General features: G+C 40.6%; 1 protein-coding gene across 1 annotated transcript; it reads left to right on the forward strand.

Annotated features, from left to right (window-relative positions):
• Positions 1 to 24,302: 24,302 nt before the first annotated feature.
• On the forward strand, positions 24,303 to 32,547 carry CUNH16orf78 (chromosome unknown C16orf78 homolog). The gene is made up of 5 exons (XM_089540778.1): positions 24,303 to 24,452; positions 26,388 to 26,531; positions 30,350 to 30,503; positions 31,418 to 31,811; positions 32,400 to 32,547. The coding sequence occupies exons 1-5, from the start codon at positions 24,354 to 24,356 to the stop codon at positions 32,545 to 32,547; spliced, it is 939 nt and encodes a 312-aa protein (XP_089396904.1). The 5' UTR covers positions 24,303 to 24,353.
• Positions 32,548 to 72,089: the final 39,542 nt, after the last annotated feature.

Here is a 72,089-nt window from a genome sequence, read left to right on the forward strand (position 1 = left end):
CTTAAAATGTTTAGCCATTGTTTGCTCATGCTCCTTGGTTAGGATTGCAGCCTTGTGATTTCTGAAACATGTATTTAAGCACGTGGTTGTTTCCCCCATGTACTGTAGATGATGTCTTGCACACTTACATTCAATCACATAAAAAAGATTGGAAGTCATGTTTTATGTTATACAGTTAGTCTTGTGCTCCTAAAAGTGACTGTTCTGTAAAAATACATATAGGTATTGCAAGACTTGGAATCTCAAAGGCATGATCCAGGCTTGCTGACTGGTCTTTTTAAGAACAGCTTTTATCAGCAATACCGCCTCATTACTAAATTGCATCAGTGCCCATTTGAATGTGTGAGAAAATGTGCAGACACATCATATGTGTAATGTGCATAGATATACAACGTGCATGGACTAATGTCCACAAAGAAAATTTTAGATGCTATCTTTAGCAGCAGATTCCTGCATGCAGGAATTTTAAGTAGATGGTCTTTGGGGTTCTTTCGACTTCTATGATATTATGATTCAGTGTGCTAGAGAGTAAAGAGTGAAGTAACATTCTTAAAACAATTTAAGGCCCTGTCCAGATGGCTCCTTTGCGGCACGTCCACGACATGATAGGGTTGCTTCGGGGTGGTGCATGCACATGCCCCGCCACCCTAGCATGTCATGCACACGCCGTAGTTGCGCAGCACCATACATATGGCATGCAATGATTATGTCACAGCTGTGTCACCTCTAAATGGTGCTGCACAGCTGTGACATAACCGCACCGTCTTTGGCGCTTTGCAGTGCCACAAACAGGAGCCGCTTTGGGGAGCTCTTTCTTTGCTGCGCAGCTGTGCCGTGCAATTTGTATGTTGCGGCACAGCTGCGCAGGAGAGAAAGGCGCCAAGGAGGTGCCTCTTTTTGGCGATCTGTACCCCGCCTAAGTTAAACATAACATAAGTGTTGTTGATGTTGTGTGTTTTTAAGCAATTTCCGACATATGAGGACTGTAATGTGAATCTATCACAGGATTTTCTTGGTGAGATTTGTTCAGGAGGAGTTGCTTTTGGCTTCTTCTGAGGCTGCGAGAGTGTGACTTGCCAAATGTCACCAGTGGAATTCATGGCCAAGTGGGGAATCAAAACCTGGTCTCCGGAGTCCAACACTCAAACCACCACACCACGCTCAGTCAAAATTACTGCTTGCTCACCTTGACTTAATCCAACTGCTAGTTCCAACTAGAGTAGATATATTTATTCAACTCCCTATGGGCTCCTGGGGGCCATTAAATAGCCTTAGGACTGCATGTCTAGATATGATTCATTAGTGTGAACATTTAAACAAAACACCCACACAAGAATAGAGTGCAGTAGACCCTCTGCATCTACAGATTCTGCATCTATGGATTCAGCCATCCACAACTTGATTTTTTTTTTTAAGTTCCAAAGGCAAACCTTGATTTTGCCATTTGATATAAGGGACACCATTTTACTATGGCATTGTATATAATGGGACTTGTGCATCCACAGATTTTGGTATTCATGGGAATGGGAGGCTGGAACCAAACCCCTGAAGATACCAAAGACCCACTGCAATTGTCAGCAATATGCTGTATGTCAAATATATAAATCTCCTGCTTAAAAAAAAAAAACTGGTCACACAATGTATTGCTTAACTACTTGAGAAAAAAAATTGTTGAATAATTGATATCAATTTCTTTGCCTACTGCATGGCAAGAGGGTCTGACCATTTGTTTTTCAAAGAGAGATGATGATAATCAACAGTCTAGTAGGATAGGATAACAGAAACAACAGCAACAACAACCAGATTCCAAATCTCAACAGATGGCTCCATCTCAGTAAAAGAGTGCAATATTATAGGTGTGTCTCTTGCCCCATCTCTTTTCGCCATATTTCTGACCATCTGTAAGAGCATGCTGTGGAGATGAAAATGATCATTAATGCTCTTTGCACGGAGCAGTTCACAGTTCATTGACTGTGCAGTCAGTGGTATCAGAACGTGCTTGGGAAAGCTATCATCCTTGGTTTTATGTGCGCTGGCGATGTGCACTGACTGGAAGGAGGCCATACAATCTCAGGGCAAGCTGGGAGCCATGTTCAACAAGGAACAGCAAAGCAACTGAAGAGGAAAAGTCATGTCTCCTTCCTCAGCCACTATACCCCTCCTCCTAAGCAACAGTGATTTTGATGCAGTTGGGAGGCATAGTTTTGGAGACAAAGCCTGGAATCCTGCTGGTGATATATACTGATATATACCCAGGTCAACCAGGGATTAAGACAGCATATGTAATTTGAAGTGTCATTGCAAAAGGAAATATTCAATACCTCCTGAAGCAGCAGCTCTGCACAGAGAGGAGGCAGCTTCCCAATGCCACAGCATACCCCAGTAGCTTTCAATGGCTGGATGTGGGTGGCTGGTTATTAGATATCCTCCAGATGCAGTTCCACAACTAGGAGAAGAGCCTGGCTGGCTGGCTGCGCTGGATGAATGGATGCCAGCCATTCATTTTTAAAGGCTGTGGTTGAGATCCTACATCAGGGTTGTGCAGCATAAATCTATGTACACAGAATTACACAACCAGAAGGGAATTTACATACACATAAAACACCAACAGGATCCCAGCCTTGCATTTTGTCCAAAGTGAAAACTAACATATACTTCCTTTTCCCCAATACAAATGTGTTTGGCTGCTTAAAAGTCTTGCCCAACCCAAGATTTCATTCCATGTTCTCAGCTGTCAATACCCTAGGAATCACTGTAACTCTTGAAGACTCCTGAAAGGTTTTATCAGATCTCTCTGTACCAAGATAAAAAGAGACAGAATGAGAAATGTGTTTACACGAAAACAAAATGAAATGGGTGCTTCAGTTTATAATTGCTGAAGATCATGGCAAACCATGTCAGGACAACAGATACTTTTACATTGTTTCTTGCACAAAAGCATCTGACTGTGCAAGCAGAACTCACCAGGTAGGTTATTTGATGGCCACCCCACAATTTATTAGGTTACAGTTTGGTTCAATCTCTCTCTCTTTCTCCTTCCCCTCCATATATATAGAGAGCAAGAGCATTGTCTAAGAGACAGAGAACACAACAGCTCCTCCTGAAAACCAAGATTTTTGAGCACAACAGTGGTTCTAATCCTGCAATTTATATTCTGTTAAATAAAATTTGCATGTTCAAAGGCAGTACTGTATAACATTAGGTACTAGTTGCTGAAGACAAATATGAAGTGGCTGCCATTGCCTGTATGTCCTGATTGTGAGCTTTCAAGGGCAGCTGAGTGATGAGTTCAGAATGGTGTAATAGATGAGTCTAGGCTAGTAGTGTAATTCATCTCTCTTCTTCTATTTCCAGTGCAATAGATATGTTCCTGGGCATTACTTCTTCAGCAGGAATTTTGGTACCAGAGACAGAAATAATATGGAAAGAATAAGGATAAGTTTCTATCACTATGTGTATGTGCCTTCATGCTGCCTGTCACCACATGGTGACCATAAATGTACCCTTTGTACCATAAAGATGGATCCTAAAATGCACCTTTTGAGAGTAATTAAAAAAGAGATAGAGACAAAATAGGGAAAATTGCTGTTTTATATAGTAAGAGCAGCCAGGATTATATACATGAAAAAATGGAAAGCAAAGGAAAAATGAACACAATAGAATGTGTTAAATTATGCGATCTCATGGAAATTGATACGCAGGAATAACTGGAAATGAATGGATGAATAGTGTAGGTGGCATAAAGGACTACGCGTTTATCGTATTATATACATATTACGATATATATTTACTCAGAAATATATATGAATTGTATTAGAAAAAGATAGTTGAAATCATAACAGGGATAATAATATCAGATAACAAAGGACAGGGAAGAAAATACTTCTAATATTAATATTATTAAAAAGAAGAAGGACATTTTGTAATTGCAGATATAAATGGTTTCACTAAAGCCACTTTGGTGAGTTGATGGCAAATCAAAGACCATGATCAGAGACTTCCAAATTCACAATAAACTATCTTAGCCACTAGACCGACTAGTTCTTGGTGTTTTAATATGGACAGAGCAAAATCAGTGAATAGCTCCCCCAAATAAGCCCATGATTTTATTCTTCAGCCTCCAATTTCTAGCATTGCAGAAAGCTAAAACCTCAGTGGTGCATTTAGAAACACAGCTTAGACATCCAAAAAAGGGGGGAGGCAGACAATAGTTACCAAGGGAATATGAACACAGCAAAGGTAAGAATTCTAGATGTGAGATGACCTTCAGTGTCTCACTCTTTGCAATGCTTGGCAGGAAAAAAAAATCACTGGGGAAGGCAGAAATCTTATTTTGGAGGTAGTGCCCCCATTTTGCCTTTGCATTGCCATACCCTTGAGGAACCATCTCTTAGACCAGTGCTTCTGAGGCTGTCTTCTATGGGGGATCTGATGTGCTGCCAGGGACTGGTACCATATTTGTGTCCATGGGTTACATCTATTTCCCCCCAAAACTCATCACATACTTGCAGTGGATGGCTCAGGGACTACCCCTTTGACTAGCACTGCCTTAGATTATGCCACCAGAGTTCCTTAGTAGAGAATACATATTTTTCATTGCAGAATACTACTGTTCCATAGAACAGGCACCCTCATATTACACGCACGCACACAAACACACATTGATCTATCAACTCTTAGCTAAAGCCTTAAGCACCTGCGCCTTCAAACAGGGCAAGTTTGGTTATGCGTAGTGATGGTCTCATTAAATGCAGCTGATGCTTCAGTTTACAAAAAGCACATTTGATGATGGCCACCACAGGGAAGGGCATTTTCCTCCAGTGGCTTCTTCTCCTGCAACCTGCTATCGCTGAGTGAAACAGATCTGTGGGTGATTGCTTATTCCTGACTAATAGCCATCTCTGAAGCCTCATATGTTACAATGCACAGAATTCTTTCAACCTATTTGGAGGGCAATTTGTGTGAGTCATAAATGGAAAAAAATCCTTCAAGTTCTTTATTTACTTTGGTGGTATGGGTTATACATTCCAGTATTCTAAGAACATGTGGAGGAGATGTGGAAGGAAAAAAACAACAATCTGGACAATTCCTTCAAGGTGTCAGGACAGAAAGTGGTCTGAAAAGGGAAGATTGTGAGGTGTCTGTAGATGGAAATTCAGAGATACTGAATCATAAATGGGGAACATAGTGAGCTGCCTTATATGAAGTCAGAATAATAATCCAGCTAGGACAGGACCTTTCTCCAATGGGAAGTCTTTTGGATATTCTAATCTAAGGCCCTAGTCATACATATGGCAAAAGATTACTCACCATAGAGCTTGGGGAAATTGCCTTTTGCACTACAACTCCCAGAATGCCCCCTATGCTGGCTAGAGGAACCATGGGTATTGCTGTAACTTTTCTAAACTCTACTCGCTCATTCCCCCAAAGTAGCGAAATGGCTTGAAGCAGATCCAGCCTACGCTCCCAAGCATTGGCAGTAGTGATTTAACACTGTTGCCTGCTCCCTAGCATTTCCCTGATCTAAAAAACTGTATTTACTGCCACCTAAGGGAACAAAGTAAGAATGGGTTTAGAAAATAAGAGCTTGTGGCTGGCAGGCTACAATCTTTTCTTCTTCTTTTTCTTTTTTTGTCCTTTCATTCGTCCTGTTCTCCAAACCACCACTTAGCCACTTATTCAGACTCCTTTCCAACATCTTTTGAAATGTTTCCTACATGGACATGAACATTTTCCAGTCTCAGCTGACTTAGGTGTAGGAAAGACCTATTAAGCATACAAAAACCCATTAAGCATACATTTATATTAAAATATTTAAAACTTTATAAAATGTATGTTTTGATTTAAAAGAGTGAGAACATCATCTGTCCTTCCACCCACTTTAGGCTTCCCAGTTTCTTGTGAATGTGTGGTCTTCATATTAATGCATTCTAGAGAGCTGTCACTATTGCAACATATTCTGTGCTGCTTTGTGTGCAGTTCAGGGCTATTAGCTTAACAAAAGACTTTCTTCTTGGCTTTTGGTGATTATTTTTTAATGGGTGAATATATGTACCTGGATTTTGGGGCTCTCCTTAGGGGCATGGCTATAGCGATTGCCAAAATTTGCCACTGCATGCTTTTCCAGATGGTTTCATCATGAAACCATGATTCAGGGATGTGCCGGGGTGGGGCGTGGGGTCTGGACCCCCCTTCCATTAGAAAAATGAATGGCATGCGTTGCTGCGCCCAAGCCCCATTATAATGGTGGCACTTAGTCTGGACCCCCCCCCCCCCTAAAATCCTGGCTATGTCCCTGCATGCTTCCTTCAGTCATCTCAGCCCAGGATTGTCAGTGATGTCAGTGATTGTCAGATCATCATAATAGTGATGATCAGTGGAACAGCTTAAATAGAAGTGATTTTTCTTACTTATGGGGGGTGTCATAGCTGTGATGGAGTTCACAAAACATTAAAATGCTCTTAGATACAAAAACTAGTATGGAAATTGATTGAAGAGGGGAGAGAAACTGACAAAAATGCTGATGAAGGTGGTGGTGATTATCATGATGATTCAGCCAGGCAATGCCTGGACTGTAACCATTAGCAGCTGACCCTGGTAATTTTGAATGAGATTTATTATTTATCCATTTTATATTCCACATTTCCCTCCAGTGAACTCAAGTTGACACACACAGCTCTTCTCCTCTCCATATTATCTCCACAATCATCCTGTAGGATAGGCCAGGCTGAAAGATAAAGGTTGGGATTGAGATTAAGACTAAGATTGTGTGTGTCTGAAAGAGAGAGAAAGAGAAGAGCAAGGCTACATCTACACTGCAGAATTAATGCAGTTTGGCATTGCTTTATGTTATGTTATGGAATTCTAGGATTTTTAGTTTTGTGAAACATTTAGCCTCCTGTGTTAGATAGCTCTGGTACCACAATAGAATAAAAATCGCAGGATTTCATAGGCTTGCAGCATGACAGTAAAAGTAGTGCATTAATTCTGCAGTGGAGCAGCAGCTCAAGGGCAGCCAGTGGGTTTCACAGCTGAATTTGGATCTCCTGAATACCATCCTTAAAATGCAACCGCTGCATGGTCTTACTGGCTGTTCTTTAGCATACAGCGGACCCTTGTTATACGCGGGGGTTTGGTTCCAAGATCCCCGTGGATAACAAAATCCGTGGATGCTCAAGTCTCATTAAATATAACGGCATAGCAAAATGGTGTCCCTTATAAAAAAGGAAAATCAAGATTTGATATTTGAAATTTATACTTTTTTTGAACATTTTCAAACCGTGGATGCTTGAATCCGTGTATAAGAAATCCGTGTATAAGAAGGGCCGATTGTATTTTGTGAAATTGTCGGCATTTTAAAAAATATGATGTGTACACCCATCCAGATTATTTTAAAAATACAAAAACAAAAAGAAACTGAAATAGATGGAGATTTACCAGGTATAGTGAGCATGTCCTTATATTTCTTACTGAGAAACACAATGGAATCCACAGCACATCCCTGCAAAATCTTTGAATCAGAATGCAACATGGCTGCACAGTGCAGATTCTGATGGATCTGCAGCTACCTACCTAAACTAATTATTTCCCTCCAATATCTATTTTACTGGGGCGGAAAAACCTAAATAGATTTTTAAAAAAGATATGAGGTGTGTGAAAACCATACCATTCTATGTTCACTCCTGTCACTAAATGCCTGTACTGCAGCCACTGACTCAAAACCATAAGGTTGCGAGTTCAATACCAGCGAAAGGGCTCAAGCTCGACTTATGCTTGCATCCTTCCAAGGTCGCTAAAATGAGTACAGTACCCAGATTGTTGGGGGCAACTAGTTTACAGTTGTAAACCACTTAGACACTGTTAGTTCAGTATGAAGCTGTTTGTTTGTTTGTATGCCGTAAAGATCAGATGCAAGGCAAAATCAGGCAATTAGCTGTCAGGGACAATTAAGCATCATGGGCAGATTAATTTATGCAGATCGAGCATGCTGCCAAAATGATCTCTGTTTTGTATTTTAAAAAAACAAACAAACCTGCAGCCTTCAAGAAGAAGGAGCCCATAATGACCTGTGATCAAAATGGAAGAAAGAGAAAGAAAGTGATTAGCCACTGCCAAATCAATATTTTACAACTTTGTCACATTTTGTTGAAAGACTTCTCAAAATTTAACACCACTGTATTTATGCAAACTGACATTTGCAGAGATAGATACAGCACACAAGCATGTGCAGGAATGGCATTGGCCCACATAAAGGATTTTTCAGTCCCAGGAGGACTGTATGGATAGCTATAATTATTTCCATTTCTTTCATTGTTCTTATAACCCAGTGCTTGAAACGTTACTCTTCTTTATGGCCTTTTTCAAGTTGTGATTGCCTTGATCCAGCATAATGACTGAAAGCAGGGGCCCTTTCATACTAGACAAACTGAGCCAACATGATGCAGTGTGGACTGGGCTACCCACACTCATTATGATCATGGGCCAGTTGCCTGGACCAGAAACACTGAGCTAATAATCTGACCTAGCTCTGTTTCTTCCCAGGATTGTTATATGGCTTCAACTCCTTATCTGCGCAGTGTCCCTACTGGGCCACTAGGTGGCAGCAGTGCCTGGAATCTTATGAGAAACAACCCTGTCTCTCTCTGTCCAGGAGGTGGAGCTAAAAAAGTTTCTTGATCAAGACATTTACTTTTGTTTACTTAACTCTTCAAAAAAGTAGAAATTACAGCCATTGGTTTTTGGTTGACAGTTAGACAGGGAGGAAGGATGGGAATTTGCACATCTAGTCACCTGTAAAGTTTGCTGGCTAGATTTGAGCAAGGCTCTCTGTTATCCTTGTGAGATCAAATAAAGTAGCCTTATTATGAATGGACAAAATACGTCTTTTTCTGGCTTGTGCCAGTTTCACTCGTATGCCATCCAATTTCTGAATCAGTCTGCAACATTAAAAAAAAATCATGCAAATATGCATTATTGGACACAATTATCCCCAATATTTAAATTTTCATGCATTTCCCTCCCTAATATACACTCTTGGGTAGGAAACGTTCACTAACATATGTGTTTGATACCAGCCTTTCCCTGTTATATGCATTTTGTATATCCGTTCCTGAACTGAGCCTTCCATCACAAAATGGGGAGAAATCCGAGTCTGAGTCACAGAATCATAGAATCGTAGAGTTGGAAGAGACCGCAAGGGCCATCCAGTCCAACCCCATTCTGCCATGCATGAACTCTCAGTCAAAGCATCCCCAACAGATGGCCATCCAGCCTCTGCTTAAAGACTTCCAAAGAAGGAGACTCCACTACACTCAGAGGGAATTTGTTCCACTATCGAAGAGCCCTTACTGTCAGGAAGTTCCTCCTAATGTTGGAGTGGAATCTCTTTTCCTGTAGCTTGCATCCATTACTCTGGGTCCCAGTCTCTGGAGCAGCAGAAAACAAGTCAGCTCCCTCCTCAATATGACATCCCTTCAAGTATTTAAACAGGGCTATCATATCACCTCTTAGCCTTCTCTTTTCCAGGCTAAACATCCCCAGCTCCCTAAGTCTTTCCTCATAGGGCATGGTTTCCAGACCCTTCACCATTTTGGTTGCCCTCCTTTGGACACATGGCTCCAGTTTCTCAACATATTCTATGATTCTATGATTCTACAACAAGAATTGTACAGTCACTCCTAACCTAACTATAAAATTCATTGCAGCTTCCCGCACATGGGATAAATTGGATTCAATATCTACATTTAAATAAATGCTTATATTTGAGCCAGGATCATAATGGAAATAAGCATATGTCCTGAGTTTCAATTGGATTACTGCAGCAAATAACACAAATATGATGACTATTCCTCCCATAATTAGAGGCACTATTCTCCCAATAATTGCAACATTGCTGTTCAAGCCCACATGGATGGGTCCTGACCAATTCAGAGTTGTTTCTATTAGCTCCATGTCTAATTCTTTAAATAATTACACAGCAAATAAATTAATGAAAAGGAAAAGGAAACGGCTTGTCTTTAGAAAAACAGCCTAATTTGGCATGCTCTGTTGCAGCTTCTAAATGCTCCAGTTCTTTCTGGCCCTGAATTAGACCAGCAATTTCCTTTTTCTGGAGTTAATCTTTTTGAATAATACCAAATTGAATTTGGCACTAAGTGAGGTGTGAAATCCTTAAGCTGCTGGCTTTTTTAGTATTATTATTATTTTAAAGACACATTAGTGTCATGGAGGCTGTTTTGGTTTCCCCCCTCTCAAACGATTAGCTGTGTTTGGTGAAAAAATTACTAGTTAGAAACACACGCAGGCGTACACATTGTGGCAATGACAAAAAGAGGAAATCAGAGCAAAGAAACTACAATTAAAACTGTTTCCCCTCTAAAGCTGAACAATCCTCATCAGTTACAGGCTGCTTTCAAATACACAGATTAAGTGATTTAAATGCATGCTTAATGCTAGTGGTGCAGTTAGGTAATTTTAGACACTGGATCTAATGATCAGGGGATGGCGCACTCTGGGTACAATATATATTGCTTTAGAAAGTACAGTTGGCCCTCTGTACCCACTCTGTATCTCTGGAAGCCAAGATGATCAAACATGAAGCTGTAATACTTTGGCCACATCACGAGAAGGCATGATTCATTAGAAAAGACAGTAATACTGGGAAAGGTAGATAGTAATAGGAAGAAAGGAAGAACCCATGTAGAAAGAACGGAAGAAAGTTTTGGAGGTTGTGGGTCTGAATTTGCAAGACCTAAGCAGAGCACTGGAGGATAGCGGGTCTTGGAGATGTTTCATCCACAGGATCGCCATGAGTCTAAGTGGATTCAAGGGCAGTTAACAGCAACAACATGACTACTCTGTCCTTTCATCAGAACCTACATTAGAACTTTTTCTTTGCCAGCTTAGTTTCATTTTCTAAAGAGGTTCTCTTTAAGGTCTCATTCCTGGAGTCCCCCCGGGCCCTTCTTCCGCCACTCTCTCACACAAAAAGCAGACACCCTGCCCACCAGGAGTCTTGTGGAATTCCTGTCACAAAACAAATATTGACCTAAAATCAACTTGTTTTATAGCTACATGCTTATTTTCCATCTTTCCCCCAGCGTTCAGAGCTCGAGTGGTAATACTGAAGCACTATCTGCAGTTTATTTCAGTTTCCTTTGTCTGAAGATTTGGAATTACAGTGTTCTTTCATGGCTAATTTAGTGGTTTTCTCCTTCTCTGCTGGGCAAACATTGATTTTCTATTAGTTTTTCTTTCAGCCCACAAGCCAGCTGTTATATATGATGAAGGGAGTTCAGAAAGAAAGAAAAGAATGACCCGAACACCAAAGCTGGGATAAACAAACACAACCAGCTGAAAAAGCTCCCTTCCTTGTTCCAAGGCTCTCCTCCTACTGGTCTTCCATTCTTGGAAGGGACATTGTCAAATCGCTACTAATGAACTGGGTCAGATGCCACACCACCATAACATGGCAGGAGAGATCAAGAAGAAGTGAAGCTGCCATTTATCTTTAACTCCTCTGGCCAGCTAAGCAGTTGGCAGCTCTGACAATAAAGCAGAAATAGTCCTGGTTACTTCTACTAGCAGACCCCCCCCCCCCCCGATTCTGTATATTATTAATCAGTTAGCTTCCAAATAATTAATAATTTGTTTCATTAATTTGTTGCATTGGTGGTTGCTTTTTAACATAAATTGTTGCTTTGTCAAGAAACCATGGGCAGTCTGCACACCAGAGCTGCTACTCTATGCAAACTGTTGCAAGTCTGCACACCAGAGCTCCTCTTTCATGCAAAATCTGCAATGGCTATAAACCAAAAAAATCTTTCTCGGCTTTTAACAGTTTGGCCTTGTTATTAAATAGCCTATTCTTTCCTCTTCTTGCTTATCCCTTTGCTTCTCGTTGGTGGGTGGTTTTAACCTATCATGATGTTCACTTGCCTTAAAAGTAACTTTCTGATATTAGAGTAGAAAGGGTAATGGAGGGATGTGGGCAACATAGACATGGGCTGACAAGAATGGGAATGATGCTGTGAATGTATGGAGTCTGGCAATCACATTAGGGGGCCTTATGCCAGAGATGAGGGGTTGCCAAATGCTCTAGAATTTTCAGGGGGTGAACTATATGCTTTCTTTCAAATGTTGTTAGACTGCAATCTCCACAAGCCTTAGTCAGAAAGGCTAATGGCATGAGAAGCTGGGAGCTGCAGTCCAACAACATCTGGAGGGACACACCTGTCCACCACCCCTGACCTACCAGTTTGATCTAGACATGGAGAAGAATGTAGTGGCAGAAATATGATATGGCAGACTGACCATGATTACCTTTTTCTACTGCTGGGGTCTGTTTCAGGAGAGGAGAAGTTCTGAATGCTCGCCCTGGTTAAAATTCCTTAATAGGGGTAAGCTGTGGTCCTATGAACTTTGAAGAGTGTTTTTTAAATATTTATCAGAGTAAGGTAAAGGATGGTTATGTATGTGAGGCATAAGATAAAGATCTGTTGGGAAAGGGAGACAGTCTGGAATATTGGGAGCAACTGGTGATTGGATGAATGTTTGAAGGGAGGAGGCCCAACCGGATGTCACCCCTCTTCTGGAGTGTCAGCCAGTGCAGTTCACATCCTCCGCACCCCCCTAATGACACCACTGAGCACAGTTTCCCCCCTTTCACTTTTTTCCAAAAAATTAAGTAAGGGCAGGGTGTGGTTGTTGTATGCCTTCAAATCGTTTCTGACTTATGATGACTCTCTAAGGCCATATCACAGGGCTTTCGGGGGCTTAGAGGGTATAGAATCATAGAATCATAGTGTGACTCCAAGGCAACCTAGTGGGTTTCCATAGCCAAACAGTGAATCAAACCCCAATCTCCAGAGCCTTAGTCCTACAGTCAAATCACTACACCATGTTGGCTTTGGGAGACTGAGAAAGCAGGTTGGGTACATACTGCCCAGGGGATGCATGTTTCTGGCTTCGGGTCTAGAGCTGGTCTACCATCTCAGGATTCTGCCATCTGTTTTTGCTGCATAAGCACATATGATTTGATATGTTGCACTGGAGGTTATTGGCTAAGATGTCAATTGGGTGATTAATGTTTCAAATCTAAACTTGAAAGGTGCTGAATGTCTTTTGTGGAGATGGCTAGCACCCCGATCTGCTTCTTCAGAGTTCAGAATTAAAACCTGAGGCAAATTATCCTCACCCTACTGTCATCAGAGCCACCCACTTCTATCAGTATGTTGTTCACAAGGTCTATGGTATGCATCAGCCTAGTTGAGGAAAATGCTGCCACAGTTCTCATGAAATACACTGAGGATTAATTATTTTTAACTATGTATTTTTAACCCACTAATTGGATTTCTTTTTTTTTAACAGAAAGAATAAGCAGGTGGCCAAGCCTTTTCTGTGATGGAGACACAGCTAAACAGTTGTCTGAGTCCATTTCTAAAGTTCTAACTAAGCAGCATTTTAATGAAAGTTGTGAGACGAACCGCTTGCGTTGTCTCTGCTGGCGGCATAGACAGCAAGCGGCAGTAGGCACACAGTACCCTGAAGGCAGACATTAGGAGCTTCTCTGCCGATTCCAGCAGAGAAAGTTCTCTGTTGAATGCCGCCATGCTGTGATTAGTTAATCATTTAAGTACATGGTGGTTTTAATTAACTGCCAGCTCTAGCTGGGCATCTGTTCTGGAGATCACATCTGATCCTGATTGTTCCAATCTGCAACATGTTTCAACAATCCAGTGAATGCATCCTCCTATTTCTTGTGCTCATAGCATTCTGTAAAGCAGGGGTGGTGAAATTTGGGGGTCCCAGGCCACAATACATCCCCCCAGGGTCTTTTCTGAGGCCCACCAGGACCAAACAAGACCTCACTGGATCTGTCTGATTGCCTCCCCTCCAAGTTGCCCCAAATGGCCTCCAAGAGTGGCTTTTTGCTTCTGGGGGTGATTCCATGTGGAGTGAGGAGTAACTTCCAAGAGGGGCAAAAAACCAGACCCTCCTCCCATTCATTCCATTTTAAAATCCCCAAAATCAGCTTCACATATCCAAAGATTAAACCTTTTCTAGCTGTGTGGCAGTTGTTTTGCGGCAAAGATGGCCTGCCAGGAGGCATAGGGGTAAAAATTGTCACCACACCCTCTACAGTACTCCAATGTTGTTGTTGTGTGCCTTCAAGTCATTTCTGACTTATGGCAACCCTAAGGCCTAACATGAGGTTTGCTTGGTAAGTTTCTTTAGAGGGGTTTGCCATTGCCATCCTCTGAGACTGAGAGAGTGTGAGTTGCCCAAGGTCATCCAGTGAGTTTCCATGACTAAGCTAGAATTTGAACCCTGGTTTCCCAGTGTCCTAGACCAACAGTCAAACCACTACATCATGCCGGGTCTCAGTACCCCCATCCACCTCTGTAAAGGGTAGGAATATGCAACATTCCAGCCTAAATCCTATTGTTAATTCTTGCTGGAGTTTGTTGTTATGTGGCATATTGCTAAGTTGTTTCTGACTTGGTGACCCTAAAGTGAATCTATCACAAGGTTTTCTGGGGATGAGAATGTGTGATTCACCCAGTGGGCTTCCATGGCTGAGCAGATCAAACCCTAGTCTCCAGAGTCATATAGTTCAAACCATTACCCCTTGCTGGTTCTCTCTTACTAAAGTAGAGCCATCAAATCTATTGGATTTGCTGATGTGTTGATCCTTCACTGTGCAGCCGATTCAGTGGGTCTACTCCAGCTAAGAATAACCCACAGGATTTAAATCTCCAATGGCATATTTTTATACAAGATGCTCCAAAATACCATAGAGTTTGTCTACTTCTCTTTCCTCTTCTTATGTATATACACTTTTTAATTATAATTTTAGCAAGAGATGCTGTAAAAGAAGCACAACCAATGTAAGAAATGGATCAATGGAAAATGCAAGGTGAAAATATAACATGTATGCAGCCAAGCAACATCAAAGTGTGGTCAAGATGGCAAAAGTTATTAATGAGGAAGAACACACAAGCTAGGAGTCACTACATCAGTTGCTTTTGCCTGAGCCTACTGAGAAGAGGAAGATTCTGCCCCCTTCTCTCCCTTCCTCCCTGTTAATTGAATGCAAACTACTTTTGCACTTTGAACTCAGCTTGTAGCAATGGAAATAAGTTGAGAACAAAGAGGGAAAGTGGGAGAAAGTCGGTGAAATTGCGGGTGTATCCACACTGCAGAAATAAAGCCATTTGACACCACTTTCAACTACACCGGACCTCTCTGATAGCCTGGGATGAATATCTCACCAAATTACAAATCCCAGGATTCCACAGGATGGAGCCTTGACAGTTAAAGTGTCAAACTGCTTTATTTCTGCAGTGTGGAAGAGCTGTCAGACATTTGGAAACCAGCTATAGGAGTGGGACAACCAAAGACTAATTGGGATTGTCCCTGCCAAATGAAGACATTTGGGGGGGGGGGGGCGGTATATTAATAGATTTCAATCAATTGGTTGTAACTTGCAAACACTCTAGAATATCTGTCTTGGGAACACAATGGGGAAATGTCTAGATGGTGCTGCTGTACCTTGCTAATAGACAAGAAAACAAATTCACCAACCATAGAGGCTTCTCTTGAGAGATTCAGTGTCTTCTGCCTAACAAAAGGGGCGGTGACCTCACAAAGTGTGGACACATCTGGGATCTCAGAAGAAGCACCTTTTTGTATTGCTAATGGAATTCAAATTTTATCTCATCAACTTTGGAAGGCTTTGTTTCCAATGCCACATAGCCAGAAGGAGGAGGTACCATCTTGCATAGATATACCTCCAAGGAACATCGATAAAAACCATCTGAGTAAAAGCAACATCATCACTAACACCATCATTTTATAATATTTTTCCTCCTGTATGATTTTTAACACCTTTGCCTGATGAAGAAGCCAGTGGAGCTTTGAAAGCTTGCATCAATTGTTTTGTGCATTTTGGTTGGCTGATTAAAGGTATCACTGTTTGGTGGATTAGGGATGTTATTGTACTTTGCTATAATGCCAGCACAGCTACCCCTGAACATGTTACTGACAACTGCTGCTGGTGATGCTAATTTTCCAATGTATATATTCCGACCTGTTGGCAAGCGCATTGCAAATAAAGTTCAAATTATCACTTGGTGATGTTGGTAGAAGTTTTTTTTTCCTTTTAAGGTTCTTTAGCACAAGTCCAAAGGTCTCTCATTCTTGTGCTGGAAAATAAGCGTTTGTTATATGGAGGAAATATGTGCATTTCTTTTCCAACTCTAATTATTTCTCACCTGAACAACGCACTTATGAACCCAGTTCAAGGGTGTTTCCTGGAACACTTTCAGCTCCGGTGACAGCGTTGTCACTTAGGTGACTAACTTTTGTTACTATGGTAACTGCAGATTTCAAAACCAGCCATGAAGAGGACCCTGACCAAGTAAATTGGAGTTCTGCTCACAAAATGCATGCTGGTAGCAGTACAATCTCATTCATCCAGACAACATGAGGGCATATTAGAAAAGGGAAAAAAAGATTGAAGTAACCGGAAGTTTGGATGAAAGCCCATACTGGGCTGCTGGAGGGAAAAGGCAATAGATCTGGATAATCAAATTATTTCACTAATTAAGAGTTCAGTTAATGGGGAGTGGACATAACGGAATTCCGTGCAACAACATGCTACAGACAAAAGCTTGTATCTAGTTAGTAGTCCTAACTAGAGTTTTTGAATGCTAAGTCCACGTTTATGTAAATCCCATGGATTCAAAGGCTCTACTTGTGACTTCCAATAAAATTCAGGCCAAAAACATCAAATATATGATACTATGACAGTCATCTTTTGTTAAAAGATGCATTTATACCTCCTCTAATGCCTATCATTCTGTTAGCAGCATACACAGGAATTTATAGCATACAATTTTAACACCAACCTGAGCACAGGACAGGATTCTGCTGGAATGGGTTAAAACTGATATTATGGCATGCAAAATTACTGCTGCACTGCTTCCCGACCATCACTCATCCTCCAGCAGTGCTCTGGCAGTTAATTTTGGTACTACGAAAGCTTTCCGTAGTTTTAACTTGTTCCAGCCTGATCCTATCCTGTGCCCAGGTCAGCGTTAAAATTGCATGCAATAAACTCCCAAAATGTTAGTCCAATTTAACTGGTGTCATGGTTTGAGCATTAGACTATGACTCTAAAGGTTTGAATTCTGGCTCGGCCATGTAAACCCACTGGGTGACCTTGGGCAAGTTACACTCTCTCAGCCTCAGAGGATGGCAATAGCAAACCCTCTCTGAGCAAACTTGCCAAAAAGACCCCATGATACAGGTTTGCCTTAGAGTTGCCATAAATCAGAAATGACTTGAAGGCTCACAAAAACAAACAACAATGTCTTCTTTTGGTCACTGTGGAGGTCAGAATTCTATCATTCCTCCTCCCCAAATTAATACTGTCGGTGCCCCCCACCAAATCTACTATTGCAGCCCTGCAGTGCCCTGACCAAAGTGTATCTGAGATGCTGGGAAACAGAGGGTTTTCTTGAACGATTAATTCAGAGAAAGTTTGCCATTATTTTCCTTTTAGACTGAAAGAGTGTGCCTTGCCCAAAGCCACCCTGTGCATTTTCATGGATCAGCAGAGATTCAGACACTGATCTCCTTGAGTCCTAATCCAACACTGATGCCACTATATCAAGGGATCCATAATCTGCAAAGAATATCTCTGCGCAGAATTAGTGTCTTTCTCCTAGGTGAAGCAAAGCACACATATACACAGCAGGCACTGGAGGACTGACAGGGAGATCAAAATGATTCAAAGTACCCAACTGATGCTTCTCTTTCTAAAAAGACAATGCAGCAGAACAGCAGCTGTCATACATCTGTGCAATTTGTGCTGTTGCTGTAATTTGCACAAAATTCATGATCACGCATGCAAGAATTGTTATCAATACCAGCAGTAAACAGCCTAATGCCAGTTGTAAATAGTCCCATCATGATCAAAGCCACTGAATCAAAGGAACATACCTAAATGTTGACTTAACATTCAACAGTTGATTCAGTGGCTCAGCTCTTGGTGGGAGTAGCAATTGGATTTAGTCTAATATTTTGCCATCACACACACAAGGAGGTAACAATGGTAGTTTCTTGTTCTCAAACACTAGAACAGTAATTCTCAAACTCTGGTCCAGGTGTTTTGGACTTCAGCTCCCAGAAGCTTCATCCATCTCTGGGACTGTGGGAGCTGATTTCCAAAACAACCAGAAGGCCTGAGTTTGAGATTCACTGTAGGAGGAGGAGAAGGGCAGAACTGTTTGCATTTCTACTTTTTTAAAAATGATTAATTTGAGGCAGATCTGGACAGGACAAAGTTTTCTGGAGGTTGCAGTATTTGTACATCTAGTTACTGATTTTCTTTTAAAGGACCAGGTGACATTCCCACTCATCCTGGGACAGATTCCAGGAACTCCAGGGAGAAGTCACACTATTTTGTTCCTGTCCCTCTCAAGTCCCCTTCCATTCTGCTGTGTCCTGGAACAGATCCCCCACTTCTATTCCAACCATGGCAGAAGACCACTTTCTTATCTGGATGCAGTGTGTCTGCCATCAGCAACTTTCTGGGATAGTGCCTTGGCCTATTCTGAATCTTTTCCATGTCTTGACCCATCCTCAGTTAACTTTTGAGAAATGTATATGTAGATTTCTCCAAAGAGGCCCAGGAAATGCATCTCTAGTAAAGTGGCTCTCAGTACAAGCTCTGGGCATTTAATCCTACAGCTAATACAAAAGCAGGTCAAGAAGCTTCTTCTTGGTCCCCAGTTGCCTCCTAGACCTTCCAGACCCCACAGACAATTAAGCACAATGGGGAGCCTTTGATCAGTTCAGGTTCGCAAAATGAATCTCTTAACTCCCAGTCAGTTTTAAGGCCACACTAGGGAGTCATATACAGGAGACTGCACTGCTTCTGTCACAGCAAGACATTTGCCAGAGACAAATACCCTTCAATTTCTAGCCATGTTCTGAGACACCCTGCTGAGTTTTATTTTTATTTTCCCCCTCTCCATTTCTAAATTAAATTATGAGATACTAGAAAACTATCAGCAGCCAAGCTGTCTTCAAGGTGTGGGGCAGAGGAGATATTAGAGACCAAAGGCAGGTTCTTTGCAGTGATTCTCTAGAGTCTACTTCAGGTAAACCTCTGGGATCTGCTACTGGGGTTCACTGCTCTTCTTCTAGTCCCTTCTGAACTGAGGATGTCCCTACAAAAGAATAGTGTGCACCTTGAGCAAACAATGCAGGGATGGCCAGCTGCATTGGGGGGGGGCAATTCTGCTCCCACATAATCTGTGGATCACACTGGTGTGTTATAGCACACTAGGGATGGAATCCTCTATGACCCAGCATAGTGTAGTACACAGCTGCCTGCTGGACTTACAATGGACCCTTAAGGCCTTTCTGTGCATCCTAGAGAGCAAGGGATGGAATTGGAGAAACAACCTAGGATTCCATAGGATGAAATCATGCAATTAAAATAAAGTAGTATCAAACTGTTTATAGCTGATATACCTTCTGGCTACCAGTAACTGAATCTTTAGTGAAACATATCAGCCTTTTGGAACTAAAAACCCAAACAAGATCTGAACAGCCTGGTGTGTCCAGGGAACCTTTCACACTTCACAAGTATAGAGTTATGATTCCATGACAACATCCCATGAAATTCTGAGATTGGCAGGGAGAGGTGTTGCTCTGCCAAAGAACTCTATGCCTCAACAAGGTACAGGATTCCATGGGATGGAGCCATGGCAGCTGAAGTACAATTATAGCACTGCAGTTGTGAAGCATGAAATGGTCCTACCTGAAGAATCCCAGAAATACCAGTCTGCCCCACATCATTGGCTAAGGCAAGGGGACTTCCATCAGTCACTAATATTAAAGTGAGGGTCAAGTGCCAGTACAGTAAGTTTCTTTATGTTGAGATGGAAGATGCAATGCCATCTTGTCCTTCACCACAGAGCAAATCATCTTTAACAACTCTCCACATCAGACCTGTGAAAAAGCACAGCCTTCCCCTAACATATTTGGATAGCTGTGAATGGAGTTCTGTGGAGGTCAAGGCTGGAAAACCTCAGGAGCCTAATCCATATCTCCGAGATCCTTCAGATAGGACCCTTTCTTAATACCTCCTGCCAACCCCAGGATCCCATAGGATCTTGCCATGGCAGTTCAACTAGAATCATAGCTCTGCACTTGTAAAGTATTAAAGGATCTTGGACATAGCAGGTTATTCAGATTTTGCATGGGTTTTTAATTCCAAAAGGATGAAATGCTTCACCTAAGATTTCATTACAGGTAGTCGGAGGGTATCTGAATAACTTGATATGTCCAGGGATCTTTTGATACTTCACAAATATAGATCTATATTACATAAACAGTTTGATATGGTATGGATCTACATTACATAAACAGTATGACATGGTTTTAATTGCCATGATTCCATCCTATGGAAACCTGGAATCTGTAGTTTAACGGGGCACTTGGAATTCTCTACCAGTGAACTCTAATATTGTAGTTCAAGGGGATGCACTGTGAAAATTTAAGTATCTCACCAAGCTAGAAACCCCAGGATCTTATAGGATGGAGCCACGCAAGTCAATATTGCAACATGTAACAGTGCAATATGGATACGCCAAGAGTTTAAAGCTAAAATATGCTGGTGGTTTTGGTCCCAGGCTTTTTGCCTTTGACCCCACATGTCTCTATAATGAAGCTCCCAAAGACATATTTGACAATGAGCTTGGCCCTTGGGCTGAAAGAAGTTGTCTGGCCCTGGTGAATGGAGACACTTCTTAGGCCCTTTTCCTTGTGTCAGACACGCCTAAAAAGAAGTCTGTTGTAAGTAGAATTCCTAGGCTAATAATCTTTAACCCAATCTTCAGTTTCCTTTCTCTCTGTCTGGGATCCTCCACATGTGGTTCTATCAGCCACCCACAAAATTCCAATTAATTTAAACTAAAATTTATGAAGGGGGTCCAAGTATTTTTTATTTGTGATTGTGAAAATAAATTGTCGGTAACGTGTCTCAAATGGCCACCTGGGAGTGATGCAAAAGTAATTGTGTGTGGAAAAGCAGCTGTGGTGCTCAGCACGTTTCCAAACGTAATTCCTTTACCACATTGAAAAGAAGCACACAGAACACTGAGACAAAATGGATAGGGTCCTATACATGTTCTTCTTCTGGTTCAAAGGATGTCTCCAGGTTCACAGAATATCAGGTAGTTATCTCAAGTAAGTGCTTAGTGAGACCAAAGGGAGCTCTAATATAATATATATGTAGGGTACACTACAGATTTCACACTACCCAATTATAGCACCATAATGATTCCAATTAACTTCCATGACTGCCTCCTATGGAATACTGGAATTTATAGTTTGGTGAGGCACCAGAGCTCTCTGGCTGAGAATGCTAAATAGTCCTCTAAGATGCAAATCCCAAGATTCCATAGCATGTTGCCATGGCACTTAGCATGGGTGCAGGTTGAAAGAGCTGGCATAGCCTTTCCCAGACTTAGAGTGATGACTAAGAGTTACTTTAGGGGCAGCTAGAATTCTGGGAGTTGCAGTCCAAAAAAGGAACTTTTCAAACAGGTGCAATTGAACTTGGCACAAAAAGACTAGTGATTCTAGAAATTGGCCCAAAGAAGTGAGCACCTCATTTAATAACAAATGTATGGCAATGCGTTTCTGAAGAGTTATATCTGGAAAATCAAATAATCCCTTAAAAGGAAAAAAGAGTGAAAGAAAGAGGTCTGGCCATTAAACCTTCTGCCCAACTCCTGTAATTTTCAACCATTAGTTTGTTTCCCTGTCCAATATTTCTAACAGAGGCCCAATACCAGTGATAGCTCCAGTTCCCAGTGGAAGTGAATCTCTTCCAGCAACTTGTTTCATCAAGCTATTAAGATGTCTAAAAACCCCTTGGAGGCTTAGATTAGTAGGTCTGAACTTTTTTGAAAAAAGAAAAAAGTCTGAGCTTCCATTCTTTCCCATCAGAGAAATGTTTACAGGTGAATGATTTTTCTACCATTTCCAAAGATTTATTGGTTTAATTTAACAGCCACTCCAAAAAATGGATACATTGCTCCCCATCCAAGACCTGTTGCCTGCAGAAGCAGCTCAGCCTCCTATGTGATCATGCCTCCTTCTTCCCCAAGGCATATCTGTCAGAGCTTTCAGTGCGGTGAGGAGGACACAAAGACAATGGGATTTTGGATTTCGAGGTACTGAGTGGCTTTTCTAGAAACTAAAAAATGAGAAGTCAGCAGAATTTGTCTACCTTCTCTCACCACAACCTCATGACATTGGAAAAATACCCACTAAGCACAGTCTGTTTCCAATCCATTTCCAGACACAATTCTCTTTTTTTAACAAATTAGTGTTTATTATATTAATACACACACACACACACAGAAAATATACATACAAACAGACATACATAGACACATACTAAGTCACATACCTTAGACTGACATAAATCTTCCTGCGCTCCGTATTTCATTCATTTTATAATCTTATAGATAATTCATCTCCTTATTTATATTTTTTTACCTACTTACAGCTTAAACTTATAATTGTATAATTTCACAACATCTTATGGACAAAACTTGTAGATGTATATGCAAAATAAATATACCTTACTAAAAGTCCTAAATTCATATATTAGTTCTCAAGTTTTTAACATATATTTCCACCTTTCTTTATCATGCATTTCTAACTTCTGTGTATTATATACCTTAAATCAAAAGCCCACCTCTCATTTATATTTTTTATTATAACATAAATATATTTTTTCTCTTTGTAGGAATGTTGTCCACGCAGTCCATATTTTCTTCTTGTACTCCCATGAATTTCCCTGCACCAAACAGGTAAGTTTGTCCATTTCTAAATAGTGTAAATGTTTTGTTATTCATTTGTCACAGTTTGTATGTTTATCATTTTTCAATCTGCTGCATAGAATCATAGAATCATAGAGTTGGAAGAGACCATTATCCTTGCTGTGACTGTCATGTGGAATATCAATTTTCCATCTGCCTTTTCTAATTCTTCATCTGATATCATACCTAATAAATAAAATTTTGGATGTAAAGGAAACTTACACTCTAAAATTATCTGAAACCAGCCATGAATCTGTTTCCAATTTTTTTTTGCATAGTCACAATTCCACCACATTGAAAAAGAGTTCCTAGAGCTTTATTGCACTTCCAGCATTTAGGGTCAAGATCTTTATAGATTCTTGCTAATCTGTTTGGCGTAATGTACCAACAGTACTGCATTCTGTAGTAGTTTTCTCTAATTTCCTAACTAGCTGTATATTTTATTCTTTAATCCAGTTTTTTCCCCATTGTATCAATGGAATATTTTGTTGCAGATCTTGTGTCCAGGCACTTGTTACAACTCACAACTCACAAAACCCCATAGGGTCCAGCCTGAAAGACTGTATCTCCAAATCTCAGGGCCCTTTGCCACTACGTCTTAATGGAATACAGACGGGTGGAAGATAAGTCCAATGGGAGAGGAGAAGGGAGTCATGGAATAGTTCCCGGCTTCACACTTTGTCTCCTGATCTTAGTCAGTATGTTCCTTTTTAAGCACTGCAGTGAGTAACTCCAATAAATTACTCCCCAGAAACAACTAATAGGAATCAATGGATGATAACAGGTTTGCAATTAAGGTCAGTAAATTGATTTATGGGGAATATTGCCGTGTGACATATACTACACAGTTGTTGCAACACTTTGCTGTTTCTACTTCCTTTTCCTAGGCACCTAATGCCTGAAGCTGACCTTGTATCATCACATCTTATGGCAGTAAGTTCCATAAGGAGACTATTCGCTGTGCACCAAACTGTATTTCCTATTGCCTATCCCAATCCTAGCCTTTTCCCTATCTATTGGATTGCCTGCTCCTAGCTTTTAAAATGCTATCCAGTTTCATCAAACCATCCACACTCACAGGCTTCTCTGTCAAGTACTAGGGTTAAATCCTGCATGACAAACCTAAATGTACCTATTTCAAATCTTCACTGAAGACCAAGGGTTGCCTTTCTTTATAGCTAATCTTCTAATCATGATATCACAGTCCCTTAATGTTTTCAACTTGGTTGGCAAGACAACACTCCAAGGAGTCATGGAAGAACACCAGATTGTTACATCACAGTTCTTTGGTGTTTGCTTCATCTTCATCAAGGACAACCAATGGCTTTAGCACAGCACAAAGGTTTTAAGTAAAGGATGCAGTTTCTACATAGGTACCATCAGGGTATCTGTATAGTGCAAAGTCTCCATAATTGGAATCCTTGCTTCTTCTAAATTAAAGCCATGGCTGAAAGAAAGTGGAAACCTTTGGGGAGTATGGACTGGCTTGACAACAAAAGGGCAAAAGCTCTCAGGGTGTCCAATGACAGGGAGGCATTTCAGGTAGGGAAAGTGACATCTGTTTTCACTGGATGTGTTTTCTATTTGTCAGATGGTTCGTGACAAAAGTCTGCTTTAATCTGAAATACTTAGATAGCTCAGATTTAAGATCTTGCAACTTGCAAGCAACTAGTTTTTTGAGTGGTGGCATCCATCAAGAAGCTTTAAGGAGTGTGCAGAAGGAATGGCAATGTAAAGAAAAGAGGCAGATGCTAAGAACCATTGCTAGAGAGGATTACTCATCAAAGTCAAACCCAAAGCTAGTCACATTTTGTTCTCCTTTTGTACTCTTAGTACCTTTTGTTCTCTACTACACTTTTTGTACCACATTTTTATTCTCTCAGGACCTGCTTCAAGGACAAGGGCCAACTAACACTCTCCAAGAAAGCTGTGGCAAAGTCCACTACCACCTCTTTCAAGGGGGAAAGAAATTAACTAATTTCCAGAAGTGGCTGAATTTTAAGAACTGGGGAAGCACCTTACCTTTAAAATGTAGGTAGCCAAGGATCCTTCCTTCCTTCCTTCCTTCCTTCCTTCTTTACAAGAACAACAAACACATGTTGTTACTTTATTACATATAGCAGTCATTCTTTCCTATTTTTGTAATGCTCCCAATAGGAACTGTCTTCCCATGCACCCAGTTTGTAATGCTCCCAGAAAGAAGTGCCTTCTTCTTTGGGGTAGAATTCAGAGACGTAGCTGTGTTAGTTTGGAATATCAGTATGCAAAGGGATCTTGTAGCAACTTTGAGACAAAGGGGGGATACACATGGGCAGAAAGAGGCGGCCAGATGCTGCCCCTTTCTGCCCCAGATAGAGACCGCACTAACCAAATGGTGTGGCCTCCACGAGGCTTAAAAAGAACCTACTCCCTGTGGGTTCTTTTTCTGCCACGCAGGGTGCCATTGCCACGCTTGGATGCAACGATGACGTCTGCGCGGCACGGCACTGTTTGGGCACCACACCCCAAACAGCAAAGCACCAGTCTGTACTGGGCCTAACTAAGCAAAAGAAGTTGTAGCATAAGCTTTCATAGACTTGATCTACTTCTTCAGATGCACCAAGATCAAGTCTATGAAAGCTTATGCTACAATCTTCTTTCACTCAGTTAGTCTCAAAGATGCTACAAGGTCCCTTTGCATATTGTCTTCTTCATGGGGAAGAGATATGTTATCCTCTATTTTATACAATGGGGATAGTGATCAAAGTATCACATACTGGGAAATTATTTAAATCTGCCCACAACCTGAGGATTAATGCAGTATTCAAGAGGTATTTTTGCCCCACTCTCAAAATTTACCCAAATCAGTGGGACTAATTGCTTCAGCCTCTACTATTCTCAAATGTGTTTTCCCAGCATCTGCCTCTTTCTTTGATGTTACCTTGACTTCTACATCCTACTTTATAACTCATGATGGTTGCTAGTCCGAGGACGTGCTGTACTTTTGTTTAATTATAGTTTAAATACATTTTCAGTGTTTTAGCTGTCTTACTTATGTTATTAATAATGTTGATATTTAACTCTTTCCAACTTTTGTAAATTAATGTTGTAACTGGATCTTTTAACAGTTATTGTTAGTTGCCTTGAATCCCATCTTGGGAGAAAGGCGGAATATACATCCAATCCATCAATTAATCAATAAAATTTAATTTTGTTGCTGAAAAAGAATGGTTGTGGTGGGAAGAGAATATGAAAGGTCATATATGGTTGTTTCTAGTCTCGATCATAACATCACAATCCTCTCATGCCTAGTTCTGAACATGTCTCTGCCTTTCTAAGCCACTTTTGTAAAAAAAAAATTAAAAAAATAGGAGTTCCCCCTTTTAAAAATGACTTTGCTAGGATTTCTTGTTTGTAAAGAAAGGTTCCATAAGTAATGTTATTTTCTTTCTTAAATGATAAGTTCGAAATTCACATTCACCCGCCTCTTCTACTTAGTTAAAGAGGATTAGGCGATCCCTTGATTCCATGAAGGTAATGAATGAGAACTTGCTGAGACAAGAGGAAAGAAAAGTGAAGTGGTGGCTCAGGAAACAAGTACAGGTCTCACCCTCAGGATCCTATAAATCATTATACTACAAGGTAAGGAAGCATTTCAGAAAGACAGGTTGGCAATATAGAAATGTTTCCTACATGGAGAGAAACAGAGTGCATCTACACTGTAGAAACAATGCAGTTTAATACCAGTTTAAGTGGGGTAGCTCCATCCTAGGGAATTCTAGGATCTGTAGTTTTTACAAGGTCTTTAGCTTTCTCTGCCAAAGACTGTTGGTGCCTCGCAAAACTACAGATCCTAGGATTCTGTAGGATTGAGTTGTGGCAGTTAAAGTGGTTATTTCTACAGTGTAGATGCACCCAGAGAGAAAATGGGAGAAAGGAAGGAAGGAAGGAAGGAAGGAAGGAAGGAAGGAAAGAAGGAAGGAAGAAAAGCTACATCTCTCTGCATTGTCCTGTTCTTTGTCCTGTATCTTGGTCACACTTTGGTATGACTTATAGTATTAGGAACTGACATCAATTTCTAATCCTGAATTTGGAGAGAGGGTACCAATATCTTTTTTGGCTAAGGAAAGTTACCTACCCACCCACAAGAAAGAAGGAGACATGTGCATGTTTGGGAGAATCCTATCATGCAAAAGTCAATGACTTCTTAAATTGTACCCCCTAAATGAAAATAGGAACCACTGTGGTGTAGTGAGCTGAGTATTGGACTAAGATTCTGGAAGACTAGGATTTGGTAAATAAAAATGAAACAGAGTTTTATTAAAGAGTTTTTTTAAAGGAGAAAAATTAGAATTTACTAAAATTCACAAACATCTTCATAACTGAGAAAGGAAGGAGATGATGTTTAAGAAATGTGAATGCAAAAAAAGAAAGAAAGAAAGAAAGAAAGAAAGAAAGAAAGAAAGGTCAAACCTCCAGATTTTATATTTCCATTCCCAGCTACAGTGTTGTAGGCTAGGTTTGGGTGTGAACTGAACATAGGATATGATAAAATGTTGTTGAAGTTAGACTGCAAAGGACTAAGTAGAGATGGCAGGGGTACACTGAAGGCATCCAGGATGCCTGACTTTCACAGCTTGGATACCACTTTAACTGTCATAGCTTAATCCTATGGAATGCTGGGATTTGTAGTTTTGCAGTGTATTCAGAATTCTCATCCAAAGAGCTCTAGTGGCTACAAAGCCCAAGATTCCATTGGATGTTGCCATGACTGCTATACAGTGAAATCAAAGAAATATAATTGGTTAGTATAAAAGAGACCTAGGATAACAATTTAGGGCAATGGTTTCACTGTTCGTAGAAATGCTATGCTGACTGCCTAATGCTCAATTTGTGCGCTACTTGTATTTTTGGACATAATCTCAAATATTACATAATAGTTCTCTATTGATTTTTCTCCAAAAGAAATCAAACCCAAGCAAATGCCACCCCTGGCTCTTTTCACTGGCAGAGAAATGGGGTGTATGCAAAAATTAGAACTTGTAAAAGATACTTTTTCAGACAACAACTCTTAGAATCCAGCCGCTAGCATGATCTCTGGCCATGCTGACTGCAGGATTTGAGAATTATATTGCAAAAGGGGTAACTTTTCTTAGCTCTGTATTTGCCTCACCTAGCATAAACCGCTCAAAAGCTGGATAAAAGTCTGTCATTCCTTCCCCTGGGTGGTCCAGAAACTTGGAGAGAGATAAAGATAACTGAGATAAAGCACTGTTTTTTCAAAGTTAAGCATCACCCTTTCCAGCTTTTGCTGAAAGCAACATTGAAATGTAGTGTGTTAAAATGCACCAATTAAAATCAACGGATGTTTCCTTTCCATTGAACACGGTCCAAATTTTCCTTCCCTTCTATGAAGATAACTGTAGAGAAGACACCAAAATCCTCTCCATTTGAAACAGAGAAAGGTCTCAGCACTAGCCCTTAAGGCCTTTAGATAATATTTTCCTTAAGTGTATTGGATCCTAGTCTCCTGGGGAGTATTTGTCTGTGTTTACCATCTGTTTCTCACTTCTCCTTATGAACATGTCTTTTTTTCTTTGGGGGGAAAGGAAACATTTCTTTAAAAAGCAGCATGTTTACCTACCACCAGCTGCCAACCAAAAGAGGAAGCGTGTCTACAATTTGGGTGTGCGGGAAGGGGGAGCATTCAAGTGCCTAACACTTCTCCATTTAAAATGTATCACAATAAAGATCAGGCATCTGTTACAGTTTGTAAGAACTTCTAAACACTTGTCTCATTGGAACAGACCAAAATGTCATCATGTTTGACATTCCACTTCCAGAAAAAAGAAGTCAAATGCTTTCCTCAACCTGCTGTCCTCCAGACCATGAGAGACAATGGCTTCCATGTTATTCCAAACATAGGAGATCCTGAATAGCACCTATAAACGTTTGAATTGGAGGTCTCTTATTCATAAGATCACTATAAGTTGAAGTCAACTTGAAGGCAGCTAACACAACAACAAAAACCCAGAGCAGATTCATTGCATTGCTCAGGTGGAAACTACTGATAATAAATAAATAAATAAATAAATAAATAAATAAATAAATAAATAAATAATCCTATTATTATTATTATTACTGGCTGCTGTTGTATCTTGGACAAGATACAATAGAATCCTTCAGCTAACTCTGCCCATTTGGAGGGACCTCTAAAAAAGACAGAAAGAGTTTTGGTCCTCAAGATGTTTTAGATGATGACTTCCATAATTCATTACCATTTTTGGAGCAATGAAGAGCCATTTTTGAATTCTGAATTGGTACATATGCTTTTTAGTGCGAGCCAGCATGATGTAGCGTCTTTTGTAAATCCCATGAGTTTTGGTTGGGGCTAGTGTGTGGGGCCACACTGAGGAAAGGACTTGGGTTCAAAAGGAGAGGGAGAGCTGGAGATGGAGAAGTGCTGCAGTTGTCAGGGCTAAGGTGGCACCCCTTTTCATTTTGAATAAGAGCTTTAGATTTGCATCCAAATATTGCAATGCAACAGAGGCAGAAGAGTCTTGCAGTTAAGTGATAAACTGCCACCTCATTGGATGCTTGAAAGGCTGTTGTTTTTTGACAGTGCATATGTGTCAACCATAATATATAATTTGTTGTATTGTTGTTAAAAACATATCTTGGGATGTAAATTGTGATTGTGTTTGCAATATTCAATTATAGTTGGCATCATAGAATCAAGAAAGAAGTACACTGACATCTCCCCCTCCTTGGTTTTCAAGGACCCATAGCTGTAGGGTGGACAAAATTTAGCCCTCCAGATGTTACAGAATTTCAGCTCTTGCCATCCCTTGCTATTAGTTATGCTGGCTAGAGCTGATGGAGGTTGCAGTCCAATAACATCCAATAACATCACTTTATCCATCCCTTTTGTAAATGGCCCCTCACACATACACATACACACTCTAAATACTCTGAAGGCACCCGATCCCATCTATCTCAGAAGATAAGCATGGTCAGGCCTGGTTAGTACTTGGATAGGGGACTACCAAGAAACACCAGGTGCTGTAGGCTGGAGAGGAAGCCAACAGCAAACCACCTCTGAGTATTTCTTGGCTTTAAAAAAACCCCTATGAAATTCACCAGATCACCTTAAGTCAATAGATGGCTTCAAGGCATGTGTGCATACACACATACACTTTCAAAAAATACAGTAGTTCCATATTAGAATTCACTATTTAAAATATTTGGTAACAGTCTTCTGGAGCAAAGTGGAATAATGGGATGGGATTACTCTAAATGACTGCAACATGATAAGGAATGGTGTTACACTTGTACTGTTCAATTGAAAGCTGTATTGAAACCTGACATTTGGAAAGCAGGACAGAAATGTAATACCCAAGTAAATAAGTAATGAAACATCTCTCTCCTCACTCCCCCCCCCAACACTTTCTCTCTCCAAGCCCTTAAGCTATTCTGAGTCCATTCAAGATGAAACCACAGACACACAGCCATTCTCTGAGAAAGAGTCTATTGACATGCCGTGGAGCCAGTATGGAGATCATCTGCCAAATTTTGTGAGCTTTCTGCGGCTACCAACTAAAAGACTAAATTATGGTAGGAAATACCATGATTCTCAAACTATCTGCTTGCTTTTCTGAGTTTGTTTTGTTTAAAGGGTGTTTCCAGTTTGGAAGTGGAAATGAATGTGGTAGAGCCACAAGATACAAATCAGCTCCATCTTCAGTATCACAAGCTTTTAGATATTTGTAGATTGTGCAAGAACGTGGAAGTAATATGTTACAAGTAACAGCACTAACTGAAATGTATGGGCGGGGGGGGGGGAGAATAGCATTATAAATATTATTACTTTTAAAGCATAAGGTGACAACTGATAACCTTTCCTCCCCCCCCCCCCATGGAAATCTAGTCAGACCTCCACATCCACAGATTCTTTATCCATGGATTCAACTATCCATGGCTTGAAAATATTCCAAAAATATATACATTCTAAAAAGCAAACCTTGATTTTTGTATTTTATATGAAGGACACAATTTTACTATACCATTGTATATAACAGGACTTAAGCATCCATGGATTTTGTTATCCATGGAAGGTTCTGAAACTAAACCTCAGCGGATACCAAGAGCCCACTTTACAGCCAATATATTTACACACACGCACACACATACCATATTTTCCACAAAAAGCAAATGTTTGGAACAACAAAAACAAAAACCTAGACCAAAATGCCAAACAAACAAGAAATCACATCTCATGGCAGTTTACCATTTTCTCAAGGTTGTGTGTCATTGTCTTGAGATGCCTTTTTATATCAAGGGCAAAAAAAAATTGCAACATTCTGTACCTCCCAGCTTCAGGCCAGCCACTTTATCTCAGCATGACATACTTCATACAGTTGTTGTGATAATAAAGTAGGAAGGAAGGCAGCCATCTGCCTCCTTGAGTTCATTCGAGGAATAGTTGGATGCAAAAGTAACAAACAAATGTTGTCATTATTTTTCTGCAGACCGGAAGCAATCCAAGGATCTCACACCATTCAGTGGGATGGATTTGCCCATGCAGGCTCTTTCAGGAAGAAATCATATCGTTCCTAGGAACAGTGGTTACAATGTGCCTCCACCTAGCAAAGTCACCCGGAAGGCAAGCATCCCTAGGTATCCTAGCCTAGACAACAGCATATCACTCCAAGAAACTGTGGCCCTCTTTCCTTCCTTGCAAAGGTTGTCAACGAAAGGAGACAGACCTTCACTCTCGATGGTCCATCTCCATAACCAAGTTTCTGGGAACCCAGCTTTGCAGAGAAAGCTCAAGACTATGATAGAAAAGGAACAAGAAGATGACAGTTTGAAGCTGATAGAGCCATTGCCTCAGATCAAACCTGAAGAAATCTTGAGCTGCAGGTCAGAAACTAACATTATGCATTAGAGCTTGGAAAGTCACCTTTTTGGAGTACAACTCCCAGAATTAGCATGCTGAGTTGGGGATTTGGAGAGCTGTACACTTAATTCTGGGCTATGTCACAGAAGCATATCGGGGGACTGGCAAGAGTGCTCCAATGCACATCAGGCACATCTGATATACTGTACATTGGGCATGTCTGATGTGCACTGGGATCATCTGATGTGCACTGGGAACTTCTGATGGGCATTGGACACTTCTGACTGGATATGGGCACTCCTATTGAGTTCCATCATTTCCTAGCCAGTGTTGAGCACTGGGGAGCTCCCCAATGTGCTTTGGTGTTCACTGCACATTGAGCCATGATGCATCAGTCACTCCATGAAGTAATGCTTGTAGTAACATTACAGCAGCCCCTAGGTTAATACAGGACATTGTGAATTTGCCCAGTTCTGTTTCCTGCATCTGTAAATCCACTTATGGAGATGTACTGTAAGTCTCCATAATACTAAATTCCAGCCATCAGAAATACCACCATCTGAGTGTGTTTCCTCTTCTTCTCTTCTTCCCTTCTCCTCTTCTTTACACAGGTATCTTCGTTTGTCTCAGAGCAATATTGACACTTTGCTGGAGTTATGTAAAGAGTCTGGGATTTACATTGACCTGCATCCGCATATGAAAGAATCAGACATCGATGTCAGCACGGTGCTTTCATCCAATCCCAGCAGAGCACTGTAGTCTGGAGGTCTTGCCCAAATTAGATTGGGCACTGTTCCCACAATGGCATGTAAACTGTAAATTTTCCCACTAGCATTGGTACTTGGAAGAGCTAGCCACCTTGGGAATCAAAAGCATAGTTCAAGAGAAAGTAAGGCACTCTTGCAGGAATTTGTGATGCAATGATAAAATGAATCTTGAACTTACTGTGAGTTGAAATTATTGTTTTTTCCCTCCCAATTAATAGCAAGGAAAAATGGTAAATTACTAAATAATTGGGTCAAACATGTGAAATGTGTCATTAATTGGACTAAATACGTGAAATATATCAAATTAAATGATGCAATCCATTTGTGCACATTTACCCAGGTTACTTTGAAAGTATTATAGCATTTTATGTTTGCTTATTAGACTATTTTTAGCATGCCCTATAGCTATAGATCTCAGAGTGGAGTAAAATGGAATAAATTCAAATCAATTTTAAATGATGTAAACAGTTTAGAACAATTTAAACAATTCATCAGTCAAAATATTTATTTGATTTATTTGATTTATTTATTTGATTTATTTATTTATTTATTTTATATGCCACCTTTCTCCCAAGCTGGGACCCAAGGCAGCTTCCATAACACATTAACTAACTAACTAAATAAACCTCACATTTCAATAGACTAAGCCATGGTCTCACTTGGTTTCAAATCCTTGTCCAACAGCAATCCTCCAAGGAGTGGACATTTCATAAACAAGGTATCATAGCAGAGAAGGCCCTCTCCTGAGATTTATGTTATGTTATTTTATTTTTATGCCATCTTTCTCCCAAAAAGGGAGAAAGAGAACTCTCTCTGCCTCATAGGAGTAGTTCCTGTTTTTATTTAAAATAGCATCAATCTTAAGTTTTGCCAAGTCAACAGTGTCCAATTCTTTGCTTTGATTCAGAGTTCCTGCATGGCAGGGGGGTTGGACTGGATGGCCCTTGTGGTCTCTTCCAACTCTATGATTCTATGAATTCCCTAAGATCTCATAGCCCAAAACCTGATGGCAGCTCCTTGTGATGCTATGGGTAGGGCAGGCAAGGATTGGTTGGAATTGTTTCTTGGCCTCAAGATTGTAGAAACTAGTATGAGGACAATTTTCACTAATGAATTCAGAATCCGAATATAATCCAGGTAACACAGCAGTTTATAGATGTGCATGATGGTAGTGGTGATGGTGGAACCAAAACATCTATCAGCAGCTAGACAGGTGACAATATGGAGCCCAAAGTGGGAGCACATATTGCCATTTTAGTTGTGTCTCACATCCCATGAAGTCATACATACAGCACATATAAATGGAGTGGGGCATTCTTCTGAGAGTGTTGAAGACTCAACATCAACTCTCAAGGATTTGGGGCAGGCTTTACTACTTCTGCTAGAACGGTCTGCAAATGGCATAATGGGCCTAATTGTAAGCATCTGTCATCTCTCTCCTCAGTCTTCTCTCCCTGTTGTTGTGAACTGCCTTCAGGTTGACTTTGACTAATGGCAACCATGTGAATAAAACATCTCCAAGACCACCTAACCTCAACTGCTCTGCTCAGGCACTGCAAGTTCAAGCCTGGGGCCTCACTGATTGAGTCTAACTTTCTGGCATGTGGTCATTCTCTCTTCTTACTGCCTTCCATCGTTCCTAGCATTATTGCCTTTTCTAATGAGTCATTCTTATCATGATGTGGCTAAAAGATGACAGCCTCAATGTGAACATCTTGGCTTCCAGAGAGTGTTTAGGCTCAATTTGTTCAAATACGCCAGTGGTTCCCAACCTGTGGGTCGGGAGCCCTTTGGGGGTCGAACAACCCTTTCACAAGGGTTGCCTAAGACCATTGGAAAACACATATTTGTATGTAGCAATGAAAATAATTTTATGGTTGGGGGTCACCAAAACATGAGGAACTGTATTAAAGGGTCATTGCATTAGGAAGGCTGAGAACCACTGAAATACGCTTTTGTTTGTCTTCTTCTTCTTTGCCATCCACAGACCTCAGCACTCTTCTCCTGCACCATCCTTGCTTGACCTTTTGGGGCACTGGCTATGATATAGGATCTTGGCTTTAGTATTCTGGGAGGATGTTGAGTCTGCACTGAACTGCGTTTGTTTTTGCTCTTTCTCTCTCTTACATCCACCCACTTTGGATGGTTGCTGATTCTTTGGGCAGGGTTCTTGTTTTGTTTTGTTTTCAGTATTTCAGCAAAACCTTGGAAATCCCCCAAGGCTGGCAACTTCCCTCCTGTGGATAGAAGATGCTGTTTTGGCTATGCAAGGACCCATGCTGGAAGATACTGTTGGTATGTAGGAGGATTAATGCTGCTTCTTTTGCAGCACACATACACACAAATATCTCTGCTTTCTGGTTTCTGCACCCATGGAGATCCATATTTGTGAGACACAACGTTCTGTTCATACACCCTAAAAGAAAGCAGTGAAGAATTTCCAAGCGCTCATAATCATGTCACACCAGCAGTTTAAATCTGTTATAATGAAATGAAGCCACACACTCTACAGGTGAAACAGGAGGTCTTTTCAAGAATGCTTTGTTCCATTTGCCATTTGAAAGGGCTTTTATTATTATATTATTATATTTGATTCCTCATGTGCCTTTTACCCAATAAAATTAAACCAGTCATTTAAATTTAAAAGTAAGTGAAATTACTTTACATTCAATGTACATATTTTTTGTAAGACACTGAAAGTAGTTGTGAGGTAGGCTATAGCAGATCAAATACACAATCACTTTTAAAAGCCAAATTTGAAAGGTTTTTTTAGGCAGGTGGGGGTTCAAGCTATACTTTTAGCTGATACAATACAGACTCAAAGTATAGCTATTTAAAGAAATAAAAGGGATGGAATATAACAGGAACGTGTCAAAATTAATGTAGCCTATGCACACTAGAGACCTTTAGGAGCAAAGACAAAGAGTGAATGTTATTTATTTATTTAATTATTTCTACACCACCCTGTTATTTATTAAAATAATATCCTGCCCTATATCTGAAGATCTCAGGGCAGCTTACAGTTACATCAGTTTAATACAATATATAACATCAATAGTTTAAAAATGATCACCAGAAACTTATACAACCTGTTACATTAGAAAACTTAACATATACCTAGCTATGAAGCAGAGGTGCTAAGAAGCCTGTCTACTGAACTGCAAATACAGTGGTCCCTCCCCATTTGCTGGGGTTAGGGGTGAAGGACCCCCATGAATGTGGGGAAAAACACCATTCTTTTTACCTAAGAGATCCCCAGGTCATCCAGTGCAACTCTATGGTCAACATCAGCCAGTTGTTGATCATAGAATCATGCTGGAGGACCCACAAATAGCTAGAAAAGAGTGTTTTCTCTAGAGACTTTTAGGTTTTCCCTCACAAATTTATGGTCAACCTCTGGCAGAGTTGTACTGGAGGACCTAAAGATTCCTAGAGATAACATATTAATCAAAGCCACAGATAATCAAATCCACAAAAGTCAAAGCCAAAAATGTGGAGGGCCAACTGTATGTGTGACAGGATACCAGCAAGTGTTCCCACTGTGCATCAAATGCAATGCACATTGATCCTTTTGTGTATCAGTCCTGTTGTTCATCTGGCACTTTGCTGGCTCTGCTATGTAATAATATAACAGCCCTCTACTGGATATGGACATTCCACACCTACAAAATTCTAACCTCTTCACATATAGGTCAACTTACAAAAATATAGCTCCCCAACAGGTGTCTGGCCATAGAATAATAGAAGTATTCAGTTGGAAGAGACCTCAATGGCCATCCAGTCCAACCCCTCCCATGCAGGAATACACAATCAAAACACCCTGACAGATGGCTATCCAGCCTCTGGTTAAAATCCTCCAAAAAAGTTTCCACTACACTGAGGGAGTGTATTCCACTGCCAAACAGCACTTACTGTCAAGATGTTCTTCTTAACGTTTAGGCAGAATCTCTTTTCCTGTAGTTTGCATCCATTGCTCCACAGCAATGGAACAGGAGAAGACAAGCTTGCTCCATCCTCAATATGACATTCCTTCCAATATTTAAACATGGCTATCATATCACCTTTGAACCTTCTCTTTCCCAGACTAAACATAGCCAACTCCATAAGTCGCTCCCCATAGGTCATGGCTTCCATACTTTTCAACATTTGGTTGTCCTCTTCTGGACGCACTCCAGCTTGTCAACATAATCCTTGAACTGTGGTGCCCAGAACTGGACACAGTATTCCAGGTGAGGCCTGACCAAAGCAGAAAAGAGTGATACTATTACTTCCCTTGATCTATACACTACATTCTTATTGATATTAAATAGCTATCAATTAAAATCTGATGATTTAAAATAATTATAAATAGTTTTAAGGTTCTCATGTGATATGTCACACAGGTTAACAGGTTAAAATAGGCCCGAGACAGACGGGCCAAAAGTGCCGTGCTGCCGCCAATACTAGGGTTCCAGAGCGTGCAGCATCCTCATGCTCTGGAACCCTAGGACATGCAGGCAGTGGCCTAATGGTGGCCACCATCTAGACGTAAGCGACGTGCAGTGTATAGACATTGCTGCACATCGCTTATGTCATGAGTGCACCAATGGCACACTTGTGGCATGCATGTGGCAACCCAAAAAGAAGCCAGTTTTTCCGGGTTCTTTTTGGGTCGCAGGGACCCGTGCAGTTTGGCTGCTGCAGTATCCCTCCATGGGAAAACAGGCTGCGTCTGGTCTGGCCTTTCCCACAGTTTGAAATCATATATCTCTAAAGATTTAAGTAATATTATTAGACCCCAAAGGCTTTGATTAAAAACAACCCTATATTTTATTTGGTGCCCAAATCAAGCCAGTGTGAGTGCCAATTGGATCTTCAGAGGAAGGTCATTTCACAGCTATGTCTCCACAGCAAAGAAAACCGTTTCCTCTTTTTGAGTTATAGCTCTCAGAATCCCTCAACCAGCATAGCCCAGGGGGGCTCTGAGAGATGTAGTGTAAAACTTTTCAAAGTTTAATTCAAGGAGAATCCAAAAGTATGGGCAGATGCCTGTGGGAGGATTGTAACCCAACTCAAAGAATGTTTATGCATTTCTTTAAAAGGAAAGAAGGTGAGAACTTTTGCTGCTGGGAATTTCCCAGCCACATGATGATGTAGCATCTACTGTGTACATTCAATTGTCCAAAACCTTAAAACATTTTCCAACATTATTATTAGGACAGTTAAACATTAACATAATCCATTCCATTTGCTGTATGTATGTCAATTCACTATTTATATCCATTGTTCCAGGCTTAACAAGGAAACCTACTGAAAAGCAGAAGCTAGGAACTAAACTATAACAACTACACCGAATCCTAAAATGCCATTGGCATACATACCAGTTCTTGCATATCACCACCAGATGGGGCTCAATAATAACTGAAATGAACTATTATGTACATGCTTTTGTACACTATCTCCTCATTTGCCTTATTAGCAGCTTTCAGCCAAAAAAGAAAATACATTTATTTATCCCTTCTCACAGCTCACACTTTTAAAGCAATTTAGGAATTTTTGAAAATCTTAATGACTTCAAAAAGTGTATATTAAAGCCCATAAAGCAGCTGCTTGGGATGACTGCATCAGTTTTATATTATATACCATCTCTACTATCAGGCAGAATGAGCCCCACTTCAGGCAGCTTCAGAGAGCAACAGCATTCTTTACTGAGCCTTCTATTCATTTCCTTCTGTTGTAAGACAGAGGCTACATCTACAGTACAGAATTAATGCAGGTTGACATAGCTTTAACTGCCAAAGCTCAATGCTATGGAATTTGGGGATCTGTAGTGCTGTGAGACGTTTGGCCTTCTCTGTCAGAGAGCTCTGGTGCCACATCAAACTACAAACTTCTACAGAGTGCAACCATGGCAGTTGAAACAGTGTCAAACTGCATTAATTCTGTAGTGTAGATGCAACAAGAAGGTTGTGGACTATATGATGGTATTCACTAAACTACCTGTCTGCCTTCAGATAAACTAGAGGACACTGTGTCATCCCCAGTATTGAACTAAAATTCTTCTGCCGATCCAGTTCGCCTCTCTACCCAAGGGGCACAATCCTGTATTTCTGGATTACAATTTCCAGAATCCCCATCATCCATGAGTCTGTGGCCATGCTGGCCAGGGATTCTAGGAGTTGTGCTTTGATGACAACCTAAGATGAGAAATCTCCTATTAGCCATGACAAACAAGAAAGGATCATATTTAAAATTACACTAGTGGCACCTGGATTTACGTGAAAAGATCTTACAGTGCCCCTAGACCATGCTGTAGAGAAAAATGCCAACATGAACAGACAGAAAAAACTAGTTCACTCATATGGAAACCACTGAAAATATGCCTCTGCATAATAGTTAAACCCATCATCACAGCCACTTGTTACTCTCACAGTCAGTCAACACATCATGAAGAGAATCCATGTAGGATAATGAAGAAAAACATGTTTCCCCTGGAATTGTCTTAGCCTGAAATTGTTGCTCTACCAGGATTGGGGACTTTTTCAAAGTATCTGTCTCATTTACCCTTTTCACTATTGCCTATTCTGTGGCCAAGTGATAGCAATAGCATATCCAGTTACTCACTACCATAATCACAAGACTATACAAGTTAAACCAGATTTCCCAGCTTTACTTTGGGACCATTTTTGAACTTACACATGTGTGGTGGAATGACACAATCACTGCCATTGGTAAATCTCCCCGCATGCACACAACATCACTTCCATTTGTGTAGCTTGTTGCTGTTGTTGTGTGCCTTCAAGTCAGTTCTGACTTATGGCAACCCTAAGGCAAACCTATCATGGGGTTTTCTTGGCAAGATTTGTTCAGAGAAGGTTTGCCATTGCCTTTCTCTGAGGCTGAGGGAAAGTGATTTGCCCAAGGTCACCTGCTGGATTTCATGACCAAGAGGCGAATCGAACCCTGGTCTCCAAAGTCATAGTCCAACACTCAAATCACTACACCATGCCGAGGCTCCTCTTTGTGTGGCATCACACCCAAAATCACTCAAATGCCACCTCTAATGTTCTGTTATTAAATGATGGCTGAAGTCTGAGAGCACATTTTGGCTCAGTCCTAACTGTGTCAATGATACTGCAAGAAGGCGGCTGACAGATTACTCTGCAGGAAAGCAAAGTCCTTTCAGGGAGGTCATTTCCAATAGGCTCAGCATAATGCAAATAACTATGTGCTCTGACTCTTAAGACTGGGAATGCATTCATTTTGCGGCTCAATATCATATTCAGTATTGTTATATAAAATATAATTATTGGTCCATTCAGGCTTTGATGACTCCAGGGGGGCTTATCAGGCCTGGATCCTGCTGAGAATAACCTGGATAATGCATCAAAGGATACTTTTTACTGCCCCACTCCAATACCCCCCAAAAAGCTCCGATTTCAAGCCTAGCTTGAGTCATGTGGTTCCTACCACTGTGTCTCCCTATCAATATCTCACCTACAAGTGTGATGATCCAAAGGATTTCTTCTCTGGTCCTGATTGACTTGTTGGTTGATCGGATCTTAGGGAAGATGCCAGCTTCTTAACAGAAAATGAAGCAGACTCTGTAAGCAACCTTTGATATTGCAAAAGAAGAAGAAGAAGAAGCCATTAACACAGTCAACATGATCATGGGGACTCTACTTGACAGAAATGCTTTAATTTGGAAGAAGAGGTTCTGGAGCTAAAGCATGCCTCAGCAGCAGCATCTCAAAACATGTTTTGCTTTGTAACAATCCTAAATGTACAGATCCCTCCTACTAAACTCCTACTTGGAGTTTGTTAATGTTACTTTTTGGGACTAGAACTCCCAGAATCCCAGTCACATAGCCAGTGGTCATGCTGGCTGGTGTATTTTAGGAATTGCCATCCCAAGGAGTCACTTCCCAAAGCTCTGCTTCCTACCAATTTTAGTGGATAACTCTGTTTTTCGCGCATACACACACACACACACACACACACACACACACACACACATTTGTTGTTAGTGGTGTGTGCCTTCAAGTAGTTTCCATGTTTTGGCAACCCTAAGGCAAACATATCATAAAGTTTTCTGAGGCTGAGAGTGTGTGACTCTCTGAAGATCACTGAATAGGTTTCCATGGCTGAGAAGGATATTGAAGCCTTATCTCCAGAGACATAGTCCATCGCTGAAACCACTAAACCACACTGGGTCATTTACACATGCACACACACAATTTTAATTTATTTTATTTGCAAGTTGGTTGGGACAAGCAAACCATTTTTTAATATTTATTTCCACTGGGCCACTTAACTTTTTTATAGACTTCCATCATATTCCTTCCACTGTCATCTCCCCCCCCCCCCCGCCGCACTCAACAAGAAACCCCTCCGAGCTCTTCAAAGCTGAATTCTTTGTGCCCCTGTCCATATATTCAACCCCAGCTCACACCAGTTGGTACTTCAAAAACACTGCTTTAGATGACATTGGCTAGACTGCATCTGAGCTTTTCAGAAGTACAAAAAGTCGAAGTGGGCAATTCTTGTGGTGGGAGAGAGTTTCCAAAATATCCCAGTGAGAACTGAGCATGTTCAGTCAATGCAGAATGCAGAATAATGACTGACTGTGGGTGGAATAGGACTGAAACCCAGGAGGGAGAAATGGAATGGAATATCCAGAAAGGGGGTATAGCAGAATCTCTAAACCAGAGAAGGCTATTCTGAAACTTTCTGATATAGGCTCCACTTGTACAAACAAAAAACAAAAAACCCTACATTGCTATAACTACCTCTAGATATACTGTACAATGGGCTCTTCATATCCACTGGGGTTTGGTTCCAGGACCCCATCTATGTGGATACCAGCTCAAGTCCCTATTAAATACAATGGCATAGTAAATTGGTGTCCCATAAAAATGGCTAAATCAAGGGACACCATTTTACTATGCCATTGTATTTAACAGGACTTGTGCATTCACAAATTTTGGTATCCTTGGGGGAAGGGGTTGTTTTTGTTTTCTCTTTTGCTTTTTGGAGCTTATATATTTTTGGAATATTTTCAAGCAATGGATGGTTGAATCTGTGGATAAAAAATCTGTGGATACTGTGGGCTGTATTATGTGCTGTATTATGATCAGAACATGGAAAGGCTACTATTTGGAATACAACATTTGAAATCCCCTAACCAGTATAGGCACTGACCCAGAGACCAGAGAAGAGTGACCAAGATGGTAAAGAGTCTGGAAACCAAGCCCTTTGAAGAATGGATGAAGTAGTTAGGCACATATAAAGAAAAAACTAAGTGGTGATATGACTGGTGATGTTGTGAGTATGCCCTCAAGTAATTTCCATTTTATGATGACCCTAAGTGAACTTATCAGAGGGTTTTCTTGGCAAGCTTTGTTCAGAGTTTGCCATTTCCTTTTTCTGAGGTTGACAGAGCATGACTTGCACAAGATTATCCAGTGGATTTCCAAAAATAAGAATGGAATTTCAACCCTGGTCTCCCATAATCCTAGTCCAATGCTCAAACCACTACACCACACTGCCTTTCCAGTAATATGATAGCTATCTTTAAATATCTGAAGGTTTGCCCTTTAAATGATTGGATGCACTATTTTTTTGCGACTGTAAAGAGTAGGACCCAAAGCAATAAATTCAAATGAGAGATTCGAACTATACATTGAGTGTAAGACCTGTTCAACAGTGGAAGAGGCTACCTTGGAAGATGATGGACTTTTCTTTACTGTAAATGTGAGAGATAGTACCGGACCTCTGTAGCAGAATAATGAAATTGGTAAAGCAGAAACTGAACAACAATCAGTCCCTCACCCATATATAAACAACAATAGCAAGTAGCAATAACAAGTCCATTTCTAATACTGCTTATCAGTAAACTAGAACACCCTAAGTGGTTTACAATGTGTAAGCCAATTTCCCCCAACAAGTTGGGTACTCATTTTACCAGCTTACAAAAGGATGGAAGGCTGAGTCAACCTTGAAGCCCTCCTCTAGGATCAAAGTTACAATGTTGTGGCTGCAGTACTGGCATTTAATCACTACATTACCAGGGCTGCTGCACAGGGTCTAACAGAGAAAAGAAATAAGCCCAGTGTAAATTCTATAAACATATAAAATTAGCTTTCCTTACAATAGGTTGTGCATAATCAAATACATGGTCTTATGGAGGAGAGAGAGGAGAGAGAAAAATGGTTGTAGGTTTGAGTGAAACAGGAGGAGAGTGCGTGTGAAAAAGCAAACAAAGAGGAAATCAGAAAACATGTAAACTAGCAGTTAATATAGGCCCACAAAGGTGGTTTCCTTGTAACAGTTCCAACAAAAGGTGGAGGGCTCTGTTTTTAATAGAAAATGTCCACCGCTTGGGGTGCTTTAGTTGTAGATCCTTGCATAGCAGGGGTTTGGATTAGATGGCCTCAGTGACCACTACTGTATTATTCGATGAGTCTGCCATTCTTGGCATTGCAGTACAAAAAGTTACTTTCCCAACCTCTGATTACGGGCATGGTTCTGAATTTTGGAGAGGCTTTTCTTTTTATACTGCTTAGAGAAGATGACAGCTCGCAGAATAGCAGTGTGTTGAGGAAGCTCTCAGCCTTTAGGCTATAACCTACACACATACACACTCAGCAGTCTCTTCTTAGATAAGTTGCTAGTGAGAACTGAAGCCTCCTTAAAACAAAACCAAAAAATACCCTGTTAAAAACACTCTTAAAGGCAACATGTAGCAGGCACACTCTCCGACGCAGCAGCTCTGTGTGTTTCCCAGCCACAGCGGCCTTGATGCTACCAGCCAAACTGGAGGTGGCCTCCAATCAGAAAGACCGCCGCTGAGGTCCAGGGAAAAAGGCTGCCATTTATTTTTTATTTTATGTTCCCACAAAGTGCAGGAAATGTAACCCAATAAAACAGATCCAGGGACAAATAATGAGTGCTACTAATTCACAGAAATTCTTTTCTACCATCACCCCCGGACCATTATTATTATTTTTTTAAGCAATCGTGCACTGTTTCCTTTTTCTAAAGACCAACACATCGAACGTTCCATTTTTATATTTCATTTACTTCCCTAGGGTGCAAAAGCCTGCTTGAAGATGCTGCCATGGAGGGGAAATTATTTATGTTAAAGGAGAGTCATTATTTGGTGCTCACTGGACTTTCGCAGCACTGAGAGGAAGGAAGAACATGGAGAGATCGCTCACAGTTAACCAGAATTTTTGCAGGGTGAAAAGGAAACATATTTGTTAATAAGTGGCAGGAAAGAACAATTTTATTAGGATGGCCAATGCTGCACAGGTGGGTCTCTCTAAACAAATAGAGCGTGTATTAAGCCATTTATGAAATGATTAAACATAGCCCTTCTACAGATGGAGCTTCCCTTAATATATATGTTTATTGAATTTATAACCCCTTTTGTCCTGAGATGGGAGCCAAAGCGGTTTACAGGGATTTAGAACAATATTAGGTTTATAATTTCATTTTACAAAAGTTAAAAAAGAATTACATAATCATTGTTTTAAAACTACCCACGGTTAAAAAAGTTTAAAAATACATTTAAAATAAAATTACTAATAAAAGATTAAAAAAATTAGACTGCTACGTACTCGAGATCTCAGACACCTGCCTGAATCAAAAGGTCTTCACTTGCTGGCAAAAAGAGAGCAAGTAGGGGGCAAAATGGACTGTTTTGGTGGAAGGGAGTTCCACTGCCTGGGAGCAACCTTATAGAAGAAGGCTGTGTCCTCACCAAACATATGTGTGAAAGTGGTGGGACCAAGAGAAAGCCCTCCCCAGAAAATCGTAAACCTTAAGCAAGCTCATTTGTACAGAGGGATAGTCTTCCAGATTGTCTGGACCCACTCTGTATGGGGCTAAGAAGGTCAGAAAGTGCAGTTTGACTTGTTCATCGAAACAGACTGGTAGCTGATAAAGTTGTTTCAATAAGGGGCGGGTTACATGATTTCTGTAACCAGCCCTGGTCAATAGCCTGGCAGTGACATTTTAGAGCCACTCAAGTTTCTGCACAGTTTCCAAAGCCAGTCCCACATAAAGCAATTACTTTGAGTTTTGAAACTGAATGAAGCTAGTTATTCAAGGCAAAACAACAACAACAACAGAGGCAAAACACCAGAGATAGAAATAGCTTCCACTCCCACTCATACCCATAGAAGACAAGGTATAGAATGGACATGGAGCTTCTTTCTGCTTTGTTTGCATTAAAGAACGGGAAGAATTTTTAATGGTTTTTAAAATGGCTTGTATCCTCATTGTTGAATTCAGGCCATCCCTGCCATCAGTTGCATTTAGAAACCTCACCATTTGAGGTTTCTTACTAAAACTCCCTCTGGAGTGGCACCAGATGGCTATCTAGACACGCATCCTGCTGTGCTGCCCATTGCTGCGGTCAATGCCACAAGACACTCCATCTGAGGTCACAAGGCACCCAGCCATGTGATCTACAGTGGGTGCCTTGTTTTTGACCTTAGAAGGAGTGACTCACACTAGTGCCAGCACTGACACCAGTTGGCACAGTGGGATGCATGTGTAGATAGCAATCTGGTTTCACCCTGGAGTGCCCATATAATGGGGAGAATTCAGGGCAGCATTTGCACCAGAATACTCCTGAGCAGCCCAGAGTATTCTGGCCAGTGTAGACTCATTCTTTATAGCAGTTACAAATGTGTAATCAAGAGTTGCACACTCATGATTGTTAGATATTCATGATCCCAGTGTAGCCCTTAATTTAGGGACAACCACCACCACATCTTCTGATTTTCTTTTCCAACAGATGCTCAGTATTTCACATCTTCTGAGCCAACAGTCTTCATAGAGATATTCCTGAACTGGCAATCCTATTAGGTGAGCCCAAGGACCTTCCCCATTGGGAGGAAACAGAAGGTGACAGAGAGTAGTGCCCCATTAAAGCAAAACTACAGGATCTGATCTCCCCTTCTCTAATCAGTTCTTTTCTCAAGCCACCCACCCCATTAGAGAAAAGAAGGTCAAATGTCTATATCTAGCTATTCAGTCTAAAACAAATGTTTGAAATAACAAATCCAGATGCTAAAACAGCAGAACATTAACAGCAGATGCTAAAACCATTTTAGCAACTCAGATGTCTATTGGATAAAACCTACAGCATCATTCAAAAGATGGACGAATTTTTCTAATATGGTGTCTTCCGTTGGCTCCAAACGGATAACAAAGTAGGTGCCAGAGAAGCATCTCTGAGGAAAAGATTTCAAAAATAGGTTGCCAGCACCCAAAAGGTCATGTTTCCACTCAGTGCCTGCACCAGCCTTGTCTCAGAGGACGAGACACAAACGCACACCCAAATCTCTAAAGAATTGGAATTTGAAAACATTGGTCTGTTTTTCCTGCTATACTACCCAAAAGCCAACCTGATTAGGACATTCCAGCAACTGTAGTCCAAAAAATCTGAAGACAATTTCAGATCTGAGTATGAGCAAGCTGTCTTCAAGAAATACAAAGGTAGACATTTGTCTCCTTAGGTTTTCTCTTGTGAGAGCAGGAGCAAAGGCCAAACAAGATGTTAGCAAAGACCATAACAGCATCACTTCCTATACTTCTCCTTATCATGCTGCTCAACTGACCCAAACACACAGGCCTAGAAATGTACCAACAGCTATTGTGAAATTGTCAGCAGGTGAGATGATGGAGGTTTCTCATTTATGATTCCCACATACGTTCAGCTTTGGAGATTTCTACAGCATTGGGGTTGAAATTGCACTAATTGGCTGTGGGGATATAAAAAGTCTTTCATTCCTCTAGCTCAGGATGGACAACTGTACTGGCAATGGGGTCAGTTTTTGCCAACTCTACTTGTGCATTTCCCCATTCCAGGAGAGACATGGGCCATGGTCCTGCATTGTTGGAATTTCACTGCATCATCCTCTCCCTGCACAAAGACCTCACCCTCCTCACATGCCCCCCCTTACATGACCATTTAGCATTCAGGGAGGACAGGGGCACCCAACAAATATCCAGCTATGTTCTTACAACCTGACACATAACAATGAAGAATTCCTTCTCAGGTCATCTGGAGATCCTAAAGGGTGACATTGTTGTGTGTCCTGCTATAAGAATATAACCAGATGCAGTGTGTTCTTTGTTTTATGTCTTTAATGTTCTTTGTTTGCCTCCCTCTTCTTGGGACCACAGAATGGCCATGTCAACCCCTCTCCATACTGGATCATCTTTGCATGCACCACCATTGACAATAATAGGGCGGGGCCATCCACGGATGCTCCAATTTGTGAATGACTAGCCCACCATTATGGAGGGACAACTGGACATCAGTTTAAAAGAACACATAAGACCAATACATATTAAAACAATCAGCCTATATTTTAAAATTCATAATTTAAAAGTAATCTGGACAGGCTTGACAGAAGAGACTAGTCTTTAATGCTGTTTTAAATTCAGTCAGTGCATTCAGCTGTCAAATCTCTCCTGTCAGGCCATTCCACAATCTAGGGGTGGATAAAGAAAAAATCCTGTGGGTAATACTTGCCAGCCTTGTCTTGGCTAACTGGAATATACGAGGAACTGAATATACAGGGTGGGTTATATGAAAGAAGGCAATGTTGTAGGTTTCCTGGTGGTGCAGTGGTTAAATGTCTGTATTGCAGCCACAAGGTTGTGAGTTCAATCCCAGGGGCTCCAAGGTTGAATCAGCCTTGCATCCTTCTGCAGGTTGCTAAAATGAGTACCCAGCTTATTGCGGGCAATTAGCTTACACATTGCAAACTGCTTAGGGAGTGCTTAGTTCACTGATAAGTGATATAGAAATGTGCTTGCTATTGCTGTAGGTATCCTGGACCCAAACCATATAGGGCTTTAAAGGTCATTACTAACACTTTCTACCTTGTCCGGAAACTAATTGACAGCTAGTGGGGTGATTTTAATACTGGTGTAAATTATTACTCCTAAATGTATCCGCAATCAATCTGGCTGCCATGTTTTGAACTAACTGAAGTTTCCAACTTTGGTACACAGGTAATCCCATATACAGTGCATTGCAGAAACCCATCGTGAGTTTACTAGCCCATGCACTACTATGTCACCAAAAGGATGCCAGCTGTAATGTCACGTCTGGTTTTGGGTTTAGCCTATCTTCAGCCATTTGAGGGAGTAATGAGGAGGCCAAAGATATGAAACCACCTCATTTTAGTGCAGTTTTGTATGTTTTGGGACTATTTGGGGGAGGGGGGAGACTACCAATTTTTAAAAATCAAATTTAAAAAATGGGTTAACAGGCAATGGGGTTGTCCAGGTACACTAATGGAGTTAACTACCATGTCCACTCTGAGCAATGGTAGCTATCTGACAGTTTGGAGAAAATCCTCCTTTTCTAGATCAATTACCCCAAACCTTTAATAATAATAATAATAATAAAAATTTATTTCTATACCGCCCTTCTAAAAATCAGGGCGGTGTACAACAAGAAAATCCATACAATTAAACATATTAAAATACATTAAAACATTGCAATAAAAACAAGCAAACTCATGCCAGCTCAACCAGCTGACGACGGAGGGGTGAGAAAATATACCGGGGGATAGAGTCAGGGGTAAGCCCGCTCGAAAAGATATGTTTTCAACCCCTTCTTAAATTGGGCCAGGGAGGTGGCCAAGACATCTCAGATTAAATTTAAACAAGCATTCTGGTTCTGATTTATGAACTTCTTTTTACACAACAAACCTTTTCTAGGAATTGTGAAATTCAGTCTGATAGAAAGGAAAAGAAAAGAAATGGGAAAAGATAGTATCTTCAGATTCAGGAAACATATTCAGGAATGGCTGTGTTTTGTCAGAAAAGCAGTGTTCTTTGTAACATAAGTACAATTTAGCAGTTAAACCTGACTCTAAATGTGAAGCAAATCCTGGCAGCATTTAGAGGTTAGCTCTCCTTTCCTTTCTTAATCAGTAGCTAAGGCAGTTATCTTTCGGTTCATTGCAAAACCTCCCAGGAGAAGTACCTCCATTCTTCAAATGTCCATAAGGCAATTAGTTTTTTTCTGACTTCCCCTCCTCCCTCAAAAAAGGGGGGTTTACACAATGAGCCAATTTGTACATTTCCATAATAAGAAAAGACTCGGGGCTACCAAAGTATCTCTTTCAAAATGGCTTAGGTGGCATATTACTGAATCATACAAAACCCAGGGGCTCCCAGGTTCCGGAGTCTTTAACTATCATTTTGCAGAGACTACCTGGGTAGAATATAGAAAAGCTTCACCTTTTTAGGTAGCTTTGTAGAACCCACTGCTATTCAGTTTGCCATGAGAGCAGATGGTACAAAGCTTTCTAAATCATTGGATCACCTTTGAATGTCAGCTCCTCGGCAGAAGAGTTCTTCCACAGTTGTAGGTAGTTTGTTTCTTAGGTTTCTTTTGAGTCTTGGTTCCTTAGCTCTCGGTCAACTCTCAAGCATTTAAAATTGAAAACATGGTCAGAGGCTGCACAACAGTAGAATGACCCTGAGGTCAGCTCTTTTATGGAACCTATGTATGGTATGTGGGGATGGGGAAAGGCTCTTAAAAATTGTTCAGAGATATGGCAAAACAGATAATTTCTATTTAATGAGATTTCTTGTTTCCTCCCCCTCCCCACCACCATATGATAGTAATTTTAACCTTCTTAACCATCGCAACCTCAGTTTCTGGTCTGGACAGTCATTTTAAGACAGGGTGGGGAACCTCAGGCCCTGGCACTGAATTTGGCCCTCTGCAGCTCCCTATCGAGTCCCCAGGGTTCTCCAGATATCCTCACCTCCAGATGACCAAGACATGGTCATCTGGTGATTCACATTAAACTGCAGCTACAACATTGTGAGTTTGATCCCAGGGCTCCAAGGCTGACTCAGCCTTCCATCCTTTCTTAGGTCAGTAAAATGAGTACTCAGTTTGTTGGGGGCAATTGGCTTATAGACTATAAACCTGCTGAATTCACCAGGTTGTGAATTCCTCACATGCCCCCCCTAGCAATCTCTATCAGTGCATACCCTCAAACATTTCACAGATGGGGCACGTGAGGCCAAGCAAGACCAAAGCATGTTCAAGATGGCAAACTCATTAATAAGGAAGAGCACTCAAGATAGGAGAGACTGCAGCAGTTTGCTTTTACCTGAGCTGCCTGGGCAGGTCAGGATTCTACTCTTTCCTCACCTCTGTTGAGTTAATTGTGTGCAAACCTCTTTTGCACTTGGAACTCAGTTTGCAGAACTGAAGTAAGCTGAAAAGAAAGTGGAAAAGTGGGAGGAAGAGAGAGAAACTAGGACATTTTTAAAGCAGCTAAAAAAGTGGAACAGGAGAGGATTACTTGGAACTATTTCTGCCAAACTGGGACAGTTGGATGGTACAGCATTGAATTCTAAATACCTTCTGAACCTAAAAATGTCTGGATTTCCTACTAGGCAGATGTAGTATCAAAGTGGTATAATGATATGCAGTATTGTGGAAGCCATTTTACATATTCCCCTCCTTCAGTTCTGAATGGCTAAAACACCTCTATTAAGTTGTCAGTAAGACCACGAGTTGAAATATGCTGGTATTTTTGGTCCCAGGAATGTGTCTACCCCAAAATTTTCTTGGATCAAATTTAGCCTCTGATCTGAAAAGAGCTGCCCATTCAGGCACTATTGTTTTTTGTTTGTTTTTTGTTTGTTTGTTTTTAAGTATCCCGATCATTATGAATGTAAAACATTATGAATGTAATGTTGTAAGTCTGTGATATTTTTACAACTTGAGTAAGAATGTGTATTTGAGGGGTGTGGGTACTGTAAATATCATCATTATCATAGCCCCCATGTGGATATAGCTGTGAGCAAAAGTGGGTGAAGGCTTTAAGACCTGGAAGGCATTAACAGTTTGAGTTACCAATTAAAAGCGTTAAGAGTGAACAAACTCAATGATTAACTGGATATGTAATTAAGCCTTTATTATTAGTCTAATTAGATGGTTAGGGGAATTATTAAGGCTGTTAATGTTCAACTGCATGAGCAAAAGGCAGTATAAAATTCTTCATGTTACAAGTGGGACTAGGAAAGAGGAGGGGGAGTATTTCCTAGGCAGAAACCAACCAATATACAGTCAGCCCTTCTTATACACTGATTTTTTATTCATGGATTCAAGCATCCACGGTTTGAAAATATTCAAAAAAAAGTATAAATTTCAAATATCGAACCTTTGATTTTCCATTTTTCATAAGGGACACCATTTTGCTATGTCATTATATTTAATGGGACTTGAGCATACATGGATTTTGTTATACACGGGAGATATTGGAACCAAACCCCAGCGTAGAACAAGGGTCCACTGTACCTCTCCAAAAAGATGCACATCTCCCAATATTTGCTCCTTCCAAGCCTGTCCAAAGGAGCACACATTAACAAAGCTTAGGAAAATAACCTTTTTACTATAATTCTCTGAATCCAGGCTGGGGGCTTGGCAAGTTGTAGTCCAAAAACCTTTCTTGGGTTTTTCTTGGCAAAATTTATTCAGAGTGAGGTTTAATTGTCTTCCTCCGAGGCTGAGAGTGTGTGACTTGCCCAAGGTAACCCAGTGGGTTTCCATGACTCAATGTTGATACAAAACCTGGTCTTCAGAGTTATAGCCCATTGCTCAAACCACCACACCATGATGGTTTTCCCCTGTGACTCACCATAGGTTCTCCATAAGTCGGAAATGAGTTGAAGTCTCATAACAATAAAAAGAAGTCCAAAAAGCAACCAATTCAAGCTCTGCCCATAAATACCAGCCACCTCCAATGAATGAATCATTTCCAAGTTGAACCTCATACCCTTCCCTCCACCAGTTCAGGAAGGTTACTGAGTGACTGCACATATCCAAATTACTCAGTGGACATACTTGAGATTCAGTGCCGTCAGCTCTGCCGCCATTCCTCTTTTACCAAAACTGCCCTGCAAGGATCATCATGTATCCTAATTTGAAGAGAACAGTCCTCAACATGAAGGATTATCGAAGGACAGTTATCCAATGTTAAAGGTTCTTCTCTTTGAAAGCTTTGAAATTGCAACAAGCACATGTTACTCTGTAAAGCCCCATAATAAAAATGGAGGAGGAGAAGTTGTTGGGTGGACACAGCCAACAACAACACAGCTCCCACAATATTATCCCATACTCAGGCTTTGAGTACTCAGGCTTTGTCTCAGTCCCAACATCCCCATTTGATGGAAATGCAAAAGAAGGGAGGTTGCTGTTTGTTTCCAGGCTCTGGAACTACCTCCCAAGAAAGGATCTGTTGTCCCCCTCCTTGTTGCCCCATTTCATTTAAAGACCAGAGTACTGTTGATAATATATGCATGTATACTATCAAATTCCATCTATGTATGTCCAAATTATGCCTACATACGTTCTTTAATGGATATTGCAAAGTAAATACTTTCCTGTGGGTCTTGTACTTTTGTTATGGATGCTGGTCTACATCACCAGCGTAACCACAGTGATAGAACTCTGTCATTGTAGTCATGTTTTATGAAGCCACCCCACCAAAACCCAAAAATCTTTGCAACCTGGCAGCATCCCAACCAACGTGTCTCCAAAGTGCTGAAGATCAGGGGGCCTCAGAAATAACCTCTGCAACATCCTTCCAGCCATGAGGTGCATTGAGGACAGACCGCTATAAAGAGTCCTACCACCACTGTTTGTCTCAATGCACCCCACAGCCAGGGGAGCACTGCAGATATCATTCCTCCATGCTGTGATCTGCATCAAATCAGGGTGCTTCCAGGCTACAAAGCTAGTTTTTGAGGTTCACATTCAGTCAAATCCAAAAACATGAATCCTAAGCAATTATGAGATCATAAGTCCAATTTACATTCTCATGACTGTGGAACAGGATGTAGTTTTAAATAGTGTTTTAAATTGTTTTCAATTGGGGTTTTAATCATTCTGTTTTAAGTTTGATTTCATTTTGTGCTTTGCATTGTACTCTTCTTCTTGTGTTGTTATTGTTGTTGTATTCTGTTCTTTCCCCAAAACTGGGACCCAGAGCAACTAACAATATTAAAAGAACAGTCCTGTCTTTAAGAGAAAGACAACATATAAATCCACCAAGCAAATAAGAAATAAGAAATTGTAGCTTTAATTCTTCTTAAAATGAGGCATGTGCTATAGGTCTGTCTGTCTGTCTATTCTAATACTATCAGTACAGCCTCTGCCACTAGATTCATTTCTCCCAGAGGTTAGTAGTCAATCTAGCTAACAGCTTGGAAGGTAGATATTCATACTGTATGCACTGTGTACTCCCCTACATTGAAAAGATGGAATACAATACAAATGTTCCTCGGGGAAGGCGCTGTGCATGTGTGTGTGTGGAAAGATGTTCTCAAGGTCAGGTAGAGAAAAAGGGCAAAACTCAACCATCACACACAAAGGTATCCGACTGCACTGCCTGCAATGTGCATGTTAGGCTCCATGGAAATGGAGAAAACAACAGGTCAAAGGAGAAAGGGCTAAGGGGCACCCCAGCATCAGAGAGGTCATGGTCAGAGCAGCTAAGCAGCTACTGAGATAGCAAGATTGCCACAAGTATGAGAAAAATTCAAGGGCTCTGCCCCAGCCTCTCAGCTAGTCTCATGCCTGTCAGCAAGCATTTCTTTGCTTTTTCTTCTCCTTAAAAACAAGGAGCTAAAAAGTGCTCCAAAGCATAGCACCAAAAAGGTCAAGAAACACAGTATAAAAATAATCACATAAACGTAAGGAGCAATATATGCCTCGTGCTTCTGATAGCTGACGACCCCATTCCTCAGCCAGGAGCAGTTTAGATTAAATGTAGCTCTCCATCCACACTTAATCTAGATTCTGGCAATATGAAATTTCTCAGTGGCCAGAAGTCCATAGGCTTTCACAATGTAGAATAAGCAAGAGAGGCCAGATCCAAATTGAAGAGGGCTTACTTGCAACTTTATTTCTTGTGCAGAACCATGGTTCCTAATTTGTGGAGTAGTAGTCTGAGTGTTGGAGTTCTCTGGAAACCAGGGTTCAAATCCCTGCTCAGCCATTGAAACCCACTTCACCCACTTCGGGCAAGTTATACTTTCTTGCCTCACAGAATGGCAATGGCAAACCCCCTCTGAAAAAAACTTTCCAAGAACCTCCCATGATAGGTTCACCTTACCGTCATCATAAGTCAGAAATTACTTGAAGGCACATAACAACAACAAACGATAAGCATTTGGCTCATGCTGTCTGGGGCACCTGGTTGTACAGAAATATATTTAATGCAGGCTATTAAAAAAATAAGGTGATAAAATGCAGCCTTGCCTATTGGAAACCACTCCATTTCTTCATATTCTGTTCTCACAGTAGCATCTTGTCCTGAGTACAGATTATGCATCAGGACAAAGGTAGGAGCCCAGTTCTTTGCATCTGCTCATCCTGCACAAATATAAGATTTTCCCTCATGTGCATTTCTAGTTCACCAGTGTCCTTGGTGTTTTATTTCATCTTGCACCCTGCTTGTTTCTCTTGGATTTCTGATACTTAACTGCCTAACACAGAAGGTACTGAGGACACGGGAGTTTATCACATTGGAGGAATTTCTCTTACTTTCGAATGAAAAGAAAGTGGGGCCAGAACGCATTCATGTGAATTCGCTAGTTCAGCAAATTTACGTGAATTCAAATTGCGTCCGAACTGACTCCCCATTGCCTGAAAATAGCTTGCCATTGCCTGAAATTGCATGTGGTAGTCTATCACGCAATAACGTGAAACCCCATGATTGCGCTCGGACTGACTTCCCATTGTCCGAATTTGCGTGTGGTGATCTGTCACGCAATAATGTGTTCAGATTGCCATTGGATTATACTTCCAGTTTCCCTTGTCTGATAAACTCCCTTGTGTTACTGACATGGGAAGAGCTGACCTTATTCTTAGCAGCTTTGTAGGTGGAAAGGGGTGGGGGGGGGGAGGTAAGTTAGTTTAAATCGGCAGGTTTGTCATTTCTTTCTTTCTACCCCCCATGTGGGAAGGCTTTTTTTCCCTTATTTTCTGCTCTTCCCCTTGACATGATTTCTCTGTGCTTTTTTTTAAATAAATATTTTACAAGCACTTCTAAAAGTCTATTTCATCCCTCTTTTAATAGTATCAAATATAAATGCAGCAACAGATCTGCAGCAAGTGCGGGTGGTGGCTGGGCAAACATAAAACTTCCATTGAAGTGTAAAGAAGTTGATGGCAACAATTTGACTTTATCTATTATATATAAATACACACCGCTTGCCATTGATACTATTCCTGTTTAACTCGCAGAATGAAGATGAAGTTCCCTGCTACCGTGCTGTTACTGTTGAATATAAAGACAACTATCTTCTCCCCCTAGATATTTTTACCCAGAAAAAAAAGGGATCATCCTTATGTTATCTGTGGTCCCCTCTTGACAGTGAATAAACCCAGGAAATATCAGGCTATTACTGTTCCTAGGTTGCTTTCTCCCTCGCATGTAGTCATGCTTTAAATAGACTGGTTTTTTGAGTCCTGCTGAAGATGTGGTGAATGGTGTTGTGAGTAGGATTTCCTTTCCTCCTCACCCATCCACATATGAAAACTCTTACAGGTTCAAATGCCCTGTGTATTACATGCATTTATATAACATGGGTTCACTTTCACACTTCAAGGGGAAAAAATTATCTCTAGGCATTTTCTAGCTCCTTCAGCACAATTCTCTGGTATGCTTCTGCCAGAGGTTGACCACAGAGTGGCACTGGAGGACCTAGATATTCCTAGATAGGACACTTCTCTAGGCATTTGTAGGCCCTCCATCACAACTCTGTGGTGAACTTCCAGCAGAAGCATATCATAGAATCATGCTGAAGTATCTGGGAAATGCCCAGAGAGAACACCTTTCATTCATATCAGATAAGAGAAATAGGGTTCCAGGTTTTACATGAAAATCGTATTACATGAAGGTTCATGGGACAGATCTCTCGCATAATACACAAACAGCCTCTAGATAATGTCTATTTAGAAGTGCCCTCCATGTGTTCAGTGTAGATAATTTCCAAATAGGTGCATACAGTATAAATTGTAGGCGGCTTTTATCATTCCTGGGAGGGTTCAACAACAAGCACTGTATTAATATTTCTTACTGCTTGATTATTTAATACACTTCTGACAGTTCCTGAAGAAGCTCAACTACACTTGAATCTTAGTGATCCAAGTTTGCCAGATTATTTTGGGGGTAGTTCAAGTCCACTTTGTCTCCTTCCCCCCATTTTGGAGTCTATATTGTTCTTCCATTGCTAAGATAAGGTAAAAAGCATAGGCTTTTTAATTTACAGTATTTTTGTTCTGATTTCTAGGTATAGCTGTGAAAGCTGGAAGTGAAGAAAGCTGATAGAAAGAAAATCAATTCATTTGAAATGTGGTTCTGTGGAAGAGTTCTACACATACCATAGACTACGAAAAACTCAAATAAATGGGTCCTGATGGAAATCAAGCCTGGGGTCTCTCTAGAAGCCAAGATGACTAAACAGGCTATCTTACTTTGGACACATCATGAAGAGACATGACACACTAGAAAAAACAAAAATCCTTGGTAAAGAAGATGGCAGTAGGAAGAGATGAAGACTGCATTACAGGTGGGAAGGAAGCCACAGTCCTGTGTTTGCAAGACCCAAGCATGGCAGTAGATGATGGGGGATCTTGGAGGTCACTCATTCATAAGATTACCATAAGTTGAAGTCTACTTGACTGCAAATAACACCAACATTTTTTTCTTGCAAGTTCTTGATACTGAATCTTCAAATCAAGGTGCTGAAATTGGTTTATATTTTATCACCAACTGATGCATTCTTGCCAATGAGAGAGATACAGGTAGGGAGAGTTAAATACAATGCGCAGGTGCGCCTTGTGCAGCTTCCAGCATACACTGGAAGCCGCCCCATAAAAAAGCCTTGCATGTCCCAGAAGAAGTAATGGGGCGTGCACCCACAGCACATACACCATGGCATGCCACGGGCATGACACCCATTACTTCTAATGGGGCTCGAGCGAACGCGGTTTTTCTCTTACGCGGGGTGTGTGTGTCCAGAACGGATCCCCCATGTAAGAGAAGGGCCTAGTGTACTGGGTGCTGTAGCATTTCTTCTCCTCTTCCAATAATAAAGTTTTTCTGCCACAGAATTTTGCTCCAGGCTACGCAGCAAGACTGTTGCAGTCTGCCCAGGGTCACACTTTTAATTTTGGAGAGGCCAAACGCTGTGAATGGAATGGATTTTGTGATGGTTAGCACCTTCCAAGCATAGGTGCTTTTCAGAACGTTTTTTGAGTGAAAATATTTGACATGGACTTTAGCTGTGAATTTAATAATAATAAAAAAGTGTGACATGGAAATGCCTATCCAGTTTGTCTCGATCACAGGATTTGACAAAATTGCCATTCCAGTCATCAAAATGCCCTGAGACAAGTGAGCTATGTTTCCTGGAGCCCTTTTCCTTGTTTTCACATTCTGTTGTAATGAGAGATGATGGCAGGAGAAATGAGGTTATTAGAAATGTTATACAGGCTGTGAGAGAAAAGCCATTTTCTCTTTCATTTTGACCCCTGTGTGCTGTAATTGTGAGGCATTCTTCTTGGCTTGTAACTTAATACACTTTCATTGATTTGGTTTAACTTCATGCATTGGAATGAGTATCAGTCTTTCTTTCTTTCTTTCTTTCTTTCTTTCTTTCTTTCTTTCTATTTTTAAAGCAAGTTTAACTAGATTGACAAAATGCATGGAAAACACACAAGCAATGATTTTGGAGATGCCATTTTTAGAGCCAACATCTTCCTGCTGTGCATAAATTACTGGTAAATTACTGTCCCTGTATTGTCTTTATTTTCTGAATGCTGTACTGTTTTAAATACCTTGGATGACAGACACACAGGAGATTATCTGATGGGAAAAGAAGATGATTGTCTTGTCCTTGTCCTGTCCTTCATTGTCTCATCCTTGTCCTGTGATCACAGGAAGGGCTTTCATATGACATCATGCTTATCCAGACATTATTCTGTCTGGGAGGCATGAGTGACACTGATTGCACAAAAGACACCACACTGATCCTGTCATTGTCCCATCATTGAAGTGGAATTGTCTTGGCATTTTGGATTAACAGGAGCTGGTGTTAATACAATTCCACTTCAATGACAGGATAATGACAGGATGAGTGCTACGTGTAGGAAAGGCTTTCGTGCGATTTCAGTCATGGGCGGGATAAGGACGGAAGAGCAATCCCATCCTTGTAACATCTCTATATGGAGTATATGGGGAAGGGGTGGAATAGAAGGGAGGTTAATCTCTCACCTAACAAAGCAAGTATGCAATGTTCCATGTGCTGTTTCTCTTTTTATCCCCTCTGACTCAGTAGATGCTTTGTCTTCTCCTTCTTACACATACACCTATGGGCTTGGTGTTCTACAAAAGGACTGTACCAAGGTTAATCCTAATGGCTAAATTATGCAAATTCAAATTAAAAATATTTTCTTAATGGAAGATGCATAAATTATTCCCAGTAGGCCCACAAGTGACAATAAATTTCACGCTCCTGGAAATTAACATGGCCCACTTTTAGTACCTTGCTGTTCCATTACAAAGGATGCATTATTCATTTCATTATTACAAAGGAAGTGTTCTCCTTTCTAGTTTCTTTAAGAGAAAGGACATTTGGGCTGCAAGGCTACCTTCTTTGGGAAAGACATCCCAAGGGGCACAGGCTATAACAGAACTCTTTGCCTGTGGAGAGGGAAGTCTGTGGGTGGAGAAAGCGGACAAGCCTCAAAAACCTGCCCTGTGAATAATGGCAAGGTCTGCTGACATTGTTCTTCTGCTTTGGGAACTCCATTAACAGAATCCGCCAAAAGGAAGCATGATGTGTTGGAATATTTATTCTGATACAGTGCAGTAGCTTATTGCTGAGCTTGTGACTATTGAACAGAAGTAAATATTCAGGAAACTGGTAATTAGGCCAAAAGGAAAAACTTACACTTTATTGTTTCAGGAAATCTATCCAGGGTACAGCAGGAGGAGAGACCCCTGACTTAATTACAGAAGCCTCCTAGAGTTGGCTTCCATGTGTGAGTATCCTGGCAGCCATTATGTAGACCCCATGTGTAGCTACCCTTCTCACAAAGTAAAGCAACAAACACTAAACTCTAAAGGAAAAAGGAAGAAGGAAGTGAGCCTGGGAGTGTTAATCTAAAGATCAATGTATTATGCTAGGGATGGACAAAGATGCATGATTCCAGTTGGCCATTTATTTGTATATGGCCCTCTACTCATTCAGGTAACTTGAAACATATTTATTTTATTTTCTCCTTCCTGGAGCTAGAATGGGGGAGGTTTAGGATTCTATAGAAATCTTGCTGTCGCTCCCATAAGGCCTTCCCCATTCCACACCCATTCTAGAGGTGGCACAATTTGTTGCTATTTGGGGAGGCTGCAAAACTGGATGATAAGAATATTCATAAAAATTCTCAATGACAGATGCTGATGATATGTTGCGATAGTCTGGTGAGAACTGGAAACTGGACACTCAGGATGAAGGCTTGAGATCTGACAACCTTATCCTCTGCTTAGGTCAGTTGCTGCAAACTGGGTTCAAAGTGCAAACACAGTTTGCACTCCCTTTACTCAGTTTGTGGGGAGAGAAAGAACAGAAAGGGGCAGAACATTGTCCTTCCCAGTGGGCTCAGCCCCCAAACTAACAACAGTTGCAACCTCTCCTAGCTTGTCTGTCCTTCCTCATTAATAACTTGTATTATCTTGATAACACACTGACATTGCTCGGCCACATGTGTCCCAGTTTTCATCAGTGAAACATTGGAGAGGATGTACTTTTCAGCAATGAATTACAGGTTAGAATGTTGTGTGATTAAGAAAAGAAAGTATCTTCACTGAGCCAGTAGCTTCCGCATTTAACCTGTAATGAAAATTCTAGCATACTGGTTAATTGTTCAATCCGATGAAATAAGGGCAGGGTTTGTTCATTTGGAAAAAAATACCACTTTTTCTTATATGAGTCACCTATACATTTATGCATATCTCACCTTCATTATTATTTTACTGAAGGCTCCTCCATTTTCTGTCCAAGGAGAGAATTTAACAACCGTGACAGATTTTCTCTATGGACGTAGCATACTAGATGCTCTTTGATCACGTTACAGCCATATTACTACAGAGGTTTGGAGGCAAATACTTCACTGATCTCATTAAATGCTGGAATTGGTATGCACATAGAAAAACATGATAACTTGGTGAGAGGTTTTTCGCCCCCACTGTCAAATATATTTTTGACATTAACACATCAAACTTGGAGGAGAAGGTAGGAGAGAAAAGACACTGAACAAAGCCTTAGCTGGAGCTGGGAAAAAGGAGGGACACAGAGAGAAAGGAAGTCAAGCGACAACATTTATTGTGCAAAAAGGCAGATATTCATTAATCTCTTTTTAAACTGCACATTAAGGTTGTTTAAAGAACTGTGGCCCCTTTCCAGGAAGGTCTGTTGGATATGTGACAGAAAAGGCTGACTTGCATAAATGCAGTGCAGGTCTCTATGGGCTTTGACATTTCCATGCCTCTACAGGGAGGCTGGTATTTTAGATTAGTTTGGTTAGCCCTGCAGTTGCAGCATGCTGATCTGCTAAACTCTGATGCAAGCGCATCCCCCTCCTCTTTCCAAATAATTAGCTTATCAAAGATCACTTTCTCCGACTAGATCCCCAACCCACTTTTATAAAAAAAAGAATTCACTGGCTACATATGGACCATCTCACAAGGAAAATATCTTCTTAGTTCTGCTCATGTCCAAAATCCACTCAATTTAATGCTTGCTTGCTTGCTTTTTTGTCCCCCTAAAAAGAGAAAAGACACTTTGATTTTTCGCATTTCATAATTCCTTTTAAAAGAAAACAAAATCTTCTACTACACAAGATTTCCAATTTATTTAATTTCACACTCTTGCTTGAGAGCTTTTCTATAGAAAGATAATCCGATCCAGAGGTCTTTGGTAAGATGATATTTCTGCTAGAAAAGGCTTCTCGGAAACAAGACAGAGGAATGCATGCACCTGGTTTCCACATAGTGCTAGGGATGGGAAGCACACATATATACAGAGAAAATATTTACTTAGTGCCCAGTTGATATTTGCAGCCCCAAAGAACCCTATAAACCAGCACACATCCAGGTATAGATCAAAACCTTTGCTCTCAAAATAGCCAGTGGTACCATCTGAGTCTCTGTTGGACATGCTGTTAGTCATGCCAATATTATCAAAAGATGCTCCCCCTTTTTAGACCCCAAAATGGCAAATAGCACCCACAAAGTCTTGGCAGGGTGCTATGGAATATTTCACTGTTGGTGAAAGGATCCTCAACTGTTCTAGAGTAAAATTGTTGTTGTTGTTTTTTTCAAACAAGAAATGATGGTCTGCTCATCTTCTGGTTAATCTTAACCATAGCTTACTGCTACATTTGAAACTTACATTACAATTAATGGATCTTATCGCTTGGATTATGAATTTGGTTTACCTCTCCGTGTTTAAATTTCAGTTCAGACTGCATCCTGATCTTATCAGAAGGTTTTTGCCGTTGAATTTGCTGACCAAATACAGGCAGGGTGCATCCTTTCTTCCAGGAGCGCTTTGCATGGCTGTTTTTGGATCCAGGAGTTTTCTCGCTTAAGAAAATGGCCATCGGCCATTTAAACTAAGAGAGGTAAGCTGAATTAATAAACCAAGCTATAGGCACCAATATTGGCTGGGGGAAAGAAGGTTATTAAAATTATTGGCCTGAACCTAGTTTGCTTCAGCAAACCATTGTTAAGATTAACCACAGTCTGCCAGGTTCAGATGGCATGGAAAGCTGTATTAAATAAATAAATAAATAAATACATAAATAAATCCTTAACACAACTCTGGAGTTACCTAACCTTTTATGATTTATAAGGCCAAGATAGATATGGGTTTAACTGTGTGTGTCTAGTGAGCACATCTGAGTTAAAAATAATATACCTAGACTACAGGGATCAGTTTTCATGGGATTATAGTGGATGTGCATGGAGAAGTTACTCCGTTCCACCCAACTATTGATCCTGATGAAAATTGTAGGAGAATACACGATCTGAAGAGAAACCAGTTTCAGAAATTCACAACTCTGTCCAAATGTACAGGACAGAAGAGAGGAGCTCAAGCACCACTTTAATTAGTGTGACATGAAAGTAAAGATGGTATTAGGATCCTAAAACAAGTGCTTTCTTTGTGAAACACCAGGATTTGCAGGTAGAATCAAATATAATGACAGAATAAATCAGTGGGTATCAACTCTGATTTAATAGCAATCCAAAGAAATAGGCGGTTCTTTTCTTCTCTTTTCTCTCTTTTTTTCCCTTAAAGTTTTAGGTTTCTTGACTTACTTAACCTTAACTCTGGGCAATGTCAGGGTGTGTGTGTGTGTGTGTGTGTGTGTGTGTGTGTGTTTCTTAAGATCCTAAATTGGTATTCTCAAGAAAGATGCCTGCCACACAGACTTAGGAGTTTATCATACAAAGGAAATTGGAAGTATAATTCAATGGCAATCCAAACGCAATAATGGGATTTAACGTTATTGCGGGATAGCCTACCACATGCAATTTCGGGCAATGGGAAGTCAGTCCAAATGCAATCATGAGGTTTCACATTATTGTGTGATAGACTACCACACACAATTTTGGGCAATGGCAAGCTATTTTGGGGCAATGGGAAGTCAGTTCGAATGCAATTCGAATTCACGTGAATGTGTTCTGGCCCCACTTTCTTTTCATTCAAAATTGAGAGAAATTCCTCCCGTGTGATAAACTCCCTGGTTGTAGTTGAAAGAGGCTGTGACAACATAACTATGTTAACCCAACTGTGTTGGGAATGGGTGCTGTGCTTATTTTGTACTCTGTGTGTGTGTGTGTGTGTGTTGGCAAGATTTGTTCAGAGGGGTTTTTCCATTATCTTCCCCTGAAGCTGAGAGCATGTGAATCACCCAAAGTCATCCAGTGGGTTTTATGGTCGAGCTGGGAATCGAACCCTGGTCTCCAGAGTGATAGTCCAACACTGAAACCGCTACATCATACTGGCTTCCAGGATTTCACAGGTACAAACCAGGACATGGGTGGCCAACCAACATCAGGGTGCGGCCAAGGTAGCAAAAATTTTTAATGAGGAAGAACACATAAGCTAAGAGAGTCTGCATCAGTTTGCTTTTGCCAGAGCCTACTGGGAACAGCCAGTATCTATCCCTTCCTCTTCTTCTTCCCCCTAAGTTTATTGAGTGCAAACTACTTTTGCACTTGGAATTCAGTTTGCAGCAAATGACGTAAGCTGAAGATGAAGGGGGAAAGTGGGAGGAGGAGGGAACTAGAATATCTTAAAAGTGAGAAAAAAGAAAAGTGGGACATCAGAGGAATAATCTGGACTGCCCTGCCAGTTTAGGGGAGTTGGAGAGCATGTTGTACAGATTTAAGCTTTAATTGCTATGTCACAAAGTGTTTTTATTCTACAAACAATCTTGCATGATAGATGAAGCTAGAAATAATTTATGAGACCGAAATAATACTTGTACTGTGATTAATGTGTCTAAATACCCTAAAAGCAGCAGATCGTGTCTGGTCTTGAAAGGAAAGCAGGATCAGCCCTAGTTAGAACTTGGATGGGAGACTGTCAATGAATATCAGGTATTTTATCAGAGGAAGGAACTGGCAAAAATCCCTCTGAGTATTCCTTGCCTTTTTAAAAAATCAACTATTCAATTCATAGAGTTACCATAGGTCGACAGGTGACTTGAAGACACACACACACATACACACAGTGTGATTTGATGTGTCCTTCTGATAACACTGTTGTTATGTGCCTTCAAGTCATTTATGACTTATGGTAACCGTAAGGTGAACCTATCATGGTGTTTTCTTGGCAAGATTTGTTTAGAGGCGGTTTGCCACTACCATTCTCTGAGGCCGAGTGTGACTTACCCAAGGTCACCCAGTGGGTTACACATCCCCAAAAACCCATCCCAAACCTTTCTTGTACATTTGGGATATTAATTTGCTATGTTAAATAGTTAAGAAAAACAAAGAAACATTGATTTACCTGGTTGGCATATGGAGTCAGATCTTTTAGAAAGGAAACATACCTTGCACTGAATCCTAATTCAAGAGCCCTTTGAAAGACTGGGGGACTATTAGATGAATCTCTGAGGGGGAAAAATGGCAGGGCATTGAATCTCAAATTATGTTCGAGTTTATCATTTCTATCCTAAAGCAAAAGAACTAGTGCCAATTGGAGCGTCAATCTACTGTGCACGTATTTGATGCAATATTTGAATTTCTAAGTATCTCAGTTTATAGTCAGGCCTCCTCAGCTTGCGACCCGTAAAACCTAATGCAGTCCACCAGCCACCGATGGCAGCCCACTTGGGGCTCATTAAATCTCAGGTACTTGCTGCCTGCCCCCAGGATTATAAAAATATAATAATAAAATACTATGTATTTATTAAGTATACAGTAGGCCTTTAAGCATGGCTCACAGACCACAATTTGTAAAGGCCTAGGTCATTGGGAGTCACTTTAGTGTACCTAGAGATACACTAGTATATTAGTATGTTTGCCACACTAGATCTGGGGAAACGTGGTTCTAAATTCAACTTCTAGAGCCAAAAAGAGTTGATCCATTGAACTGATCACATTTGTATAACTGTAAACTAACCATTCAACAATTGATTCAGTGTGTCTATTATAGCTGGGGTCAGCAGTTGTATACTCTCTAAAATTTCATGGTTGAAATTTGTGACAAGCAACAAGATGACAAAAGGCATTACTGAGAACAGACACACAAGCTAGGGGAGGATGTAACAGTTTACTTTTGTCCGAACCCTACTGGAAAAACCATGGTTCTGCCTTATTTTCTCCACTTGCTGAGTTAACTGAGTGCAAATTCATCTTGCAGAAGTTAAAGTATGATGAGGACAAAAGAGGAATAGAAAAGGAGGAGAGAGAATCTAAGATACAAGGCAATATTGGGACTATCCCTGCAGATCAGGCCAGTTAGAGTTTATGCAATTATATTTAAATCCAGAGTTCTGATCCCCAATTAACTCCTAAACTCACATGGTTGAATAAATGCAGAACTGATACAGATGACTAGAAAACTGATTCATCCATTCATTTTACAAAGATGGTAAAAGGTCTGGAAAACAAGCCCTATAAGGAGTGGTCTTAGGTAGCTGTGTATATTTAGCCTGGATGAGAGACAACTGAGAGGTGACAGAATAGCTATTTTTACATATCTGAAGGGATGTTGTGCAGAAGGAACAAGGGTTTTTTCCTGATCCTCCTGAGACTTTTACACAAACCAGTTGATTCAAATGGAAGTAAAAGAGATTGTACCTAGATGTTAGAAATCTAAAGTTATAAGAGGTGCTCAACAATAGAATGCACCATCTTGAAGGGTGGTGGGTTCTCTTTCTTTGAAGATCTTTAAGCTTTAAGGAGTGCTTCAGCTGCATATTCTTCATGCCAGGGAGATGGATTAGATGGATTTTGTGGTTACTTCCAATTCTATCATTCTATAATCCTGTCATTCTGTAATTCTAACTAATGCTGTCTCATTCTTTAAACTGGAAATGTCTTACAGAGCTTCAAAACATTACTTGTTCAGTTTATAGCTTTCAGACTTCCACATGAAGCATAGGTCCTACTTGATGTTTAAGGAAGCATTCCATCATCCTGGTTGGGGTTTCTGGAGGTTGTAATCTGAAAAAAGCAACTTTTGCAAGCTTTGATGTCAGATTTAGGACAGACAGTAATTCAGTGGTACAGCAGATCCCTTCTTTGATCCAGACCAGGTTTAGAATCTCCTGAACTGTGTGTGAGGTGTCCACCCCAGGTTTTCTGTTGTGTGTCTGGGAATGCTACAATTGTTGGTCGGGAGCCTTGAACAGGGGAGGAACTACAAAACAAAGCCTGCATCTTTTAAATATCCAGGTAGCCTGCAGTCTTTCTTCTGAGAACTTAGATCCCCTAAACACAACTAGCATATTTTTGGCCATGACTGGAACAGGCTGCTGGGGGAGATGTGTAACCCATATGTGAGCTACACCCTTAATCTGTAAATATAGTCAGTGTCACTGTTGCATTGAATATCTTTGCTCAGTTCCATAAAGGCAACCTTCTGCTTTTCCCATCTACACAGATATGATTTATGCATCAAAAAATTAATTGTGCCATGGGGAAGTCCTGCCACTTTTGTGCCTCTGCCACAACTTCTCATCATACAAGTCACTGGTTTAAATGCCACATTGGCAAACACAAGACAAACAGGGACTCAAGAGTTTGAAAATATAACATCCACTTCCTTCACTACCATGGATCCAGTGAGGTTATTATATGCACTGCCTACAGAGTCTTAGGCAAAAACATATAAATACACGTTTTTTATGGCAGTGTCAGTACAGCAAGGGAGCCAACCAGTATTAAATAAGTCATCTGCCACATGCAGTCAGTGGCTGCTCTTCCAAATGATTAAAATATGACTTTACTGTGCAGAAGCACTTCCTTATTCTAGCAACACCTTCATTCTCCACCTCTTTCCTGCCTTGTTTATTTTACTTAATGGCTTACCTGGGGCCATAGATTTGTTCTTCAATATTTTAAATGCATGCTGCATTTGAAAGGTAAAAATGGCCTGTTTCAACAAGCACAAAACCTGAATTATTTGCCCTAATCCGGAAACACAGGGTCCCTTATCCTCCTCCCATATCATTAAAAAATACATCTTCCAATGACGATGAGATCTGTCCACCTCCACTCTCTCTTGGCACATTGTGTAAGAGAGAGAAAGAGAAGATTATCAGATCCAGAATCAGCACCAAGCACTGTGGGCAAATCACAGATGGGGAGAAAGTGCTGTGGGCTTCACTGGAAGGGGACTGACAAAAATGGCCTCCCGACCAGTGTGAGCATTCTCAGCAAAGCTCTGCTTAAGAATGCTCCCACCAGTGGGAAAAATAACCGTGGGTGTGATCTCTTCTTATAATCAAGGTTTAAAGCAGGGGTTGGGTATCTGTCAGAAGCTACTGAGGCACACTAATCTTCCAAAGGGAGGGAAGGACACAGACACAATCATACTTTTGTTCCAGAATGTCTCCAGATGCCATCTAGGAGTCATGGGTAGCATTGCTAAAATGGAAACTAGAAAGGGCTCCCATCCCATTAAAGGGAGAATTTCTGAAAGCTTTGGTTGTTATCTGGTTGTGTGACAAGCAACACCTGCTGAAATTTCCTCTTCTATACAACTATTAAAGGTGCAGGGACCCTCTTCAGTTTTTACTCTGTCAACCCTAATCATGAGGACCATTTTCTTCACACACACACACACACACACACGCTCCATAGTTTCCATAAGGGAGCAGGAATAAAGAAGATTCATGTAGGCCAAAGGTACAACCCATCTTGTAACCATTATTAGGGTTGCAAGACCCATTGCAATAAGAAGGATTTATATCTGACTAGACATGCATAGGATTGTGCTGCAAGAGAAAAATATTAGTGTGTGCACTTAACCTTTCTTTTAAAAATGGGGACAAGGAATTGTATTTTTGTAGGTTCTCTCTTTGATCTGTGTCATCAAATAGGATAGGAAACAGAGCCGAAATCCTTGCAACAATATGTTTTAAATGTGGATGCTGAGAAAGAAGGCCATGAAGTTGCATTTAGGTGGAGGAGGGAAATACATTACTTAGAAAAGTAGAGAAGGGGGCAGAACTGTGACACAGATCAGAATCATACTGAACCCTTGAACATTTCTCCATCCTGATTGTTGTCATGATGATGATGATGATGATGATGATGATGATGATGATGATGATGATGGTAATGTGTGTTTTTCATGGAAACTTTAGTTACTGCAATGTTATTATCATCACCAAACTGTGAGATCCATGCCATTTGACCAAAACGGAAAGAAACAAAATCACTAATAATTTAAATTTTTAAATTTTATTTTTTTCTCTTTGTTCAAAAATAAATTAGAGACTTTCTGGAGCATGTTCTATCAAATACAAGTTCTTCTTCTTCTTCTTCTCCTCCGCCTTCTCCTCCTCCTCCTCTCCCTCTCTCCCTCTCCCTCTCTCTGTACGAATGCATTGAACTCCCAAAAGAACTGTCTCTGCTTAGCCCTGTGTAATTCTCTTTCATTTACCCACTTCCACCACACCAATTTTCAAAAGATATATTCTAGCCAAAGGGAACAAAGTCAAAATCCTGAAAGGATTTCTGTTCAATTTTTTTCTTCCAGATATTTTTCCCCTTTTCATTCTGCCCTCTTCACCAACTGGCCATGAGACCTCAGCTCTCCCACTGGCAGCTTCCTTTGTGGATGACTCTTAAGGTACTTAAAGATGTTTTTTAAAATGGAGGGGGGGGGGGGTAAACCAAGTAAGATTTTCAATAGGAACATTGAGGGACATTGTTCAGCTGAGTGCAAAAGGAAGACTGGCCATATCAGAAAACAGCTTGTTTTCTGCTTCCCCCCCCCCCCCACAAAAAAAAAAGTTGCTCTAATAACTTTCAAATAACGAATTTTGCAGATTGTGTAAATGCAAATCAGATTTTATTTACTCTGTGCACAAGTGAACAGTCACCTCAAGAATACTCTGTTTTAAAAAACAAATACCAATTCATAGTGGGATAGAAAAACTTCATATATCATACAGACAGTATGGGATAAACCAGACTGTTCATTCAAACAAGAATAGGTTTGTTGAATCAATGGGATTTACAGAAGCATATGTTTAGTAGGAATGATAAGAATATTCACAAATATTTTCCCCAAATGGTCAGTAAACAGGTTTTTGAGAAAAATCCTGGACAGCAGAAATATTATTTTCTTTACCGAAAAGCTATTTTCTGTGCAAAACAAACATACATGAATTTTGCCACAAATACATCCTGAATTGTGAATAGATTTTGAACACTGCATAATTTTCAAAGGCTTTCTTGCAGTGGGAAGACAATTGCTAAAGTTATTTTTTGCTTTCTTAAAAATGAAACCTACTGAAGAATTAATTCCTACAGCTCTGGGATTCTAAAATGAATATAAGAATATTAAGTGTTTAACGGGATAGGTCAACTCATTATGAATCTATTCCAGGGTAAGCAAAAAGGTGGTCCTAACATAGGTTGTCAAAACTCCATATGATGGAACCAGGACAGTTAAAGTAGAATTACTGTATATTGCTATAATTGTGCAGTGTGAAAGGACCTTAGAAAACTGTTCACTCCAATTTAAGCAAAGCAATAGTAGAGAGAAAAAGAGAGATAGGAGAGGAGAAAGTAGCAAGTGAGATGGAATAATGTATAGGTCCGATGTCACTTATATTATTCTAGGTTCTTTATAGTTAAACAAAGTAGAATGATTTTCAGTGGTGTAAAAGTATATCTCAGGCTTCACAGTATGAGATAGATCATCTGTACTTAATTCAAGACAAGAGTCAGAGGTCTGGTGAGAATGCACTTTTTGGCCCTTCCTACTGGTGTCAGTGAGGCAACAAATCATCATAGTAAAAACAAATGAAGAGATACACCAAGTGACATTATGTACAATACCCAGTAAGACACATATTCTGCAAAATTAATGGTACTGTGTCAAATTTGTAAGGCACTTGAATTTAAGTGAAATCATCTGTTCATCTCCTCCCTACCCCACACTCTGCATGCTCCAGCAACCAAACAATTTCATTTTTGAGATACTGGTTCTATATGCCACACGGTATTTGTTTCTTCCTTCTTGTTTTTTCCCCGTGAGGATGGGATTGTAGTGTTTTTTGACACATCAAGTGAAAACTTTTAAGTGGAGTTATGCCACTGCAGGATTTGACTCAGACATGCCATATTAAACACCAGTGGAAGTTCATCAACACATGATCATCCACACAACAATTCTTGGGATGCTGTGAAGCTAAAATGGGCTATGTATGCTACTTTGAGTCTACTGGAGGAATACAGAACAGAAATGTAACTAAGAATGATCTATGAAGGAAGACAGGTGCACAGCACCCATTTGTGAAGAATTTCCACAGGGATCAATCAAGGTTCCCCCCCCCCCCACTTCCTTCCCTCTCTGTATGGATTCCCTGATCATTATAGATTAAGGGAGATTGTTGCAAAGTTGGATTGCTGTATCTTGAGGCCCTGGCCTGAATTCCTGTTTTCATGGATCACCTTTAGGTGGAACTCAGTGATTCAAATTCTCTGATTTTCAAGGGATCTTCTCTGGGTTAAAAAAAAAATATCAGCCAGCTTTCTAACAGCCATATGTCTATTTGTGTGTCTGCCTGCCATCTTTACTTCCTTTTTCTTTCTTTATTTTCTGTGCTTGGTTAAAAAAACACTCTGTGCTCTTCTAGTTGGCCAAGTAGCTTGCAGCAATCTTCAAATTTTAATGTCAGTCAGTCTTAATTTGATACAATTGGTATACTATTTTCTTTTATTGTTAAAATAAATATTTCTTATCTATATAAGGAAGGAAATGTTTCCCATACCTTGATCTTGTCTCCACATGTCTTTTTGCATTTGCATGACATGTTGTGAGCAACTATGATTGCTACGCAATGATAAAGCTTAATGACATCACCAGGACTCACCCACATGTCTCAAAGTGGTCAGTTTTCCAGATAGGTATCCTGGTCAAGGTGAGATTATCTCTGTCGACCAGAGCCACTTTGGCCCCTCACCACTTTCCCTTACCTGCTCATTAACAGAGTGCCCAGCTGGGAGGGCTTGATTCCAAGTGATGGCACTATCATTCCCCAGCCAGGTCTCTGTAAAACAGGCCAGGTCAGCTTCCTCCATGAGGAGGTTGTGGATGATGTGAGTCTTATTCTTTACCAACCAAAGGAGCAAGGTAAGGTTCTGTGGCATGGTTGGTAGGCTCCCCAATATATTCTGGGTAACAAAGTGAGCTGAAGGCGGGATCGCTTTCAGACATTGATCCCGCCTTCCTTTGTAACAAAACCTCACTCTGTTGTCGCCATATCTTCCTTTGCCCCAATTCCTCAATTCTTGCTCCCAGTTTAGTCCTGGCCAACTCATTCCCCTCATTTCCCATTGATCTTATTATTTCCTGATCCCAGTGTTCTTAGGGAGGATGAACTACCAAATAAGTCCAGGTCTTCCTCCTTCCCATTTTCAGGTCAACTGTCTGTACGTTTATGTCCCAACTCACTCTCCCTATCAGCTGGGGTGCGGTGGTGTTACTGCTGCTGCTGCACTGCACTCCAGACCCTCGCTGCCTAGGCCTGCCTCCAGAGGGGCCATGCCCCTCTCACTGCTGCCTCACCTCTGCTGCCTTCTTTGGCCCCTGGTGGGACTGGGGAGGAGAAAAGGCTGCTGTTTGGCTGGCTCAGTTCTTCTGCCTGGCTGGCTGGTCAGATACCTAAGGTGAATCTATCATGGGGCTTTTAGGGGATGAGAGTGCATGACTCACCCAAGATCAGCCAGTGGGCTTCCATTGCCCAGCAGGGAATGGAACCCTGATCTCCAGAGCTCAAACCACTACACTATTCTGGTTCTCCATTGCAATGGTTTGTTGCTGTAGTTAACTACCTTTGAGTTGTCCCCAACTCATGATGATCCTGTGGAGGAGACATCTCCAAATCTCCCTGTCCTCCACTCTTCTGCTTAGGTCTTGTAAATTCATAGCGCCCTAACTGAGCCTATCCAGCTAAAATGCAGTCTTTTTCTCTCTATATTTCCCTCCATCTTTCCTAGTATTATTGTCTTTTCTAATGAGTCGTGTCTTCTCATGATGTAGCCAAAGTACAACAGCCTCAGTTTGATCATCTTGGCTTCCAGGGAGAGTTCAGGCTTGATCTGTTCATATCATATACCCATTTGTTTGTACATGGTGATTGGGAATACAATGTTTTAGATTATTCTGACGTAAGTGCTCAGTTGTATATCTTTACCCTTTAGGGTCCTTTCTAGTTCTTTCATGGCTGCCCTTTACATTCCTGGTCTTCTGATTTCTTGACTGCAGTCTCCTTCCTGATCGATGTTTGATCTAAGGTATAGAAACCCTTTTACTATTTTGACTTACTCATTGCCTAGGTTGAATATATTTAGGGCCTCCATGGTAATTATTTTTGTTTTCTTTATGTCCAACAGTAAGCCTGCCATTGCAGTTTCTTCTGTGATCTTCCTTCATAATTTTCCCAGTGTAACTTTCTGCTAACAGTATAGTGTCATCCACATATCTTACAATGGTATAACAATCCTGATAATGCATTTAATTAATTATGGTGTAATAGTTCATTCTTATGACATTACTGAACAGGATGCCAGCCTATCAAGCTCTAGTGAAACTCCATATAGAAGCAATGCATTTGAATCAAAATGGAATATCCTCCTTGAATGTTTTGTTTTGTATTTCTTTTTCTTTGGAGGGAATGGTGTGCAGGGTGTATCAGCTCCATCAGAACTATTAGCTTGGGTTCCAAAACAG

This window comes from Sceloporus occidentalis, unplaced genomic scaffold (assembly GCF_023333645.1).
Source record: "Sceloporus occidentalis isolate IW3139 unplaced genomic scaffold, rSceOcc1.0.p SCAF_10, whole genome shotgun sequence".
NCBI classification, from domain to species: Eukaryota; Metazoa; Chordata; class Lepidosauria; order Squamata; family Phrynosomatidae; genus Sceloporus; species Sceloporus occidentalis.

Coding starts and splice junctions, on each gene's coding strand:
- CUNH16orf78 (XM_089540778.1), top strand. CDS start 24,354: ATGGCTGAAAGAAAGTGGAAACCTTTGGGGAGTATGGACTGGCTTGAC. Junction 24,453..26,387: donor ATGACAGGGAGGCATTTCAG/GTAGGGAAAGTG, acceptor TCTTCTACTTAG/TTAAAGAGGATTAGGCGATC. Junction 30,504..31,417: donor AACTAAAAGACTAAATTATG/GTAGGAAATACC, acceptor ATTTTTCTGCAG/ACCGGAAGCAATCCAAGGAT.